Here is a 60,048-nt window from a genome sequence, read left to right on the forward strand (position 1 = left end):
ACTTTAATTCATCTCCCTTACTTCCTCTGCTTTGTTCTTTCTTTCTTTCTTTCTTTTCTTTCTTTCTTCTTTCCCTCCTCATCTTTCCTCCTTCTTCTTCCCCTCTCTTCCCCCCTCCTCCTCCCTTCTCCTCTTTCTTATCCTCTTCCTACTTTTTAATTCGTCTCCCTTACTTCCTCTGCTTTGTTCTTTCTTTCTTTCCCTCCTCATCCTTCCTCCTTTCTTCTTACCCTCTCTTTCCCCCTCCTCCCTTTTCCTCCTTCTTACCCTCTTTCCTATTCTTAATTCCTTTCCCTTACTTCCTCTGCTTTGCCCTTTCTTTCTTTCTTTCTTTCTTTCTTTCTTTCTTTCTTTCTTTCTTTCTTTCTTTCCCTCCTCATCTTTCCTCCTTTCTTCCTCCCCTCTCTTCTCCCCTCCTCCTCCCTTCTCCTCTTTCTTACCCTCTCTCTTACTTTTAATTCATCTCCCTTACTTCCTCTGCTTTGTTCTTTCTTTCTTTCTTTCCTTCCTTCTTTCTTTCTTTCTTTCCCTCCTCATCTTTCCTCCTTTCTTCCTCCCCTCTCTTCTCCCCCTCCTCCTCCCTTCTCCTCTTTCTTACCCTCTCTCCTACTCTTAATTCTCCTCCTTTACTTCCTCTGCTTTCCCCTTTCTTCCTTTCCCTCCTCATCCTTCCTCCTTTCTTCTTACCCTCTCTTCCCCCCTCCTCCTCCCTCCTCCTCTGTCTTACCCTCCCTCCTACTCTTAATTCCCCTCCTTTACTTCCTCTGCTTTTACCCTTTCTTCCTTTCCCTCCTCATCCTTCCTCCTTTCTCTTGTTGCCCTTGCTTATCTACTTTCTCTGATGGGTTCTCGGGGTGGCATTTCAGGAAACCCACCTTTATCTTTTCAGACATATCATTCTCTCTGTTACATTTTGTTTCTAATAATAATTCCACTTGTATCGTGTTTTTTTTAAATTGTTTACTTGCATTTTGTTTTGGCTCTTTTCCTTGGTGCATGGTTTATGCTACTTTTGGCAAGCAGGTTTTCCTAGGTTGTGTGAATGGGGCCAATTCAGGCTCCTGAGTCTGGCTCTTGATATCAGGTCAGGTTGTAGATTCAGAAGAATCTTTTTCAGCCCCAATTTTGCAACAGCTGCAGGACAATTGGGGGGGGGGAGTTTGTGCATCACCCTGCGGTGACTGTGTCTTTTTAAGTGTGGAAAATAATGTTATTAATATGTACTTTATTCATTAAACATGAAACTCAGCCAACTGAACATTCAAAAATGCATTACAAATATCATTGACTGGTGCTAATGGTTGATACGATTTGCTGCCAGCGTCCTAGGTGTCTATTATTGTTATTGTTGTTGTTATTGTTATTGTTATTATTGCATGGTTAATCTTTGGTGAGATTCACAGTCTTTGGGGCTGGTTAGTAGCTCAACAGCTCGAGTCCTAACCAAGGACCTAGGAACTGTTAAGGTAACGTCGGAGGATATAAGCTGTTCCAAGTAGGGTGGTTTTTGTAGAATCAGAATATTCAAGTCTGATAAATTTAAAATTTCCAAATAGCGAGGTAGCCCTTTAGGTATTGCTCCAAGGGCTCCAATTACAATCGGGACAACACACAATTTCTTTTTCCACAGTCGCTCAACTTCAATTTGCAAGTCCCGGTATTTTGTGATTTTTTTCTTGCTGTTTATCTTCAATTCATGCATCTCCGGGTATTACAATGTCAATGAACCATACCTTTTTCTTTTCAACTATTGTTATGTCAGGTGTGTTGTGGGCCAAGTGCCCGTCAGTCTGGATTCTGAAGTCCCACAAGATCTTGACTTTCTCATTCTCTAGAATCTTCTGAACCTGATGTTCCCAGTGGTTTTTGCTGTTCTCAATTCCAAACTTTTGGCACAATTTCCAGTGAATGATCTTAGCAACGCGGTCATGGCGTTGTAGGTAGTCAGTTTGTGAAATTTTGCTGCACCCATTGATCAAGTGGTCGACTGTCTCGTCCTTCTCATTACAGAGGCGACATTTGCTGTTGGTGGAACCATGTTGAATTTCTGCCTTCATGCAGTTTGTGGCTAAGGCTTGTTCTTGAGCTGCCAAAATAAAGCCTTCTGTTTCTTTTTTCAGTGCTCCTGATCTTAACCAGTTCTAAGTTAGCTTTTGGTCAGCTTTGCCTTCAATACTTATTGTTGTTGTTGTTGTTGTTGTTGTTATAGTTATTATTTTGCTCTTTAAGAGGATTTCTCCAGGTGTTAGAAAAGAAAGCTATCAAATTTCCCTAGCAATGTTGTGTGATTTCACAATATTGGAACTTCTCAAATTGGAAGTTTACAAATGTCTTCCCCAATTGGGTGTTGTGAAAAGCGGTTCATACTACAATTGCCACCACCCATAGGAACACTGGGATTGCAGCCCAACACTAGACAGCTTGGTCTAGTGGTTAAAGCATCAAGCTTGAAATCAGGAGACTGTGCGTTCTAGTTCTAGGTATGAAAGTTGCCTGGGTGACTTTGGGCCAATCACCAGGAGAGGGTGAGTTCTAGTCCCGCCTTAGACATGAAAGGCAGCTGGGTGACATTGAGCCAATCACCAGGAGAGGGTGAATTATAGTCCCGCCTTAGGCATGAAAGCTAGTTGCGTGAACTTGAGCCAATCACCGGGAGATGGTGAGTTGTAGTTCTGACTAAGCTTGAAAGCCTGTGGGGTGACTTTGGGGCCAGTCCCTCTCCCTCAACCCAGCCCACCTCACAGGGTTGTTGTGGGATTGTGAAGAAAAGAGGGGGCAGCCTAGCACGCTGGGCGGTAAGTTAGTCTTGTTGTGGGAAAAGAGGAGGACAAGAGAATACAGAATAACCGAGTTGGAAGGGGCCTTGCATCCCCTGTGTGTGTGTGTGTGTGTGTGTGTGTGTGTGTGTAGTGTTAATAGAGGCTAGAGTGGTGCAGGGAAAACCAGGCTGGGTTGGACCTCCCCCATCCCTTTCCAAAAAAAGTATCTTTTTTAATTCTCTTTTTTTAATTTAAAAGGTTTTTTTAAAAAAAATTTAGTCTCATACACACATTCACAAGTATCCGTCCTCTTAGTTATGATTCCTGTCCCATTTTTAACACTTTTAAACATTCGTTTTTCCATCTAAACAAATTAAAATCTACGAGGGATTGCCTTGCTTACCGTCCCAAGCCCTTATTTTGTTGAACGGTGGCCCCGCTTTCCTTTCCTTTCCTCCCTCCCTCCCTTCTTTACTTTCTTCTCCTTTTCCCTTTCCTTCTTCCCTTTCCTCTTCCCTACTCCTCTCTACCTCTTCCCCTTCATACCATCTCTCTTCCTCCTCCTCCTCCTCCTCCTCCTCCTCCTCCTCCTATCCTTCCCCATCTTCCTCTCCTCTCCTCTTCTTTCCCTCTCCTTTTTTCCCCCTCACTTATGAAATTATCTTCATAACCTTGGACAGATGAGTCACTGCTTCAGCACAGTAGTGGGGAGAGAAGCCACGCGGGATGCGGGGGAGGGGGGAGAGTGAACCTCTGGATTGGTTTGGCCTCCCCCCCCCCCGTTTCACATCTGCCAATTGTGTAAGCCTCCTGCAAGCATCATCATCGCATCCTGGTCTTTCTCCTCTCGCCGTGGTTTAACTTCCGTTTATTTATTTAAAGAGAATTTATATGGCCGTCCACCCATTCTCAGCGACTCCGGGCAGCTTAGAGGGATAAAAGGCCAATGCATTGCAAGGAAGATGATTAGGGGGGCTGGAGGCTAAAACATATGAAGAACAGTGGCTGGAATTGGGTATGGCATGTGGATGTGGTGGCTCAGGGGCTAAGATGCTGAGCTTGTCAATCAGAAAGGTCGGCAGTTCGGCGGTTCGAATCCCCAGCGCCGCGTAACGGAGTGAGCTCCCGTGACTCGTCCCAGCTTCTGCCAACCTAGCAGTTCGAAAGCACGTAAAAAATGCAGGTAGAAAAATAGGAACCACCTTTGGTGGGAAGGGAACAAGCATTCTGTGCACCTTCAGCGTTGAGTCATGCTGGCCTCTTGACCACGGAGACGTCTTCGGACAGCGCTGGCTCTTCGGCTTTGAAACGGAGATGAGCACCGCCCCCTGGAGTCGGGAACGACAAGCACATATGTGCAAGGGGAACCTTTACTTTTCCCCACTCCTTCTCAGTGATTCTGGGCAGCTTAGAAGAATAAAAGCCCAATGCAATGCAAAAAAAGATGATTATGGACTGGACGCTAAAATATGTGAAGAATGGTTGCTGGAATTGGGTATTGTTAAGCATATCTCCTTCTGGAGACTAGAGTTGAGTAGCAGAAGGTAGCAAGGAATGTGCCGCTGAATAGTCACGCTATCAATCACAGCCGCCCGAAGTTAAAACAAGGATAACTTTACTTGTTTTAACAAAAATAAAGTAGGATAAACGTTCTCCAAAAAAAGCGATAAGTAGTCTTGATATTGGGCTTTCTGTCTGGATGGTCTCTTGTGACGAGCCGATAGACAGAGATAGGAAGCAGTAAGCTTCCTCCCATATTTGGGCATACCAGGGGTTGTGACACTAAATACATACCTATTTCCCTGGCTCAGCTGATAAAGGAGGACAGCCTGTGGCTTAGTGGTTAAAACATCTGCCTAATATGTAAACAGCCCAGGTTCGAATCCCAGTACGGGTATGGCTAGCTGATGAGAGCTAAATAGCTTGAAATAGATCTATGCTAATCTCCCTTTATTTATTTATCAGCACAAATACATTTGTAGCAAAGGCAACAGTAAAAATATTGGGTTTCTGTCTGGATGGTCTCTTGTGATGAGCCGATGGACAGAGAATGGAAGTAGTGAACTTCCTCCCATATTTGGGCATACCAGGGGTTGTGACTTTAAATATATACCTTTCTCCCTGGCTCAGCTGATAATGGAGGACAGCCTGTGGCTTAGTGGTTAAAACATCTGCCTAATATGTAATCAGCCCAGGTTCAAATCCCAGTAAGGGTATGGCTAGCTGATGAGAGCTAAATAGCTTGAAATAGATCTATACTAGTCTCCCTTTATTTATTTATCAGCACAAATACACACACACACACACACACACACACACACATTCCTAACCCAAGATTAAGGTTACATCCCTAACAGGTATGTCTAGTTTAGTAAAAAGGAGCACCAGGGGGGACATGATAGCAGTCTTCCAATATCTCAGGGGCTACCACAAAGAAGAGGGAGTCAAGCTATCTAAGCTAATCTCTATCTATCTATCATCCATCCATCCATCCATCCATCCATCCATCCATCCATCCATCCATCCATCCATCCATCCATCCATCTATCTATCTATCTATCTATCTATCTATCTATCTATCTATCTATCTATCTATCTATCAGTCTTCCAATATCTCAGGGGTTGCCACAAAGAAGAGGGAGTCAAGCTATTCTCCAAATCACCTGAGGGCAGAACAAGAAGCAATGGGTGGAAACCAATCAAGGAAAGAACATCTCTCTCCCTCCCTCCCTCCCCCTCCCTCCCCGCCTCTCTCTCTTCTATCTATCTATCTATCTATCTATCTATCTATCTATCTATCTATCTATCTATCTATCTATCATCTATCTATCTATCTATCTATCTATCTATCTATCTATCTATCGTTATCTATCTATCTATCTATCTATCTATCTATCTATCTATCTATCGTTATCTATCTATCTATCCATCCATCTATCATCTATCTTTCTTATCTATCTAACTATCTGTCTGCCTATCATCCATCTATCTATCTATCAGTCTTCCAATATCTCAGGGGTTGCCCCAAAGAAGAGGGAGTCAAGCTGTTCTCTAAAGCACTTGAGGGCAGGACAAGAAATTCCATCACTGGACTTTTTAAAGAAGAGATTGGACAAACATTGGTCTGAAATAGTGTAGGGTTGGACTAGAAGACCTCCAAGGTCCCTTCCAATAAAGTAATATGTAGCTCAGGGTCGAAATGAGGGGTCTTTGGTGCTCTCTGAGCGTGCTTGTTTTCTTGCAGATATAGACAAAACTCCACATTGGTGACAGGAAGGGAAGCTGGCCAGTAAACACTTAGCTCCATTCAGTTGCACAGACTCCATCCCACAAGGGGTCATTATGGGGTCATTAAAAGAATGATATCAGATCAGATTAACAGAGCTGGAAAGGAGCTTGTGGGTCATCTAGTCCAACCCTCTGCCCAAGCAGGAGACCCTACACCATTTCTGACCAATGGCAGTCCAGTCTCCTCTTGAGAGCTTCCAGTGGTGAAGCTCCCACAACTTCCGAAGGAGACTTCTGTTCCTTTGGTTGATGGTTCTCACTGTCAGGAAATCCCTCCTTATTTCCACGTTGAATCTCTCCTTGATCTGTTTCCATCCATTATTCCTTGTCTGGCGTTCAGGAGCTTTGGAGAATAGCTTGACCCCCTCCTCTCTGTGGCAGCCCCCCCCCAAATATTGGAAGATGCTCTCCTGTCTCCCCTGGTCCTTCTCTTCCCTAGACTAGCCAGGCCCAGTTCCTGCAACCGTCCATCGTATGTTTGAGCCTCCAGTCCCCTAATCATCCTGGTTGCTCTTCTCTGCACTCTTTCTAGAGACTCCACATCTTTTTTATAGTGTGGGGACCAAAACTGGATGCAGGATTCTAGGTGTGGCCTTGCTAAGGCTTTATAGAGTGGTGTTAGCACCTCCCTTGATCTTGATTGTATCCCTCTGTTAATGCAACTGAGTGTTGCATTGGCTTTTTTGGCTGCTGCCACACACGGCTGGTGTGATGTACCCATGGTTCGCTCATGAGGCCAATGTTGAGAAAAGACACGGACACGAGCTTTCTCGGGATGAGGCGACCAAGATTGGGACCTGGAAGCCCCTTTTATTGAGATAGGACAAAGGCAGGAGGAGCAATCAGCATGTGATTTAAGACAGCCTGTCAAACTACAATTGCTAATCTACTGCTCAGGGAAGTTCTGTCTATATATGGTCAAATCCTGGGCGTCGTTGGGTAAGGCACATCTAGAGTGAACTATCAGGTTATGTTATAAACTATAAGGATGTTATGTTCTTTAGGAGTTTGTTTTTTCCTGTGTGGTTCAGCGTGGCTGCGCATGCCCTGTTATGCACTGGGCCATGGGTGACCGCCACACCTACACAAGGAGTTATATGACAACAGGCTGGCTCCTCTTTAGCTGGTTGTCCACTAAGACTCCAAGATCCTCTCCCAGTTCCTGCTATTAAGCCTGGTTTCACCCAGATCGATATGTGTATTTTTGATTTTTCTCGCCTAAATGTAAGGCTTGATCGTTCTCTACACTGAATTTCATTTTGAAGAAGATATCCGGTGTTCTTGAGCAGGGACTAAGGTTGGAAATGAATGAATGAATGAATGAACTGCAGCTGGAAAGCATTCTCCCCCTTCCTACCAGCTCCTTCCTTCCTTCCTTCCTCATCCCCACCCCATTCTGACAACCCTCCCCCCCCGCCCAAATTCTTAATTCAGAAATACCTGCCTTAGGCTCCGAAGCTCTTTTATCACTCTGGAAGAGCTGAGCTAAGCAGAACACTCCGCCTGGCATCTTCTACGGGAGGGGTGTGTGTGTGTTAAGAGTGGGGAGGAAAGCCATCGGGTTGCCCTTGAAGAAGCTAAAGCTACGTGAAATGCCAATTTTAAAAAATGGAGAATTTCCCCTCCCCCCTTCCCCCTTCATCCGCTCCCCCTCCCCCCGCATGAAGGTCAGTGAGCTGGCAAGCAGGAACCAGCCAGAATTGGACCATGTTCCACATCCCTCCATCCATCCCAGGAGCCAGAGCAGGCAGGAGGAGGAGGCAGAGCCAAAATTTGCAGAGTTTGCATGCGGAGGGATGGAAGCCCTCCTGAAAAAGGAAAAAAAGAAAAAAGGACAGGGTGTATGTTTTTAGAAGGATGGAGGAAAAATAACGAAGAATTGCTTATTCGGCAAATGCTGGGAGAGAGTGAAAGGAAAGGAAGGGGAAAGATGGAAAGGAAAGATGGAAAGGAAAGGAAAAATGGAAAGAAAGGAAGAAGGAAAGGAAAGATGGAAAGGAAAGGAAAGGAAAGGAAAGGAAAGAAGGAAAGGAAAAATGGAAAGGAAAGAAGGAAAGGAAAGGAAAGAAGGAAAGGAAAGATGGAAAGAAAAGGAAAGATGAAAGGAAAGGAAAGAAGAAAAGGAAAGATGAAAAGGAAAGGAAAGAAGGAAAGGAAAAATGGAAAGGAAAGGAAAGAAGGAAAGGAAAGAAGAAAAGGAAAGATGAAAAGGAAAGGAAAGGAAAGAAGGAAAGGAAAAATGGAAAGGAAAGGAAAGAAGGAAAGGAAAGAAGGAAAGGAAAAATGGAAAAGGAAAGAAGAAAAGGAAAGATGAAAAGGAAAGGAAAGGAAAGAAGGAAAGGAAAAATGGAAAGGAAAGGAAAGGAAAATGGAAAGGAAAGGAAAGAAGGAAAGGAAAAATGGAAAGGAAAGGAAAGGAAAAATGGAAAGGAAAGGAAAGAAGGAAAGGAAAGAAGGAAAGGAAAAATGGAAAAGGAAAGAAGAAAAGGAAAGATGAAAAGGAAAGGAAAGGAAAGAAGGAAAGGAAAAATGGAAAGGAAAGGAAAGGAAAATGGAAAGGAAAGGAAAGAAGGAAAGGAAAGAAGGAAAGAAAAGAAGGAAAGGAAAGATGGAAAGGAATGATGGAAAGGAATGATGGAAAGGAAAGGAAAAAGACAAAGGAAAAGACAAAGGAAAGGAAAGGATAGAGAAAGAGAGAGAGAAAGAGGGAAAGAGAGAGCAAGGTAAGAAAGGGAGAGTGAAAGAAAGAGAAAGAAAGAGAGAGAGAGAAAAAGAAAGAAAGAAAGAAAGAAAGAAAAATTTATGCCCCTCTCCAATCTCACGGTCTAAAGTTAAGCAACTCTTGAGTCTGGTTTACACTATAATCCCAATAAAAGCATAAATATAAAACCGATTAAAATGAACCCCCAAAACCAAAGGGCCTTTGATGCAGGAGTGAGATGGCCTTGATCCTTCCTGGTGCCCCTTTCATCCTCCAGGGAGAAGAGGATCCCAATTCCTGGGACGACCAAGCGACCTTTATTCCTCCCTTTCTCCAAACTCACCTGGCTTTCTTGCCCCCCTACCCAGATTTGGACCCAGCCGGCAGGCGCCGCCATGCCCTTCCGTCGCAAGTCATCACTATTTCCAGTAAGACGAGTCCATTTGGGAAACCCGATTCTCTTACTGATGGTGCAATTCTCTGAATTACTGCCGTGATTCGCTTAACCGCCGGGGCTAAAGAGAGGTCATAGAATGGCGCGAGACTCGTTTCACCACCGTTTCGCTTAGCAATAGAAATGCTGGTCCCGACTGAGGTCATACATTGAGGACTACCTGAACGCAGGCATGGCCTTCAGGAAAGCCGTTAAAACCTGGCTGTTCCGGCAGGCCTGGGGCTGTTGACCTTAAGGTCCAGCCCCAATTAGAACGTATGTGTGTTGTGAATTTTAAACTATTTTTTTTACTTATTTTGCTTTTCTTTTTTCTTCTTTCCTTGTAAGACCGCCTACTGCCAATTACCTCCTCTAGACCAGTGTTTTTCAACCTTTTTTGTGCAAAGGCACACTTTTTTCATGAACAAAATCACGAGGCACACCACCATTAGAAAATGTTAAAAAAATTTAACTGTGCCTATATTGACTATATATAAGGTGTTTTTCCCACGGCACACCTTATACTATGTCACGGCACACTAGTGTGCCGCGGCACAGTGGTTGAAAAACACTGCTCTAGACCAATAAGATCCCATAGATTAGGCCTCCTCCGAATTCCATCAGCCAGCCAATGTTGACTGGCAACTACCCGGAGGAGGGCCTTCTTGGTGGCTGCTCCGACCCTCTGGAACGAACTCCCCGTGGAGATTCGTACCCTCACCACCCTCCAGACCTTCCACATAGCCCTTAAAAGCTGGCTGTTCCAACAGGCCTGGGGCTAAAGACTTGTAACCCCACTCGAATGGTATGACTGTTGTGTTTTTAATGATGTATGGTTCTATGTTTGTAACTTGTCTGTCTTTTCCCCTCCCTTTAATTGTGAGCCGCCCTGAGTCCCCCCAGGGAAAAGGGCGGCATACAAATAAAGTATAAACTAAACTAAACTAAACTAAACTAAGCCGCCCGGAATCCTCCAGGATTGGGGCGACCTATAAATTTAATAAATGAAATGAAATCTCCCCTCTCTTGGACATTGGCCTGGCTGGGGATGATTCAGCGCAGAACACCCATCAAAATTCATACTCACGCCCCACCCCACCCCAGATCCACCTTTGGTTTTTTCCCCCCTTTTCATTCAGTGTTTTGCACGCTCGGTATGAGAACAAGCTTGCTCAGGTGAGCTTAATGGCTGCGCTGCCTGCTTCTGGGTCACCTTGCCACAATTCCAGGGAAAGTGTAAAGAAATCGCTGAGCAAGGCCCTTTTTTCTTCCCGGAGTGCTGGATAAATAAGGAGGAGGGAGAGCAAAAAATAAAAGAAAAAAGGAAGGGAGGGGGAAAGGAAGGGAGGTGAATGAGGGCTCTGCAGCAGAAAATAATTTGAGGAGGGGGTCTGGGCTGCTAATCCCCCTTGGGTTTCATACCTTCATAATCCAAGGTGAGGTTTTTTTTTAAACGAAGCTCTCTCTGCTGCAACCTCCTGTGTGAGAAAATTGCAGAGAGAGAGAGAATAAAAATAGGTTGGATTTTTTTTTTTCTAATTCTCCTGTTCCTTCAAGACTTTTTAAAACACAATCAATATTCCCAGAGGAGGAGGAGGAGGAGGAGGAGGAGGCAGAGAGAGAGGGCAGTTTCTCTTGCTGAGAATTGAAAATGGAGCCAAGACAGGTGCATTTATAGAGAGGGGGGAGAGGGGGAGAGAAAGAGAGAAAGAGAAGAAGACAGAGATGGAGAGAAAAAGAGAGAGAGATTGTGAAAAAGACAAAGAGAGAGCAAGAGAGAGGGAAAGATAAAGAGAAAAAGAGAGACGGAGAGGAGAAGGAGAGAGAGGGAGAAAGAGAGAGGGAGACAACAAGAGAGAGAAAGAGAGAGAGAGAGAGAGAGAAAGAGACACACAGAGAGAAAGACAGAGAGGGGGAGAAAGAGAGAGGGAGACAACGAGAGAGAGAGAAAGAGAGAGAAAGAGACACACAGAGAGAAAGACAGAGAGGGGGAGAAAGAGAGAGAACAAGAGAGACAGACGGAGAGAGAGACAGCGAGAGAGAAAGAGAGAGACAGAGAAAGGGAAAAAAGAGACAAAAAGAGAAAGAGAGAGAAAGATAAAGAGAGAAAGAGTCAGAGAGAGACAGAGAGAAGGAGAAAGAGGGAGAGGGAGAAAGAGACAGGGGGAGACAGAGCAAGAGAGAAAAAGAGTGAAAGAGAGAGAGGGAGGGACAGAGAGAGAGAAAAAGAGAGACAGAGAGGGAAGGAGAGAGACAGACAGAGAAAGAGAAAGAAAGACAAAAAGAGAAAAAGAGGGAAAGAAAAAGAAAAAGAGAGGCAGAGAAGGAGAAAGAGAGGGAGGGAGAGGGGAAGAGAGAGAAAAGAGAGAGAGAGAGACATGCAAATTCACACTATCCTTTCCTTTATGAACTCAGGTGCAGTTGTCCTCGACCTATGACCTCAACTGAGCCCAAAGTTTCCATTGCTAAGCAGGACAGCCGTTAAGCGAGGTCTGCCCCATTTTATGACTCTTCTTGCCACAGTTGTAAAGTGAGTCGTTGTAGATGTTAGCAACACAGTCCCCGAGTGAGCCTGGGGACGTGGTTGTTGCCGGAGGGTCACAGAAGGGGCTCAGGTGCCCGGTTGCTGAGCGGCCGAATGTTCCTCCTGTGACCATAGGGAGGCGGCCACGGTCGTAAGTGAGAAACAGGCTCCAAAGTTACTTTCCCAGGGCTGCAGTCATTTTGAACGGTCAATGGTTGTAAGTCAAGGACTGCCTGCCCTTTTTTCAAGGACATTCTTTCTCTGTGAAGAAATGACCCACCCCATCCCTCCTTCTTTCCCCCCGACATTCTGGGCTCTGCAATCAGGCTCAGTTGGGGTGAGGGAGGGTGGACTTCAACTCCCAGAATTCCCTAGCTGGCTCACTTTGGGATCTGTGGACTTTCCTTTCCTTTCCTCTCTCTTTTCCTCCTTCCCTTCTTCATCCATTGGTTTCCTTTCCTTTCTTTTTCTTTCCTTTCCTCTCTTTCCTTCTTTCTCTTCCTTTCCTCTTTCTTTTGCTCCTTTCCTTTCATTTCCTCCTTTCTTTCTTCTTTCTTTTCCTCTTTCTTTTCCTCCTTTCCTTTCCCTTTCCCCTTCTCCTTTCCTTTCCTCTTCTCTCCTGTCTCCTTTCTTTTCCGTTCCTCTTTCTTTTCCTCCTTTCCTTTCATTTCCTCCTTTCTTTCTTCTTTCTTTTCCTCTTTCTTTTCCTCCTTTCCTTTCCCTTTCCCCTTCTCCTTTCCTTTCCTCTTTCCTCCTTTCCCTTTCTCCTTCCCCTTTCCTCTCCTCTCCTTTCATCTTTCCTTTCCTCCTCTTTTCCTCCTTTCCTTTCCCCTTCCCCTTCCCCTTCTCCTTTCCTCTCCTCTCCTCTCCTCTTCCCTTCCCTTTCTCGTCCTGTGCTATAAGCACAGGGAACCGTTCTGCGCATTTATTCTGCTGACTTTCCAATGCAGATTGGATCCCTTTCTCCCCTCCGAAGGGCAGATCTGCAGCGACAGATGTCCTCGGAATATGTCAACTTCTGTTGAATTCGTCAGATTAAAAATAGCCTCCCTCTCCGGCGGCATTTCAGAAATGGAAATTGCACACCACCCAGAACAAATCGCTGGGAGCGTTTTTCAGTTTCCTGCATGCAGGGAGATGGCACAACCACCAGGCTTTGCTCCTAGGGGTGATGAACGCCCCCAAGAGGGCTGACACCGGGTCTTAAAGGTCCTCTAGACCAACCCCCGTCTTAGAGCAGGGGGTTTTTTTGCGGGGGGGGGGGAGGGCAGGTGAACTCTGGGGGAACATTAAAGCGGAGTGAAATCCTTCCCAGTTGGGATGTTAGAGAAAATGAGGAAGATTACGCTTTTATTGATTTATTCATGATATTTATATGACTACCCATCTTACAAAAGCTGGCTGAAAACCAAGAAACTTAAGGCAGCTCAAGAACTCCTGTGTCCTTTGGTCATTGGCCCAAAGTCACCTAATTGACTTTCATGCTTAAGGCGGGACTAGAACTCACCATCTCCTGGTCATTGGCCCAAAGTCACCTAATTGACTTTCATGCTTAAGGCGGGACTAGAACTCACCATCTCCTGGTCATTGGCCCAAAGTCACCTAATTGACTTTCATGCCTAAGGCGGGACTAGAACTCACCGTCTCCTGGTCATTGGCCCAAAGTCACCTAATTGACTTTCATGCTTAAGGCGGGACTAGAACTCACCGTCTCCTGGTCATTGGCCCAAAGTCACCTAATTGACTTTCATGCCTAAGGCGGGACTAGAACTCACCATCTCCTGGTCATTGGCCCAAAGTCACCTAATTGACTTTCATGCCTAAGGCGGGACTAGAACTCACCATCTCCTGGTCATTGGCCCAAAGTCACCTAATTGACTTTCATGCCTAAGGCGGGACTAGAACTCACCATCTCCTGGTCATTGGCCCAAAGTCACCTAATTGACTTTCATGCTTAAGGCGGGACTAGAACTCACTGTCTCCTGGTCATTGGCCCAAAGTCACCTAATTGACTTTCATGCTTAAGGCAGGACTAGAACTCACCATCTCCTGGTCATTGTCCCCAAATCGCCCAGCCGTCTTTCATGCGTAAAGCAGAACTAGAACTCACCGTCCCCTGGTTTCTGTCACAGCGCCTTAACCACTAGACCAAACTGGCTCTCTGTATATCTAACCACAACTCCCATCAGCCACACATCAGGATGCACCGGGGGGGGGGGCGGTATCCCTTGCAGACAGAGACCCTCCTTCCTTCAATTTGTCCTTGGGGGAGGGGGGTAATAATGGAAGCGACCCCCCCCCCACACATCCTCTCTGCCTTCCCTGTGGCCAGTCAGGAAAGGGGGCAAGACAGAGGCTTGAGAAAGTGATGGGGGGTGTTGTATCTTTCCCACTCCACTTCCTCCCGTTTCAATACAATACAATACAATACAATACAATAGCAGAGTTGGAAGGGACCTTGGAGGTCTTCTAGTCCAACCCCCTGTCTAGGCAGGAAACCCTACACCACTTCAGACAAATGGCTATCCAACATCTTCTTAAAGACTTCCAGTGTTGGGGCATTCACAACTTCTGGAGGCAACTTCTGTTCCACTGATTAATTGTCTTCACTGTCAGGAGATTCCTCCTCAGTTCTCGGTTGCTTCTCTCCTTGATTAGTTTCCACCCATTGCTTCTTGTTCTACCCTCAGGTGCTTTGGAGAATAATTTGACTCCCTCTTCTTTGTGGCAACCCCTGAGATATTGGAAGACTGCTATCATGTCTCCCCTGGTCCTTCTTTTCATTAAACTAGACATACCCAGTTCCTGCAACCGTTCTTCATATGTTTTAGCCTCCAGTCCCCTCATCATCTTTGTTGCTCTTCTCTGCACTCTTTCCAGAGTCTCCACATCTTTTCTACATTGTGACCACCAAAACTGGATGCGAATATTCCAAGTGTGGCCTTAACAAGGCCTTGTAAAGTGGTATTAACCCTTCACGTGATCTTGATTCTCTCCCTGTGTTGATGCAGCCTAGAACAGTGTTGGTTGTTTTGGCAGCTGCTGCACACGGCTGGCTCCTATTTAAATGGTTCTCCACTTGGACTCCAAGTTTCCCCCAAGGGAAGGATGGAGACTGGATCCACAGGCATTTTCCCTTGCAGAAATGGCCTCTTGTCAAAGGGAGGGAGAAAGGGAGGGAGGGAGGAAGGAAGAGGAAGGGAGGGAGGAAGGGAGGGAGGTGAAGGGAGGAGGAACAGGAGAGAGGAAGAAGGGAGGGTTGGGAGGAAGGGAGGGAAGGAGGGAAAGACAGGCAGGAAGAGAGGGAGGGAGCAAGGGAGGGAGGGAAGGAAGGAAGGGGAAGGAAGGGAGGAAGAAAGGGAGGTGAAGGGAGGAGGGGGACGGGAGGGAGGAAGAAGGGAGGGAGGGAGGTTGGAAGGAAGGGAGGGAGGGAAAGACAGGCAGGAAGGAGAGTGGAAGGAAGGCAGGAAGAGAGGGAGGGAGGGAGATAGGAAGGAAGGAGAGTGGAAGGAAGGCAGGAAGAGAGGGAGGGAGGGAGATAGGAAGGAAGGAAGGAGAGTGGAAGGAAGGCAGGAAGAGAGGGAGGGAGCAAGGGAGGGAGGGAAGGAGGGAGGGAGGAAGGAAGGGAGGAAGAAAGGGAGTGGAAGGGAGGAGGGGGATGGGAGGGAAGAAGAAGGGAGGGAGGTTGGAAGGAAGGGAAGGAGGGAAAGACAGGCAGGAAGGAGAGTGGAAGGAAGGCAGGAAGAGAGGGAGGGAGAGAGATTGGAAGGAAGGAGGGAGGGAAGGAAGGAAGGGGGAGGGTGTGTTTTAAGTTAACCTTGGAGTTGAGGCTCTGGGTGCTGATGATTGGTGGAGAGATACCGGTTGATAACCGAATGTTTTCCACCTGTCTCTCTCTCTCTCCTGCAGGATACATCCCGGCCTGCCTCCCCTCCTCAGGTTACAAGAATGAGAAGAAGAAAGCCCATCGCCGGGGGGCCTCTCCCGACCCCCTTTACACCCCCATCCAGGAGGACTACAGCGACCCCGAGAGCCCCCAATCCAGCCTCTCCTCTCACTACTTCCAGGGCGAAGCGGCCGTCACCGAGAGCTACTCCATGGATGCCTTCTTCATCATCGATGGACGATCCCGCCGGCGAGCCGAGGGCCCTCGTCACGGGGCGCACCGCCACGCCTGCACCGAATGCGGCAAGACCTACGCCACCTCCTCCAACCTCAGCCGGCACAAGCAGACGCACCGCAGCCTGGATAGCAAGCTGGCGCGCAAATGCCCGACGTGTAGCAAAGCCTACGTCTCCATGCCGGCCCTGGCCATGCACCTGCTGACCCACAACCTCAAACACAAGTGCGCCGTCTGCGGCAAGGCCTTCAGCCGACCGTGGCTGCTGCAGGGACACATGCGCTCGCACACCGGGGAGAAGCCCTTCGGCTGCTCGCACTGCGGGAAGGCTTTTGCCGACCGCTCCAACCTGCGGGCGCACATGCAAACCCACTCGGCGCTCAAGCACTACCGTTGCAAGCAATGCCACAAGACTTTCGCTCTCAAATCCTACCTCCACAAACACTACGAGTCGGCCTGCTTCAAAGGGCCCGAACACGCTTGCCCGGCGGAGAACTGACCCTCCCCACCCCCCACCAGCTGGGGCAGGGAGGGTCCTACGCCTGCAGCCTCCTCTGGCCGTCCTGCGATTGATTCCCACATCACACACACACACAAAGACATCTCGCTGTAGCCGGGAGGACCCGTGGGAAGAATCATAGGACGCCGCGTTGACGGGGGTCCTCGGTCTGCAGACGGAAGGCGACCACTGCAACCTCAGCGAAACTCTCTTCCTAAAACTCAGCGGCTGGGTTCACACAACAGGTATAACCCAACGACGTCAAGACGGTGGACCCACCTGCCCTACGTGCTAAGTTTGGTTCGTACTTAGCTTTGCTCAGGTCCCGTACGTGTGTAGGTGAAGCATCCGGAAGGTGAGCTGCCTGCAAACTCCTCGATGAATTCATGCATCGTAGACCCGTGCAAATCTAGACGATGGATGGATTCAAACACCTGGCTTAAGCATGCTGCGTGAATGCTACCCACAGCTGGATTTGCACAACACAACCGGACCAGGCTGCAGTGGGGGTTCTCATTCCTGCTGCATGCAGCCTGCAAACATGGACACATTGTACATTGCCGCAACCTTGAAATTAACTCATCCACAGGAAGCAAAGGGAATGCATGAATGAATGAAGGAAGGTTGAAAGAATGAAGATGTTAATATCTACCTGGATGAGATTTGGGACTAGGGGCACCTGGTCCGACCTGGAGTACCCCTGCTGCCTCAGCCGGGGGCTTGAAGCCATAAGGTGATTGGTTGGGGCCCGGCGTAACGCGTGAACGCAGGAATAGCATCGAATCAATCTTACGTGTCGTGTGAATCCAGCTAGGAGTCGTTTAGAGAACGAGATATCTAAAATGGACTACAAAGCCCATCTGCTTTCTGACTTCTTTTTGTTCCCACTTCCTTCAACTCAACGAAAGCAATAAAACACCCACTTTGCTCCCATAAAGGTCTTCCCAAGGGGTTTCCCCCCCCTGGTGCAATCCCCCCCCCCCGTCTTTGCACCCTGCAAGAAACTTTTGACTCCCTGGAACACTATACGGGAGACGCTCTTTGGAACACCGTGGGCATATTTATTCCTTAATTTATTTATTCATTCCCGTTATTTATTTCAGTGCTGCTCCTCCTACCTTTTTTTTTGGGGGGGGGGAAGAACACCACCGGCCAGCCAGGGAAACTTTTTCGAGGACAGAACGAAAGCCGGTGTTTTCCCGTCTGCACAAGGGGGACTCTTCGGAGAGGCGGATGTTCAACCGATGAAGCTATGCCGGGGGGAGGGGGGGGGCGCTTGGAAATCAGAACCCGCCTGGTGGTCGAGACGAGGAAGGGTCTACAGTGGCATTTCTCACCTTCTGTCCCTTTAAGGCAGGGGGACGTCAACTCCCAGAATCCCCCAGCCAGCTGTGCTGGCTGGGGAATTCTGGGAGTTGAAGTCCACACATCTCCAAAGGGGCAACGACCGAAGGAGACTGGATTACAGCAGGACCCCCGCTGTGAGAATTTGGGAACCTTTGTGGAACGAAGGTGTGGGAATGCAACGTGTGAATGTGTGGGTGCCAGTGTGTGTGTGTATTTAAAAAAAAACAAAAAAACAGTGGCTTTTCTGGTTAAAACTGGGAACTTGGGAAGCTCAAATATGACATGGTGGCCAGCCTGGGAGATATCCACATGACAGCTACAGTTATGTGCAACTTTGAGAGCTGCCATCTTGACTTTTTTGACCTATTTCCCCTGGAAAACCCTTGCCAAGGGCCTCCATTGAATGGCCTTTCTATGTTTCACATGTATAGCAACTTGAAGAGGTGTGGACTTCAACTCCCAGAATTCCCCAGCCAGCCATGCTGGCTGGGGAATTCTGGGAATTGAAGTCCACCTCTCTGCAAGTTGGTTAAGAGTGAGCAAGATTGATCAACGGGGTACCAGTTAGGAAAAAGGTGGACTACAATAGTGAAGGGAAGACTTGCCAGGCCTTGAGGACTACAAACATGGACCCTGGAGCAATAAAAAAAAAACACAGTATATTGGGTCTAGATAATTCTTGACCCAGAGATTCTCCTTTGGGTCAAGTCTGAGTGTTGAGATCCTCAAAGAGATGCCCAGATAGGTTCCTTGGCAGTCACGCAGCAGAGATTGCCCGCTGCTTCTCCTGGTGGCCTCCCATCCCGTTGACTCTGACAAGGGCCAGCTTATATTTTTCAAACGATCACAACAGCACCAATAAAGTCTCGTTGAAAACAAGCTGGACAAACTCAGGATCATGTGGGTTTTGTGGGATATAAACAGGGAAGGAACTCCATTTTGACTTTTCAAGCCTAGCCTACAGGCCGGGCGTTTCCTTGTGATTTCCTTGTGGTCTCCTTTCCATTTCCTTTTCCTCTTTCTCCCAACCCGGGTAGTCCTCGACTAACGACAACAATTGACCCCAAAATGTATGTTGCTAAAGTGAAACATTTGCTAAGGGAGCTTTTGCTTCACTTTACGACCTTTCTTGCCACCGTTGTTAAGTGAACCGCTGCCGTTGTTAAGTTAATGACACAGTTTTGAAGGGAATCTGGCTTCCCCGTTGACGTTGCTCGTAAGGAGGTCGCAAAAGCAGATCACGTGACCCTCAGGACACGGCGGCCGTCATAAATATGAGTCAGTTGCCAAGCACCTCAGTTTTGATCCCCTGACCATGCAGATGTAACTTTCAACGGTCACTAAATGAATTGTTGTAAGTCAAGAACTACCTATAATTATGGCCATAAGTCAAGGACTGCCTGTAATTATGGCTGTAAGTTGAGGACTATCTGTAATTGTGGCCGTAAATCAGGGACTGCCTTTAATTGTGGTCGTAAGTCGAAGACTGTCTGTAATTGTGGCCATAAGGCAAGGACTACCTGTATTTGTGGCCGTAAGTTGAGGACTACCTGTCATTGTGGCCATATGTTGAGGACTACCTGTATTTGTGGGCATAAATCGAGACCCGCCTGTAATTGTGGCCATAAGTTGAGGCCTGCCTATAATTGTGTCTGTAAGTCGAGGACTACCTGTAATTGTGGTTGTAAGTTGAGGCCTGCCTCTAATTGTAGCCATAAACTGAGGACTGCCTGTAATTGTGGCCGTAAGTCGAGGACTACCTCTAATTGTGGCCATAAGTCGAGGACTACCTCTAATTGTGGCCATAAGTCGAGGACTACCTCTAATTGTGGCCATAAGTCGAGGACTACCTCTAATTGTGGCCGTAAGTTGAGGACAGCCTTGAATTGGCCGTGTGAAGCTTCATCCCATCAGCTTGGAGGGTCACCATTTAAGCCCCTCTGATGCCTTAGAAAAATAATTGATTTCCCTCCCCCTAAAATTAAACATATCCTCCTATTTTACTGCTCCGCCACCGTCCACCATTTTCCTTCTGGAAAATTCTCCCGGTATATCTCAACACACCAGGAATGCCGCTGTTGTCCTAACCTGAGGACTATTATTCTCTATTGAAATAATTCTAATTTATCTTATTTATTATCCTATTTATTGTTTGCCGATGGGTAAGGGGCCGGGTGGGTGGCGGGGAAGAGAGTGTTTCCTTTGAAATGGGGTTTCCTGCCTGAGCAGGGGGTTGGGCTAGATGACCTCCAAGGTCTCCTTCTGACTCGTCTATTCTATCCTTTGCATGCACCGTAGCTAGGAAGGAACCGGTTACGACTGGCCCTTGAGGCGGATCTGCTTGCGTGGTGGGTTTTTGTGTGTGTGCGTGTGTGTGTGGCTTTTTTTGGTCTTCGCTTTTGCTCCAGAGACCAAGCAGAGATTTCAAACAGGGATCACAAAACTATACAAAAAGTTGTATAGTTCGCTTTCGAACGCCTGTGGGCGCACGGAGCCAGTGCACAGGAACCAGCCTTAACAAACACAAATCTAGGGACCCACAATTTTTTTTCTTTCTTTTTTCTATAAAAAAAGTCTTGGAGAACTTTTTAACCGAGATGGTGGGATTCGAACCCAGATCCTTTCTCCACATCCTAAAGCCGCCGCATGGATTTCCCCACCCCACCCCCATGGTTTAGGCCGTGAGGTAGACACGCCGAAAAAGGAAGAGAAGCTTCAACTAAGATGGCGACGGATCCCCACACAGTTGGCTTTGACTTACGATGATTCACTTAGTGACCGTTGGAAGTCGCAACGGCCCTGGAACTAAAACGGACCTGGGACCTGTTTTTTTCACACTGATGCCCGTTGCAACCTCCCCAAGGGTCATGCGGTCAAAATTTTGATGTATGGCAACTGATTCAGATTTATGACGGTTGCCATGTCCCCGGGTCACATGACCCCTCTTTTGCGACCTTCTGACAAGCAAAATCCACGGGGAAGCCAGCTTCACTTAACAACGGTGTTCCTAATTTAACAACTGCAGTGATTCACTTAACGAACACGGCAAAGAAAGTTGTAAAATTGTGTCAAAACTCACTGGACAAACTCCTCCCTTAGCAACATCAATTTAGCATTCCAATGTGGTCGTAAGTCGAGGTCTACTTGTATAAACCAGAAACATCCCCTTAATTTCTTTTCTAAGGATGACCTTGTACTAAGATAGTCACCCTAACCCAACAGTTTAATCCAGCATTTCATAATTTAAGAGGTGTAGACTTCGATACCCAGAATTTCCCAGCCAGTATGGTTAAGAGTATTGCTTTCTGCTTGATTGTTTGTCTGGTGTTAATCCCTGCTTATCTAATCATTGTCTGCTGGATAGGATGTGTTCCTTTTTGTTTCCAACTTTTTTTATCCTCCCTTTTTTGAATGGTGTTTAAGTGTGTTGTATTTCTAGGTGTCTATAAACAACACCCTATAATCAAGCTGTGGAATTCTGGGAATTGAAGTCCACACATCTTAAGTCACCAAGGTTGAAAATAGCCATTCCTGTCACTCAACAATTCTCCCCCCAAATTAGGTGGTTTGATCAACAGCTTAGGAATTACAATTAATTAATCACAATTAAATTTATAGTTTAATTGGGACGCAGTGGCGCAGGGGCTAAGACGCTGAGCTTGCCGATCAGAAAGGTCGGCAGTTCGGCGGTTCGAATCCCCAATGCTGTGTAATGGAGTGAGCTCCTGTGACTTGTCCCTGCTTCTGCCAACCTAGCAGTTCGAAAGGTCGTTAAAAGTGCAAGTAGAAAAATAGGTACCACCTTTGGTGGGAAGGGAACAGCGTTCCGTGCGCCTTCGGGGGCATTGAGTCATGCCGGCCACATGACCACGGAGACGGCTTCGGACAGCGCTGGCTCTTCGGCTTTGAAATGGAGATGAGCACCGCCCCCTAGAGTCGGGAACGACGAGCACACCTGTGCGAGGGGAACCTTTACTTTTACCTTAAATTTATAAATTTAATTTGAGAAACAAGGAAATAAATAAATGTCCCTGGGTGAGTGAAGGAAAGTCAAGTTTGGGGTGACCTCAGGTTCACGCCCTCCGTAAAAATTGGGGTTCAAGGCCACTGCAGTCAAAACTTGACTGGAAATCCAGAGACACCGGTAGTCCTCAGCTTATGACCATTCATTTAGTGACCATTTTCAGCACTGTAAAAAGGGACTTACGACCGTATGGCCATTGCACGCATTCCCGCTGGCCATGTGATCCAAATTCAGACGCTTTGCAACTGACATGTACTTGTGACAGTTGTGGTATCCTGGGGTCATGCGATCCTCTTTTGCGACCTTCTGACCCGCAAAGCCAGTGTGACTTAAACAACCATGTGGCTAACTTCATAACTGCAGCGATTCATGTAACAACTGCGCTGGGAAGGTCGTACAACCGGGCAAAACTCACTTAACAACTGTCTCACTTAGTGGCAGAAATTTGGGGCTCAATCGTGGCCGTAAGTCGAGGACTATCTGTATTTGCTCCATAACCACCAGGCTGCGAAAGTCTGTAGCGATTCTCAGTCATTCCCTTCCATTCCCCACCAGAGTTGAAGAAGATTCTTGGATGAGAATTTTTGTCTGAAACGGGTTTCCTGCCTAGGCAGTGGGTTGGACTAGAAGACCTCCAAGGTCCCTTCCAACTCTGCTATTGTATTATTCAGAAGTAAAACAAGAAAAATCACCTCGGGCCGCAAGATAATTTGGAGTAAGGCAGCTTGGCTGGCCCCAAGTCAACCCAACAGCTCATTGCATGACCAACAGTGGACACAAAACTGGGTTTTCTTCCTATAGTCTCTCACCTTCGCCATCTTGTCTTCCCAGGCGTGGCTATCAGCAATGCACTACTAAATCATAAAAGCCTAGTCAAGACTTTATTCCACAGCCAACTCGGAATTGCAAATTGATCCGCAGGGTCTTTTAACGGATCAGGTTATAAGTACGTTGTACGAACGTAGTCACTCTTCTCATTTTGTGTTACTGTTCTCCTCGCCCTCATCCCTCCTGCTCCTCAAAACACAGCGCCCGCTGCACACCAGGTTGTGTGAACTTCCCAGCCATTCAAGCGTTGAGCTGGTGGGTCACACAACATAGCCGCCTGGATCAAAATAGGGACAGGCCGTTTGTAGTTTTGTAGAAAGTATGCGAATGCGAGTAGATCAATAGGTACCACTTCGGTGGGAAAGTAACTGTGTTCCGTGTGTCTTTGGCGCGTAGCCATGCTGGCCACATGACCACGGAAATCGTCTTCGGACAACACTGGCTCCCTCGGCCAAGACACGGAGATGGGCCCCGTGCTGCGTAGAGTCGGACACAACTAGACAGGGAAATGTTTTAGTTTATAGTTTAATGTGTTGGGGTAACTGAGATATAGCCTCATCAGGGTACATGAACCAGGCCACTATGTTAAGCCATAATGTGGTAGACACACACCCAGGCGTCGTATGTTATAGGAATGCAGGAACCGTCTTTAGTGAAAGCCAGGGTTAGATTTCAACCTCTCCACAGAAAATGGAACGTCCATCTGCGGATACCTCTTCTGGCGTCAAACCCTTAACCAGGATACTGTATTAAACCATCGTCAGGTGTCACACAACACCTCGAACCATAAACGGATCGGATGGGCCGTGTTCCCGTTGGACTAAAACCACACCAAAAGGGAAAGGAAATGCTGTGGAGCCCCCAGCCAACCCTCGGGTGTTTGGGGGCAGATTGTTAGAAGCTTTGCATAACCCATGTGGACGAGTCTATTGTATGACCAATGTACTCATCCATCCTACTGAGATTTCAGGAGCTTGTAAACTGTTCCCAGAAAGAATGCTGGATGTTTTTAATTCCCTCTCAACGAGCCTCAGGTTTTAGCCCTTCAAGGTAGGCCAGGGACACACACACACACACACACACACACACACACACACACACACACACACACACAGCATTGATTTCGAGAATGCTAGTTTACCATTGCAGGGTATCTTCACCGAATCTTGACAACCCATCCAGAACTTTTCCTACTCCTTCGAGAGGATGGCGAGGTCCAGTGTGTTTTTGTTCCCCCGCTTCCCATTTTTCCAGGGCTCAGTAACTGCTTTACCTCTCCTGCCCCCTTTGTTGAGGGCAGTGTGACATTCGTGGACGCTGGGGTACGTGCAGAGACAGCACAAAAAAGAACGCCAGGTCAGCATTGGATGCCCGCACGTCACCGTGTCCCCATCCAGCACAGCTTTCAGGATCCGTTAACGCACAGGGAGCACACAGATGGACCCGCAAGGCACCATACCCAGTACCGCGGATACAATTTCCTTGGTGAACTCTTCCCAATGGGCAATGCCAGGCTGGGAGTATGTGTGTGTTTGTGTGTGTGTGTCTCTCTCTCTCGCTAAACCACAGAGCCTGGTTTCCTGCCCGTAGATTTTGCACTTGGGACGGTACCCCAGTTCCCTTTTGGTGTTTAGACTGTAAATAAAATATGATAGCAATAATGAGATCCCTCTGCATGATTTAGCTTCCCCACTCCTACCCCCCAGCCAGCCAGATGTTGGTCTGGGGCAGAATACAGGTCAATGCAAGTCTTCCTGATGTGAAACTACCTGCAGTATTGTAATGCAATTCAGGGATAATAAACGGCCTTCTTTTCTGCTATGTCGTTGTGTCGTTTGCCTTTTTAGCCGGGGTGGACTTGATTTAAATCAGGGTGATTTAAATCCCAATTTAAATCCCTAGTTCAGGGGTCAGCAGCCTTAAACTATTTTTAAACTTAAAAATAGCTGAAATTGTGGGTGCACCTCGGTACACCCACGTTACACCTACCCTCCGCGAGCTGCAGTGGCTGCCCATTGGTCTCCGGACACGCTTCAAGGTGCTAGTCGTTACTTTTAAAGCCCTACATGGTATCGGACCTGGGTACTTGAGAGACCGCCTCCTGCCAATTACCTCCCTACGACCAATTAGATCCCACAGATTAGGCCTCCTCTGGATTCCATCAGCTAGCCAATGTCGACTGTCGACTACCCGGAGGAGGGCCTTCTCTGTGGCTGCTCCGGCCCTCTGGAATGATCTCCCCGTGGAGATCCGGACCCTTACTACCCTTCCGGCCTTCCGCAAAGTAGTTAAGACCTGGCTGTTCCGGCAGGCCTGGGGCTGTTGAACTATCCAGCCCCATTCGAGGTTACGGCTGTTGTAGAATTTTAAATTGCTGTTTTTTATTTTATTTTTTTGTATCCCACCCCTTTTTATTGTTAGCCACTCTGAGTCTCTCGGGAATAGGGCGGCATACAAACTTAATCAAATCAAATCAAAGAGCCACAGAGGTCCTCAACGGAAGCCCCCACATTCAGGGGTGAAATCCTCCATGGCTGGGGAATTCTGGGAGTTGAAGTCCACAAGTCCTAAAGTTCCCAAGTTTGGACACCCCTGGTTTAAAGTTTAAACCCTACCTTGTTTCAGGTTTATTCACCATTTCTCATTTTAGAACACAGGAGATTGAATAAGAAAGTCGGAAAGTTGCAAGTTCTGCAGTCGTCGGAATGCTCACCCCGATTTTTCTCGACCGAGCTGCCTCCGCCCTACTTTAAGGACCCCCCCAAAATCTGAATAGGGGTTGAGTAAAAACTCAAGAGTGCGTTCACTTCGCCTACTGTTGACTCTGAAGATGTGGTCCTTCATAGACATCCTCCTTGGCTTGCTAACCCCTTGCCGTCTTTTGGTCCAAAAAGAGGGGTGACTTTTTTTTTGGAGGGGGGACTATTTCTGGGAGACGTTTCCCATAACGCACATGGTTGGCATGCTTGGTAGATTCTCTGCTCGGATCCTGGCACGTCACGCCGGGCACTGGAAGCTGCAGAAGTCAGCAGACTGGAAGAAGTGGTAGACATTCACCAAGGGGAACATCAGCAGTGCTCCTAGCAGAGACCCCAGCTGCTCCACCGTGCCGTACCAGACCAGGGCGCTGTGGCTGCAGCTGCGAAGCATCATCCCTAGCATCACCTTGACGTAGGTGAGGGTTCCGGTGAAGGACACCCAGGAGATCACCTGTCGAGAGAACGGGGGAGAAGAGGCGGGTGAGAAGTCGCCAGATGGAGATCTTGGAAGATCTCCAGAAGTTGCGGGTGGCTCCATCACTGGAGGTTTTTAAGAAGAGATTGGACAGTCATTTGTCTGAGGCGGTATATGTTCTCCTGCTTGAGGAGGGGGCAAGACTAGAAGACCTACAGGGTCCCTTCAGGCTCTGTTCTGTTCTTTCTGTTCTGTTCTGTTCTGTTCTTATTCCTATTCCTATTCCTAGTCTATTCTTTCTTTTCTATTTCCTATTCTATTCTGTTCTGTTCCATTCCATATTCTATTCTATCCTATCCTATCCTGCATTCTATTCTCTTCCACAATCTGTTTATTCTATTCTATTCTATTCTATTCTTATTCCTATTTCTACTCTATTCTTTATTTTCTATTTCCTATTCTATTCTGTTCCGTTCCATTCCATATTCTATTCTATCCTATCCTATCCTGCATTCTATTCTCTTCCACAATCTGTTTATTCTATTCTATTCTATTCTATTCTTATTCCTATTTCTACTCTATTCTTTATTTTCTATTTCCTATTCTATTCTGTTCCGTTCCATTCCATATTCTATTCTATCCTATCCTATCCTGCATTCTATTCTCTTCCACAATCTGTTTATTCTATTCTATTCTATTCTATTCTTATTCCTATTTCTACTCTATTCTTTATTTTCTATTTCCTATTCTATTCTGTTCCGTTCCATTCCATATTCTATTCTATCCTATCCTGCATTCTATTCTCTTCCACAATCTGTTTATTCTATTCTATTCTATTCTATTCTTATTCCTATTTCTACTCTATTCTTTCTTTTCTATTTCCTATTCTATTCCGTTCCATTCCATATTCTATTCTATCCTATCCTGCATTCTATTCTCTTCCACAATCTGTTTATTCTATTCTATTCTATTCTATTCTTATTCCTATTTCTACTCTATTCTTTATTTTCTATTTCCTATTCTATTCTGTTCCGTTCCATTCCATATTCTATTCTATCCTATCCTGCATTCTATTCTCTTCCACAATCTGTTTATTCTATTCTATTCTATTCTTATTCCTATTTCTACTCTATTCTTTATTTTCTATTTCCTATTCTATTCTGTTCCGTTCCATTCCATATTCTATTCTATCCTATCCTGCATTCTATTCTCTTCCACAATCTGTTTATTCTATTCTATTCTATTCTATTCTATTCTTATTCCTATTTCTACTCTATTCTTTATTTTCTATTTCCTATTCTATTCCGTTCCATTCCATATTCTATTCTATCCTATCCTGCATTCTATTCTATTCCACAATCTGTTTATTCTATTCTATTCTGTTCTATTCTTTCTATTCGATTTCCTATTCTGTTCTGTTCCATTTCATTCCATATTCTATTCTATTCTATTCTCTCCTCTACTATACTGTACCATACCATACTATACCATACTATCCTGCATTCTATTCTATTCCACAATCTGTTTATTCTATTCTATTTTATTCCATTCCATTCTATTCTATTTTTATTCCCATTCCCATTCATAATTCTATTCTATTCTATTCTATTCTTTTTATTTCTATTTCCTATTCTGTTCTATTCAGTTCCATTCCATTCCATATTCTATTCTATTCTATTCTATTCTATTCTCTACTATATCATACCATACCATACCATACCATACTATCCTGCATTCTATTCTCTTTCACAATCTGCTTATTCTATTCTATTCTATTCTGTTCTGTTCTGTTCTATTCTATTCTATTCTAATTCCTATTCCTATTCCTATTTCTAGTCTATTCTTTCTTTTCTATTTCCTATTCTATTCTGTTCTGTTCCGTTCCATTCCATATTCTATTCTATCCTCTCTTATCCTATCTTCTCTGCACCCTTTCTGACTTAGTTCTTTGAAGACATGGGAGCACAAAGTCCAGCATACTGTGTGAATCCAACCCACCCACCCACCCCCACCGTATTTCCCACACTTCCCGCAGGAAGTGATCGAGTGGCCGACTTACAATCAGGGCAATTCCCCAGTCGGAGTCCTTCAGGAGGGGGCAGGGACTCAGCACAGCCATGGCCATGTTGTAGGCCCCAAAAGCTGTCCCTGCAGCCGTCAGGATCCCCAGAAACAGAAGGGACCTGGGAAATGGGGGGAGAGAAAGAAGAGAGGTTGGGGGTTGCCTCTTATGGAGACAGACCCGGACTTTCCCGACAAAAAGCTGATATCCAAAGGAAGAATTAGTTAGAGAGCGGCAGGGGTGAAATTCAATCTTTTTTTTTACCACTGATTCTGTGGGCGTGGCTTGGTGGGCATGGTGTGGCTTGGTGGGCGTGGCTTGGTGGGCGTGGCAGGGGAAGGATACTGCAAGGAAACTGCAAAATCTGCATTCCCACCCCAACGGCAAAGGTGGCATTTGCCGGTTTTCCGAATGACTCAAAATTTCTGCCACCGGTTCTCCAAACTACTTAAAATTTATGCTACCGGTTCTCCAAACTACTTAAAATTTCTGCTACCAGTTCTCCAAATTCCTCAAAATTTCTGCTGCCGGTTCTCCGAATTCCTCAAAATTTCTGCTACCGGTTCTCCGAACTCCTCAAAATTTCTGCCACCGGTTCTCCAAACTACTTAAAATTTCTGCTACCGGTTCTCCAAATTCCTCAAAATTTCTGCTACTGGTTCTCCGAATTCCTCAAAATTTCTGCTACCGGTTCTCCGAACTCCTCAAAATTTCTGCTACCGGTTCTCCGAACTACTCAAAAATTCTGCTACTGGTTCTCCGAACTCCTCAAAATTTCTCCTACCGGTTCTCCAAACTCCTCAAAATTTCTGCTACCGGTTCTCCGAACTCCTCAAAATTTCTCCTACTGGTTCTCCGAACTCCTCAAAATTTCTGCTACTGGTTCTCCGAGCTCCCCAAAATTTCTGCTACCGGTTCTCCGAACTACTCAAAAATTCTGCTACTGGTTCTCCGAACTCCTCAAAATTTCTCCTACCGGTTCTCCAAACTCCTCAAAATTTCTGCTACCGGTTCTCCGAACTCCTCAAAATTTCTCCTACTGGTTCTCCGAACTCCTCAAAATTTCTGCTACTGGTTCTCCGAGCTCCCCAAAATTTCTGCTACCGGTTCTCCGAACTACTCAAAATTTCTGCTACCATCATGATCCTCCTCCTCCTCCTCCTCCTCCTCCTCCTCCTCCTCCTCCTCCTCTCCCTTCTAGCATTGATGATGTTCCCTAATTGGGTCATGAAACGCCTGCAAGAACCACCAAACTCAGAGAGCACCAAGGACCCCACAGTCAACTTCTTCCTCCTCCTCCTCCTCCTCCTCCTCCTCCTCCTCCTCCTCCTCCTCCTTTCTGCAAACCCCCCTCCCTGCTAGCACTGAGGATGTTCCCTAGTTGGCTCATGAAATGCCTGCCAGAAAACCACCAAGCTCAAGGGACACCAGGGACCCCTCCTCAGTCCCGCCCTGTGTTATGGAGAGTCTCTTCTGTTGCTACCATCGACTTGACCGGCAATACAGACCTATTGGGGAGGAAGGTGGCCACAGTGCAGGCGAGAGGGTTAGCCATGGAGCTCAAGGTGGCCGCCAGATGGTACGCCAGGTTGCCGTAGGGCAAGCAGGAGTAGCTTTGCACGGAGGGGAGGATGCCATTGGTCAGGGCGTTCAGCCAAGTGACGAGGAAGTAGATGAGGACTAATTTGGAGCAGGTGTAGGTGACCTTCCCGGCCCATGGGTCCCCTTCGTGGAGGTTCTCCATCGTTCCCTCCGTAGAGTAGGTTGAACCTCCCTTCAAGTGAGCCGGCTCCTCCTTGCCCGTAGGGATCTTCTGGAGGGAGTTCAGGGAGATATTGCTGGAGCACAAGACTTGCGTGGAGAGAGCCAACGACTTCGGCTGCCGGTTGAGGAAGAGGAAGGACACCAGGCAGAAGAGCATCATGGCCGAGAGGATGAGGAAGAAGACCAAGCTGGAGAAGTTGGCCGGGGAGTAGCGCGTTTCCATGGTCCCCGTCGCGTTGGCCTGCGAAGCGTTGCCCAGGCTGGCGTTGAAGGTCGGGCCCGGGACCTGGACGCAGGTGGCAATGCCGGCCCCCTGGGCCAGGGCGAAGAGGGCGGGAATGAACCCACTGAGCCCCTCCCCGATGAAGAGGGTAGGGACATACCGCGGGTGGAAGTGAGCCATGAAGGGGAGGAAGGTGACGGAGGAGGTGCAATCCACCAGCGAGAGGAAGAAGGTCAAGACGAAGAAGGCCACGCTGTGCGGTTCTCCGGCGATGGGCGTGGTGTAGTGCCAAAGGAAAGCCAGGAGGAAGCACGCCAGGATGCCCGTGGAGACCACCGCGCAAATCACCGGGACCTCCTTCAACAAGCCAGGTTTGAATTTGTGCATAAGGGTGACAAAGAGAGGTCCGATGTTGGCCAGTTGGATGATGATGGTGAGGTAGGAAGGGAGGTACCAGCCTTCGGGTAATTCAGTCACTAGGAGGGGAAGCTCCACCCACACCCCGTTGATCGCCATCCAGGAGCCGGTGCCAAAGACACAGGCCAGGAAATGGGTCAGCCATGCCATCTTCTCCCCGGAGCAGAAGACCTGAAGGAGGAGAAGAGAGGCGGTTTAGGAGGACGTGAGAAGACTTGGGATGAGGGCGAACCGGGAGTAATAAATGCTTTAAGAAGTAAAACGAAAGTCCCGGCAATCAGCTGTGCAACAATCAGTTGTGTCTAGTTGTGAGGTTGCTGCTTGTTGCAGGGGCCCGTTTGTGTGAAGTGCAGCTGGCATTGTGTGTGAGTCAGTTGTGCAGCTACGCCCACTCGGTCATATGACCACCAAGCCACACCCGCCCCGCTCACCTGACCACCAAGCCACGCCCACAGAACCGGTAGGACAAATGTATGAACTTCACCACTGGATGAGGATTTACACCAGAGATTCCAAATCTTGGCCATTGGAAGAGGTGTGGACTTCAACTCCCAGAATTCCCCAGCCAGCTATTTGAGAGCATTCAAAATATGCGGATTTCAACTCCCAGAATTCCCCAGCCAGCTATTTGAGAGCATTCAAAATATGTGGACATCAACTCCCAGAATTCCCCAGCCAGCTATTTGAGAGCATTCAAAATATGCAGACTTCAACTCCCAGAATTCCTCAGCCAGCTATTTGAGAGCATTCAAAATATGTGGACATCAACTCCCAGAATTTCTCAGCCAGCTATTTGAGAGCATTCAAAATGTGTGGACTTCAACTCCCAGAATTCCCCAGCCAGCTATTTGAGAGCATTCAAAATATGCAGACTTCAACTCCCAGAATTCCTCAGCCAGCTATTTGAGAGCATTCAAAATATGCGGACTTCAACTCCCAGAATTCCCCAGCCAGCTATTTGAGAGCATTCAAAATATGCAGACTTCAACTCCCAGAATTCCCCAGCCAGCTATTTGAGAGCATTCAAAATATGCGGACTTCAACTCCCAGAATTCCTCAGCCAGCTATTTGAGAGCATTCAAAATATGCGGACTTCAACTCCCAGAATTCCCCAGCCAACTATTTGAGAGCATTCAAAATATGCGGACTTCAACTCCCAGAATTCCCCAGCCAGCTATTTGAGAGCATTCAAAATATGCGGATTTCAACTCCCAGAATTCCCCAGCCAGCTATTTGAGAGCATACAAAATATGTGGACATCAACTCCCAGAATTCCCCAGCCAGCTATTTGAGAGCATTCAAAATATGCGGACTTCAACTCCCAGAATTTCTCAGCCATTTCTCAGCTATTTGAGAGCATTCAAAATGTGTGGACTTCAACTCCCAGAATTCCCCAGCTAGCTATTTGAGAGCATTCAAAATGTGTGGACTTCAACTCCCAGAATTCCCCAGCCAGCTATTCGAGAGCATTCAAAATGTGTGGACTTCAACTCCCAGAATTCCCCAGCCAGCTATTTGAGAGCATTCAAAATGTGCGGACTTCAACTCCCAGAATTCCCCAGCCAGCTATTTGAGAGCATTCCAACCCCACCACCCCCTCCATCCCCGAGTAGCAGACTCTACATCTGCCTCTACCTAATTTAAGAAGTGTGGTGATTCGCTTAACGACGGTGATGAGAAAAGGTGTCAAACGGGGCAAAACTCATTTAACGCATGTCTGACTTAGCAAGATCAATTTGGAGCTCAATTGTGGTCGTAAGTTGAGGACTGCCTGTGCTGGGTTCATTTAGCGACCGTTTGAAGTTACAACACAACTGAAAAAAGTGACTTATGACCATTTTTTCACACTTACAACCTTACAATGAAGTGATCAAAACTCAGATGCTTGACAAGCGACTCGTATTTATGACGGTTGCAGCACCCCAGGGTCATATGATCTCCTGTTGCACCCTTCTGACCTGCAAAGTCAATGGGGGAGCCAGCTTCGTTTAACGACTGCATGATTCACTTAACAACTGCGGCGACTCATTTAACGACTGTGGCAAGAAAAGTCATAACATGGGGCAAACCTCACATAACAACTGCCTTGCTTGGCAGGGGGAATGCTGGCCCCAATTGTGCTCATAAATCGGGGACTCCCTGTATGGTGTGAGACTCAGGCCGTCCTCGACTTACAACCTTCACTTAGCGACCATTCCAAGTTTACGACGTCGCCGAAAAAAAGTGACTTGCGACCGTTTTTCCAAGCCCCAACCTGCGCCCCACGATCCCATGATCGAAATTCAGACCCTTGGCAACTGACCCCTATTTACGACGGCCGCAACCTTCTGCCAAGCCAAGTCAACGGGGAAGCCAGATTCACTTAACGACCGTGCCATCTTAACAACTGCAGGGATTCGGTGGCTGTAAAATGGAGCCAAGAACCCACTTCAGAAACGTCTCGCTGAACAGCCGACATGCCGTTGGTGGTCGTAAGTCGAGGATTAGCCTGGACAGAGTGGAAAAATTCTGCGCTGTCTCTTTAAGAGGATTGCCCCAGCCGCTCCCCTCTACATTGGACTGAAACAAGGAAAGGATCCAGGAACTTCGTCCCTGCTCACCTGGTTACCTTTCCTACCTGCAAACTGATACAGGTGTGTGGGGGGAGGGGAGAATGGCTCAACAGCCCCTCCCAAGTTCCTGGACCCCATCGAGGTGGACAGACAGGAGGACAATCGTCCTATACGCACCAAAACTGGACAGCTTCTCTTTCTGCCGAAGTACAGGGACGAGTTCTACTTAGCGTCGAAAGCAGGCCTGGGCATTAAGCGTGACCTTTGCTTTGGCAAACACCTTCCCCGACCGTGCCCAGGTGAGCGACGGTCCCCTTGGGCGTCCCTAAAGCAGGCAGGTGGAGGAGGTCTGCCTGGCGACCCCTTCCGGAATCAACCTGCCAGCCGACTGACCCACCCTTGGCCAGAGTTTCTGCTGGACGCCAGCCAGCGGCGAGGGTTTCGTTTACCTGGGCACCCGTCCGTAGGTGGCACCGCCTGGAAAGCGGCCGCCGGAGATCAGCCTGTTGTGAGAAAGGAAAGGAAGGCGGTGTCTGTGTGTGTGTTTTTTTGTGTGTGTGTGGAAGGAAGGCACCAAACAGGCTGATCGGGATTTTTTAAAAAAAGCCAGTTGTGGTTGGTGGCTGAAAAACTGGATTTCGTCACTATGTTGGGATTGTTGTGGTTTCAAGGTCGGGCAGGGAACAGCTTGGCCAATATTTTGGGAGAGGCGGTGGTTAGATTGGATGCCCTCCCATGCCTCTTCCTTTCCTTTCCCTCCCTTTCCTCTCCTCTTCTCCCTTCTCTCCTTTCTTTTCCTTTCCTCTCGCCTCCTTCTTCCTTTCCTTTCCTTCTCTATTCTCTCCCCTTCCTTCCCTTTCTCCTTTCCTTCTTCTCTGTTTCCTTCACTTTCCTTTCTCCTTCCCTCTCTCCTTTCCTTTCCTTCTTCTCTGTTTCCTTCTCTTTCCTTGCTTCCCTTTCTCCTTCCCTCTCTCCTTCCCTTCCCTTTCCTTCTTCTCTATTTCCTTCCCTTCCCTTTCTCCTCCCCTTTCTCCTTCCCTCTCTCCTTTCCTTTCCTTCTCTGTTTTCTTCCCTTCCCTTTCTCCTTTCCTTCTTCTCTTCCTTCTCTTTCCTTGCTTCCTTTTCTCCTTCCCTCTCTCCTTCCCTTCCCTTTCCTTCTTCTTTGTTTCCTTTCCTTCCCTTTCTCCTCCCCTTTCTCCTTCCCTCTCTCCTTTCCTTTCCTTCTCTGTTTTCTTCCCTTCCCTTTCTCCTTTCCTTCTTCTCTTCCTTCTCTTTCCTTGCTTCCTTTTCTCCTTCCCTCTCTCCTTCCCTTCCCTTTCCTTCTTCTTTGTTTCCTTTCCTTCCCTTTCTCCTCCCCTTTCTCCTTCCCTCTCTCCTTTCCTTTCCTTCTCTGTTTTCTTCCCTTCCCTTTCTCCTTTCCTTCTTCTCTTCCTTCTCTTTCCTTGCTTCCCTTTCTCCTTCCCTCTCTCCTTTTCTTCTTCTCTGTTTCTTTCCCTTCCCTTTCTCCTTTCCTTTCTTACCCTTTTCTTCTTCTCTATTTCCCTTCTTTCCCTTTCTCCTTCCTTTTCTCCTTCCCTTCCCTTCTTCTCTATTTCCTTCCCTTCCTTCCCTTTCTCCTTCCCTTTCTCAGAGAGCACAGTCCTCCTCTTCCTCCTCCACCACCACCACCACTTCCTCCTCATCCTCCTCTCCATGAACCCCTCTCCCTTCTAGCACTGATGAGGTTCCCTAGTTGGGTGAAAAAATGTCTGCAGGAAAACAACCAAGCTCAACACCCAAGGACTCCACAATCCTCCTCCCCCCTCATCCCTCCTCCTCCTCCTCCATGCCTCCTCTTCCTTCTGCTCCGCCCCACAAACGTCACTCCCTTCTAGCCCTGATGATGTTACCTACTTTGGTAATGAAATGTCTGCAAGAAAGGAACCAAGCTCAGGGAGCCCCAAGGACCCCACAGTCCTCCTCCTCCTCCTCCTCCTCCTCTCTACCAACCCCTCTCCCTTCTAGCCCTGATGATGTTCCCTAGTCAGGTCACGGAACGTCTGCAAGAAAACCACCCAGCTCAGAGAGCGCCAAGGACTTTCCCCGTTCAACCCTGAGCTACAAATATTCTCCTTTCTTGGTGCTTTTTCCCACTAGAAAATAGAAGAGAAGGAAAGAAAGAGGAAGGAAAGGAAAGAGGAAGGAAGGAAAGGAAATAGAGGAAAGGAAAGGAGAGGAGAAGAAAGGAAAGGAGAAATAGAGATAGATAGAAATAGAGAAGAAGGAAAGGACAGAGGAAGAAAGGCAAGGAAATAGAGAAGGAAAGGAAGGAAAGGAAAGAGGAAGAAAGGAAAGGAGAAACAAAGGGAAATAGAGAAGAAGGGAAGGAGAAGAAAGGAAGCCCAACTGATTTGAGGTACAACGCAACGCAACCTTCCCAAACAACACACACACACACACACACACAAACACACACACACACACACACACACGATCGAATAATTGCACAATTACCCCCAAGTTGCCTGATTCTTCTTTGGTTCCAGGAAGACTTACCCAGCCTTAGCGTGAGAAAAAAAACCCGACAAATTAACAGATCAACAAACTCCTTGTACAACAACCCTCCGCTCCTACGTTGCCTCCGATTCCGTAATGAAAAAGTTTTTTGGACTCTGACCATTCCTTGTCTCCTGCAACGTTCACGGAGTCCAGAAAGTACTTTGAAACTTCTTGGCACAAGGAGGTCTTATTTTTCACGGCTTTGATCCATCAAGTATCCTTTGATCTTGTTCTGGGTAACAGGCCGTGCCATTGTTTTCGCTCCTTCCGGGGGAGACCGGCCTTGAGGTTGGCTTTTTGGAGGGGGGGGGGGTTCGGAGGGGCTGCCTGCACTTCCTGAGGTTGGAAATATCCCTCGGACGGGAGGCCGAGAGAGGGCCCTGCTTGGCCAGCCTAGCTAAGCCTTTGAAATGCAGGTGGAAGGGCTGGGTGGGGCTGGGTCCTTGTTGTGGGGCAACAGCCCAGCCGTCTCCAGAATCTTATCCCAAGTCCTTTCCTTTCCTCTTCCCAATTTCCTTCCCTTTCTTCCTCTTTCCTTCTTCTCTGTTTCCTTTTGTTTTTCTTTTCCTTTCTTCCTCTCTTTTCATCTTCTCTATTTCCTTTCCTTTCTTCCTCCTTCCTTTCCTTCTTCTCTATTTGCTTTTGTTTTTCTTTTCCTTTCTTCTTTCCTTTCCTCTTCTCTATTTCCTTTCCTCTTCCCAATTTCCTTTCCTTTCTTCCTCCTTCCTTTCCTTCTTCTCTATTTCCCTTTGTTTCTCCTTTCCTTTCTCCCTCTTTCATTTCCTTCCTTTCCTTCTCCTCTATTTCCTTTTCTCCTTTCCTTTCTTCTCCTCTCCTTCCTCCTTCCTGGGAAATTCGAACGAGGGCTTTATTCGGACTGGGCGAAGCGGGCGGCTGACTGTGTGTGCCGTGGCTGGAGCCTTTTCCGGATGCCTCCCCCCACCTCCATATTTAGCTCAGCTTTTACAGCGACGCTACTGCCTTCAACAGCGCTGCTCCCCTCACCAATGCTGTCCCCTTTACCAACGCTGAGACTGGTGTTATTATTGCTCTTTTCAGCAACATAGCCCCCTGCTCCAGCATTGTTTCTTTCACCAACGCTGCCTTTTCCTTCAACGCTGCCTTTTCTACCAACGCTACCCTTTTTACCAACATTGGTTTCCTGCCACTTTGGACTTTGACTGTCTGACTTCCCTCACCCATATATTTAGGGCCTGTGATCCTGTTTTTCTTAGCCCTGACTGTTACCATCATTATTATACTGGTTTTACCTCCAGAAGGAAACTTTGGACTGGGCTGCGGGTGGACAGCCGATGGCAGCAATCTGAACTCGCACTTTAAATTTTTAATCAACTGCGCAATTATTTTTGTTTCTTTCTTTTCTTTCATCTTTCTCCTCTCTCTTTGTATGGGATATGCATGAGATACGTATGAGATGAATGAATGTCCCACTTTTTATTATTATACTGTTGTAAATTTTTGTGTTTTTAATCTCTTACGTGGGGATTGTCTGGGGAGTGCATGGGTATGTATGATTCGGAGGACCTGCCGGGAGATGTGGGGGCCATGGGGGTGGTTGAGGGGACTAGAGACACGGGAGAGGGTCGGGGTATTGCGGTCGTAACAGGGAGGGGCAGATACGGCGGGGACTTTAGGGCAGGCCATTACCGGGGAAGGAGGGTTCGCTACATTACAGAGATCCCTCCTTCCGGCCCTATGAGCCCCACTCCGAGACCAGATGGCGCAAGTAATCAGGACCCTGGACTCAGGCTGCTGTCGCTAAATGCCAGGTCTGTGGTACATAAAGCTCCTCTCGTCCGGGACTTAATTTTAGACGAGAGGGCAGACCTGGCATGTATTACTGAAACCTGGCTGGGCCCAGAGGGAGGAGTCCCCCTGGTAGAAGGATTTCAGGTGCTGCACCAGCCGAGAGCCCAGGGAAGGGGTGGGGGTGTGGCCGTCGTTATCCGGGAGTCGTTAGTTCCTCGTAGGGTCCCTGCTCCGGAGCTTGTCGGGTGTGAGTCTCTGCTGATAAAGTTGGACCTCAAGGGTCAAGTGGGTTTGCTGTTAACGTACCTGCCTCCCAACAGCGTTGCAGCAGCCCTCCCCTCGCTCCTCGAGTCGGTAGCCGAGCTGGCAATTGAGTTCCCTAGGTTGATGGTCCTGGGGGACTTTAATTTGCCGTCGCTCGGTGAAAACTCTGATGGGGCGCAGGAGTTCATGGCTTCCATGACAGCCATGGGCTTGACCCAAGTAATTCGGGGCCCAACCCATTCGGCGGGTCACATGTTCGACCTCGTATTCCTCTCGGAGCAGTGGATTTGTGACCTTGGTCTGAGGGGTAACGACATCATACCCCTGTCGTGGTCAGACCACTGCCTACTGAGGCTCGACTTCCGGAGGCCAAACCCCCACTGTAGGGAGGAGGAACCGACCAGGTGGTTCCGCCCCAGGCGACTTATGGAACCGTTAAGGTTCCAGACGGAGCTTGGGGTCATTCCTGATACTTTCGCCCACAGTCCGGTAGAGACTCTGGTTGCTGCTTGGCACTCGGCAGCATCGGAGGCCCTCGACCGGATTGCGCCACTACGGCCCCTCCGAGGCGGCGGATCCCGGAGACCTCCTTGGTTCACCGAGGAACTCCGGGAGATGAAGCGCCGGAGGAGATGCCTAGAGCACCGATGGAGGTCCGATAAGTCCGAATCGAACCGAGCAATGGTAACCACCTGCACCAAGGAATACACCAGGGCACTTAGGGCAGCGAAAAGATCTCACATAACCACCTTGGTTGCGTCCGCTGAGTCCCGCCCAGCCGCCCTGTTTAGGATAACCCGCTCCCTATTAAATAAAAGGGAAGCGGGGGAACCCTTGCAGGGCAGAGCTGAGGATTATGCCCAATTCTTAGCGGACAAAATTGCTCGGTTTCGGTCGGACTTGGACTCCATCCCTGCAGTTCCAGCCGAGGCACAAGAGGACCAAGTAGAACGTCTCTGGGTTGAGTTTCAGGATGTTACCCCCGGGGATGTGGACAAGGCCATGAGGGCTGTAAGTGCCTCCACCTGCGTACTGGACCCGTGTCCCTCATGGCTGGTTACTAACAGCAGTGAGGTGACACGAGGCTGGATCCAGGCGGTTGTGACTGCCTCTCTTCGGGAGGGGAACTTCCCCGCCGCACTGAAAGCGGCGGTGGTGAGACCCCTCCTAAAGAAGCCATCTCTGGATCCAGCTGTTCTTAATAACTATCGCCCAGTCTCCAACCTTCCCTTCCTTGGGAAGGTTGTTGAGAAGGTGGTGGCCTTCCAGCTCCAACGGTCCTTGGAGGAAGCAAACTATCTCGACCCCTTCCAGTCAGGCTTCAGACCCGGTTACAGCACAGAAACCGCTTTGGTCGCATTGACCGATGATCTCTGGAGAGCCAGAGATGGAGGACATTCCTCCATCCTGGTCCTCCTTGACCTCTCAGCGGCTTTCGATACCATCGACCATGGTATCCTTCTGCGACGACTGCGGGAGGTGGGAGTGGGATGCACCGTGTTGCGGTGGTTCTCCTCCTACCTCTCGGACAGGTCGCAGTCGGTGTTAGTGGGGGGGCAGAGATCGTCCCCTAGGCCCCTAACATATGGGGTGCCTCAGGGCTCGGTCTTATCCCCCCTACTATTCAACATCTACATGAAACCGCTGGGAGAGATCATCCGTAGGCACGGGATCAGATACCATCAATATGCGGACGATACCCAGTTGTATCTGTCCGCCCCGTGCCAACTCAATGAAGCGGCAGACGTGATGAACCGAGGCCTTGAGGCCGTTATGGACTGGATGAGGGTTAACAAGCTTGTGCTCAACCCAGAAAAGACCGAGTGGCTGTTGTGTTTCCCTCCCAAAGATTCGACCAATATTCCATCACTCAGGCTGGGGGGTCAAATTTTATACCCTTCAGAGAGGGTCCGCAACTTGGGAGTCCTCCTGGATCCACAGCTATCGTTTGACCACCACCTTACGGCTGTGACCAGGGGGGCATTCGCCCAGGTTCGCCTGGTGCGCCAGTTGCGACCCTACCTGAATCGGGAGGCACTCACAACAGTCACTCGGGCCCTTGTGACCTCTAGGCTGGAATACTGCAATGTGCTCTACATGGGGCTGCCCTTGAGGAGCATCCGGCGACTTCAGCTAGTACAGAACGCGGCCGCGCGAGTGATTGTGGGTGCACCTCGGTTCACCCACATAACACCTATCCTCCGCGAGCTGCGCTGGCTACCTGTCGATCTCCGGATGCGCTTCAAGGTGCTATTAGTCACCCATAAAGCCCTACATGGTAGTGGATCCGGATACTTGAGAGACCGCCTCCTGCCAATCACCTCCCTGCGACCAATTAGATCTCACAGGTTGGGCCTCCTCCGCATTCCATCGGCCAGCCAGTGCCGGCTGGCAACTACAAGGAGGAGGGCCTTCTCAGTAGTTGCCCCGACCCTTTGGAACGAACTCCCCGTGGAGATTCGTACCCTCGCCACCGTCCAGGCCTTCCGCACAGCCCTTAAGAACTGGCTAGCCCGTCAGGCCTGGGGACAAGGATAGTCGCCCCTCCCGAATGATGAATGTATGTTGCTTATTACTTTTATTATATGTGTCCGCGTCATTGTTTTGTATTCCCCCTCCCTGATTTTATGTGAGCCGCCCTGAGTCCCCTCAGGGAAAAGGGCGGCCTACAAATATTAATAAAATCAAATCAAAAATCTAAATCTAAATCTTCCCTTTCCTCTATTACCTTTCCTTTCTTCCTCTTTCCTTTCCTTCCTCTTCCTTTCCTTCTCTTCTATTTTCTTGCCTTTTCTCCTCTTTCCTTTCCTTTTTTCCCTTTTCTCTATTTCCTTTCCTTCTTTCCCTTCCTTTCTTCTTCTCTATTTCCTTTCCTTCTTTCCTTTCTTCTTCTTTCCTTTCCTTTCCTGCTCTATTTCCTTTACTTTCTCTTCAAAATCTTCCCTCCCTCCCTCCCTCCCTCCCTCCCTTCCTTCCTTCCTTCCTTCCTCCATTCCAGCATGAGCCCCCAGCCCTTTCCACTTAACATTCCAGCATCTCTTGGTTCTTTTCGAATTGGCAAACTTTGTTTGCTGATAGCACAGAAAGGGTGAGAGTATTCTACTTTGACCCCAGTAATTAAAGGGCCAATAAACTGAATAGAATAAACAAGAATAATGCAAGAGCGCAAATAAATTGTTCCTTTACTTAGATTAGATTAGATTAACACAGTCGGAAGGGACCTTGCAGGTCATCTAGTCCAACCCCCTGCCCAAGCAGAAGACTCTACACCATTCCTGACAGAGGGCAGCCCAGTCTCTTCTTGAGAGCCTCCAGTGATGAAGCTCCCACAACTTCCGAAGACAACTTCTGTTCCATCGGTTGATGGTTCTCACTGTTATTAAATTTCTCTTTATTTCCAGGTTGAATCGCTCTTTGTTCAGTTTCCATCCATTATTCCTTGTCTGGCCTTTGGGTGCTTTGGAAAATATCCCAACCCCCTCCTCTCTCTGGAAGCCCCTCAAATATTGGAAGATGCTCTCCTGTCTCCCCTGGTCCTTCTCTTCCCTAGACTAGCCAGGCCCAGTTCCTGCAACCGTCCATCGTATGTTCAACATTGGCCTTATAATAATCTCACGTCCGTCTCTCTTTTTCCAACACAACTTCCCAGTCCCTAGAATTGCACGAGGAAGCTCAGAGGCATACAGGATGGAATTACAAGCACCTCGATAGAGGAATAGAGGCCCATTCTCATACTGGAGCTTTCTCAATGGCGGTGGCTTGGCCACCTGTCCGAAACAATTTGGATTCCTGCAGAGAACAAGGGGCTGGACTAGATGACCTCTAGAATCCCTTCTAATTCACACGTCATGGTTTTTTTGGATTGTTTGGGAGGTTGCCACAAAGAAACGGGAGTCAAACTATTCTCCAAAGCACCTGAAGGCAGGACAAGAAACAAGGGATGGAAACTCATCAAGGAGAGAAGCAACCTAGAACTCAGGAGGAATTTTCTAACAATGAGGACAATTAACCAGTGGAACAGCTTGCCACAAGAAGTTGTAAATGCTCTGTGGAGGTTTTTAAGAGGAGACAGAACAACCATTTGTCTGGAGTGATATAGGCTTTTCTGCCTTGAGCAAGGGGTTGGACTAGAAGACCTCCAAGGTCCCTTCCAACTCTATTGATTCTGATTCTTTTAATGCATATAGATAGTACACACACACACATACATATGTAGGAAGTTATCACCCAGCCCTCTCCCAGGAAAATGAGGAAAAGGCAGAATATTTCTCTGGATGTGAATAGGAAATATTGAAAAGGCAGAATATTTATCTGGATGTGAAAAGGAAGAAACATGTTTTAAAAGACAGAATAGCTGCCTGTAGATTCCTGCCCATCCCCACTTTGTCAATGGGCCATTAAGAAGGCCAAGCTAGTCCCTTTACATACTAAAGACTTCTCCACTTCAGCTGCAGGGGGATGGGATTAAAGCAGGATAATATTGGCCCCAACTGACCACATGGCATCTGAGAACTCAACCAAACCTGGATTCAAAACGCAGCCTAGAGAGTAGCCCCCTGCATGGGCCCCCATGGGAGTCTGACAACCAATCAGAATACATTTCTTACACAGGAACAGGAAACAGAGAGGTGGGACTGAGCAGGTTATAAAAAGCCTAGCAAGCCCCTCCCTCAGCCCTTCTCTTCTTCTCCACCAACACTTAAGCATGTGGTCACCTTTTCTGTTCAGGGCTCAAGCCACGTGGTCCTGTCCACCAATAAACCATCTTTCCAAGCAGCCTCCGTGTCTCCAGTGTCTTTTTCCCCACTTGGAGCCGAACCCAGAAGGACATTTCTTTCATCAGAGTGATATAGGCTTTTCTGCCTTGAGCAGGGGGTTGGACTAGAAGACCTCCAAGGTCCCTTCCAACTCTATTGATTCTGATTCTTTTAATGTATACATACACACACACACATACATACTTACATATGTTCTAGTCCAATATATATATATACAGGTAGCCCTCAATTTACAATGACAATTGAGCCTAAAATTTGTAAATGCCCTCAATTTACCATGACAATTGAGCCTAAAATTTCTGTTGCTAAGCAAAGAGGTTGCTAAGTCAGTTTCGCCCCATTTTACGACCATTTTTGCCACAGTTGCTAAGTGAAATCATTGTGAAGCATGCGGCCATTAAATGAACCTGGCTCTCCCCCCCCCCCCCCCCCATATCGACTCTGCATGTCGGGAGCCGATTGGGGAAGCTGGCAAATGTGATTCTGTCACCTGTAATCTGTCCTTGTATCTAAAATTTTATAAACGCGAACCAGTTGCCTGGATTTTGATCCCCTGCTACAAAATGTCATAAGTGTGGGGACCAGTTGTAAGTCCCTTTTCCCAGCGCCCTTGTCACTGTAAAAGGTCAGTAGGCGAAAATTAAGTTGTAAGTTTAGGACCACTAATAGTGATCATTTAAGAGCAAATAGAATTAAGGAGACATTTCCTGACAGTTAGAACAATTAATCAGAGGAACAGAAGTTGCCTCCAGAAGTTGTGAATGCTCCAACACTGGAAGTCTTTAAGAAGATGTTGGATAGCCATTTGTCTGGAATCGTATAGGGTTTCCTGCCTAGGCAGGGGGTTGGACTAGAAGACCTCCAAGGTCCCTTCTAACTCTGCTATTATATTGTATTGTATAAACTCTAGAAAGAGTGAAGAGAAGGGCAACAAAGAGGATTAGGGGACTGGAGGCTAAAACATATGAAGAACAATTGCAGGAACTGGGTATGTCTATCATATCTATATATTGTTGTTGTTAGTTGCAAAGTCATATCCAACCCATCGCGACTCCATGGACAATGTTCCTCCAGGCCTTCCTGTCCTCTCCCATCCTCTGGAGTCCATTGAAGCTCACGCGGGCTGCTTTGGTGACTCCATCCAGCCACCTCCTTCTCTGCCGTCCCCTTCTTCTTCTTTTGCCCTCCATTGTTCCCAGCATGAGGCTCTTCTCCAGGGAGTCCTTCTTCCTTCTCATCAGGTGGCCAAAGTCTTTGAGTTTCCTCTTCAGGATCCGGCCTTCTAAAGAGCAGTCAGGGTGGATCTCCTCTAGGACTGACCGGTTGGATGGCCTTGCAGTCCAAGGGACTCAATGCAGGAGTCTTCTCCTCCAGCACCAGAGTCCAAAGGCCTCCATTCTTTGGCGCTCGGCCTTCCTTATGGTCCAACCTTCACAGCCATCCATTGCAACTGGGAAACCTATGCACACTTTTGATTGGCAGGGTGATGTCTCTGTTTTTTAGTAGGCTGTCTAGATTTTGCCACAGTTTTCCTCCCCAGGAGCAAGCACCAAGATTATCAAATAGTAAATTTATAAATTGGGCCATGCTGCCATCTAGTGCCCATACCAGGTAATGCTGGCTGCAGACAAAATCTTAAAGAGAGATTTATTTGGATTGGGCAGTTGGTAGCCTTTATAGTCCCACTATACGACCAAGCAGTGAGTGGCCATTCTGTGCGGGACATTCTCCAGGGCAGCCAGCTGTGGGATGCAAAATACTGAATTTCCAAGGACGAAAATGACTTTTCGCAGCTCAGATTTCCGGCTTTCCCCTTGTTCCCCTAACACCAACTCTGGGAGTTGAAGTCCACCAGCCTTAAAGTGGTCAAGATTCCTGGCTGAGAAATTCTGGGAGTTGAAGTCCACCAGCCTTAAAGGGGCCAATGTTCCTGGCTGAGGAATTCTGGGAGTTGAAGTCCACCAGCCTTAAAGTGGCCAAGATTCCTGGTTGAGGAATTCTGGGAGTTGAAGTCCACAAGCCTTAAAGTGGCCAAGATTCCTGGCTGGGGAATTCTGGGAGTTGAAGTCCACCAGCCTTAAAGAGGCCAAGATTCCTGGCTGAGGAATTCTGGGAGTTGAAGTCCACCAGCCTTAAAGAGGCCAAGATTCCTGGCTGAGGAATTCTGGGAGTTGAAGTCCACAAGCCTTAAAGTGGCCAAGATTCCTGGCTGAGAAATTCTGGGAGTTGAAGTCCACCAGCCTTAAAGAGGCCAAGATTCCTGGCTGGGGAATTCTGGGAGTTGAAGTCCACAAGCCTTAAAGTGGCCAAGATTCCTGGCTGAGAAATTCTGGGAGTTGAAGTCCACCAGCCTTAAAGAGGCCAAGATTCCTGGCTGAGGAATTCTGGGAGTTGAAGTCCACAAGCCTTAAAGTGGCCAAGATTCCTGGCTGGGGAATTCTGGGAGTTGAAGTCCACAAGCCTTAAAGTGGCCAAGATTCTTGGCTGAGGAATTCTGGGAGTTGAAGTCCACAAGCCTTAAAGTGGCCAAGGTTCCTGGCTGAGGAATTCTGGGAGTTGAAGTCCACCAGCCTTAAAGGGGCCAACGTTCCTGGCTGAGGAATTCTGGGAGTTGAAGTCCACCAGCCTTAAAGTGGCCAAGATTCCTGGCTGAGGAATTCTGGGAGTTGAAGTCCACAAGCCTTAAAGTGGCCAAGATTCCTGGCTGGGGAATTCTGGGAGTTGAAGTCCACAAGCCTTAAAGTGGCCAAGATTCCTGGCTGGGGAATTCTGGGAGTTGAAGTACACAAGCCTTAAAGTGGTCAAGATTCCTGGCTGGGGAATTCTGGGAGTTGAAGTACACAAGCCTTAAAGGGGCCAAGATTCCTGGCTGGGGAATTCTGGGAGTTGAAGTCCACAAGCCTTAAAGGGGCCAACGTTCCTGGCTGAGGAATTCTGGGAGTTGAAGTCCACCAGCCTTAAAGTGGCCAAGGTTCCTGGCTGAGGAATTCTGGGAGTTGAAGTCCACAAGCCTTAAAGTGGCCAAGATTCCTGGCTGAGGAATTCTGGGAGTTGAAGTCCACCAGCCTTAAAGTGGCCAAGGTTCCTGGCTGAGGAATTCTGGGAGTTGAAGTCCACCAGCCTTAAAGTGGCCAAGATTCTTGGCTGAGGAATTCTGGGAGTTGAAGTCCACCAGCCTTAAAGTGGCCAAGGTTCCTGGCTGAGGAATTCTGGGAGTTGAAGTCCACCAGCCTTAAAGGGGCCAAGGTTCCTGGCTGAGGAATTCTGGGAGTTGAAGTCCACCAGCCTTAAAGTGGCCAAGATTCCTGGCTGAGGAATTCTGGGAGTTGAAGTCCACAAGCCTTAAAGAGGCCAAGATTCTTGGCTGAGGAATTCTGGGAGTTGAAGCCCACCAGCCTTAAAGAGGCCAAGATTCCTGGCTGAGGAATTCTGGGAGTTGAAGTCCACAAGCCTTAAAGAGGCCAAGATTCTTGGCTGGGGAATTCTGGGAGTTGAAGTCCACAAGCCTTAAAGTGGCCAAGATTCCTGGCTGGGGAATTCTGGGAGCTGAAGTCCACCAGCCTTAAAGTTGCCAAGGTTGGAGCCCCCTGCTCTAAAGCAGCCTTTTTCCAATCTTGGCCTTTTGAAGACAGGTGGGACTTCAGCTCCCAGAATTCTCCAGTCAACAAGCAAGCCAAGGTAGAGAAACATTCTTCTAAATTACATGTAACCCTCAACGTATGTCACCGCTTTCTTGCCACCGGTGTTAAGCGGGTCACTGCAGTTATGTGACTCATTCGGTCATTAAGCAGATCAAGCTTTCCACCTTGACTCTTCTTGTCAAAAGCCAGTTGGGAGGGATACAGATTCCTTCTCCTCCTCCCTCCTCCTCCTTCCCCCACTTCTTCCTCTTCTCAGGGGTGGGGTTCCTGCCAGTTCTAGCCTCTTCTATAGAGGAGGTTCCACAAATCTACAGTGCCATTTAGAACCAGTTCCAGCTCCCTCCCCCCCCCCCGCCCGTCCGCACATCATCAAGATGAAGAGTGAGAGGAGGAATTCTGGGAGTTGAAGTCCACAAGTCTTAAAGCTCTCAAGTTTGAACACCCCTGGGGTTTTTTCTTCTAAAGGGTTTGGGATGCAAGGGTCTTGTAACTTGACAGCTTTAAGACTTGCACACTTCAATGCCAGAGTTCCTGAGCCAACATGACTGGAGGAGGAATTCTGGGAGTTGAAGTCCACAAGTCTTAAAGCTCTCAAGTTTGAACACCCCTGGGGGTTTTTTCCTAAAGGGTTAGGGCTGCGAGGGTCTTGTAACTTGACAGCTTTAAGACTTGCGTGCTTCAAATGCCAGAGTGTCTGAGGCAAAATTTTGGTTGCTAAGCAAGAGCGTTGTTAAGTGAGTTTCACCACATTTTACAAGTTGGCCATGCCCACCCAGTCACATGGCTGGCAAGCCACTCCCACCCAGTCACATGGCCAGCAAGCCACTCCCATCCGGTCACATGGCTGGCAAGCCACTCCCACAAAGCAGGCCACACCTACAGAAGAGGTTCTAAAAAAATTTGAAACCCACCACTGGTCTTCCTCCTCCTCTCCCTCCTCTTCCATCTCCTCTCTCTTCCTCCTAATCCTCTTCCTCCTCTCACTCCTCCACCACTTCTTCTTCCTCCTCCCCCTTTCCCCTCCCCCTTCCACCTCTTCCTCTGCTTCCCACTTCCTCCACCTCCTCCTCTTCCTCCACTTCCTCCTCTCTCTCCTCCCCCTTTCTCCTCTTCCTCTTCCTCCCCTCCCTCCTCTCCTCCTCCTCCCCATTCCTCCTCTTCTTCCCCTTCCTCCTCCGTCTCTTCTCCCTCCTTCCCTTCTTCCTCCTCCCCCTTCCTCCTCTTCCTCATCTCCCTCCTTCCTCCCCCTTCCTCCCTTCTTCCTCCTCCTCCTCTTCTCAGAAAGTGCTAAGGACTCCACAGTCCTCCTCCCCCCACCCACCCACAAGCCCCCCACCCCCTTGTAGCACTGATGATGTTAACCAAGTTGGATCATGACAAGAACCAAACGGAAAGAGCACTAAGGACCCCTCCCCAGTTCAACCCTTAGCTGCTAATATTCCCTTCTATCAATAGTTTGAAGACGCAGAGACCCAGAGATTGGGGTCTCGGCAGGGACGGGGGGGGGAGTGTATCGGGGGGGGGGAGAATAGTGGGACAGATGCTCCAAGCCTCTGACTCCGTCTGGAGATAAATGTCAAGGTCCGAAAGAGCATAAAAGAAGCCCCCGCCCCACCCCCAGTGCTGAGTGGTGGGTCCCAGGCAGTTTCTCCCCCGTGGTTGGAGGGCAGGGGCTGGGTCAGGAAGCAGACAAAGGGGGGCATAAATCCAGCTGGAAAGGCCTCCCTCCCATCACTGGACCTCCCTCCCCCTCTTCGTCCCCAGGACACGTGCCGTCTGCTGCCCGGCTGCCCAGATTGACAAGGCGCCCCCAGCCCTTCTTTTGTCAGACCCTCCCAAAAGCCCCCAGGCAGCTGAGTTGTCGGCTGGCCGATGGGGAGCTGGGCTGGGAGGGAGGGGCACCTGCCGGTTCCCCTTGGCCTCCACCGGACCCCAAACAGATGTGAGCCCAGCGCCCCCCACCCCCCCACCACAAGGATGCCCCAGGGACATTTGGCAGCTGAGGATGGAAAGGAGGGTCAGGCATCCCACCTCCTCCACCTCTCCCTCTCCCTCCTCCTCCTCCTCCTTTCCCCCCTCCTCCTTCTCCTCTACTCCTCCTCCTTTTTCACCTCCTTCTCTCCCTCCTCCCTCTTTCTCCCTCCTCCTCCCTCTCCCCCTCTTCCATCTCCTCCTCTTCCTCCTCCTCCTGTCCCTCCTCCCTCTTTCTCCCTCCTCCTCCTCTCCATCTCTTTCTCTTCCTCTTTCCCCCTCTTTTCCCTCCCTTCTTTTCCTCTCCTCCTTCTCCTTTCCCTCCTCCCTCTTTCCCCTCCTTCTCCTCCTTTTCCTCCCTCTTTCCCCCTCCTCTTGCTCCTCCTCCTCCTCCCCAGCTCCTCCTCTTCCTCCTCCCTTCCCCTTCTCCTCTTCCTTCTCCTCCTTCTCCTCCTCTTCCATCTCTTCCACTCTTTCCCTTCTCCTCCTCTTCCTCCTTCCATCTCCTCCTCTTCCTCCTTCCTCTGCCATCTCCTATTCCTCTTCCCTCTTTCCCTGCTCCTTCTCCTCCTCTTCCATCTCCTCCTCTCCCTCCTCCCTCTTTCTCCCTCCTCTTCCTCCTCCTCGACCACCTCCTCCTCTTCCTCCTCCTTTCTCCCCCTCCTCCATATTTCTTCTTCTTCCTCCTCCTCCTCTTCAACCTCTTCTTCCTCCTTTCATCCTCCTCCTTCTCCACCTCTTCCTTTTCCAGCTCCCCCTCTTCCTCCTCCTCCCTCCTCTTTGCCCCTCCTCCATCTCCTCTTCCTCTATCACCCCTTTCTCCTGCTCCCTCTTTCTCCCTCCTTCTCCTCCTCGTCTTCCTCCTCCCTCTTCCTTTGCCCCTCCTCCTCCCTTCACTTGGAGGGACACATGGCCTCGCCATGCATAAGCTCCACATCCCAATGAGGGACGCATGGGTTGAATGTGCGAAGGAAGCATAAAGCAAAGAATCCATACATGGGCAGCCATTTGCCCAGAATGGTTATACGGCTTGAGCAGGGGGCTGGGCTAGAGGACCTCCAAGGTCCCTTCCAACCCTGTAACAGGGAGTCCGCCAGTTTCTTTTTACATTCCTACCAAGCGTGGGTCGTTCCCACTGACGCCTCCCCTCCGTGGTCCTGATTTCTGTGGCTGTGGGGGAGTCCATTGTGACCTCACTGCCCGCCGGCGTCGTGGGTGGGAGGATAGAATGCCAGACTCGGCACTCCCTTCCCACTCAAAACAAGAGCTCAGTGGACTTAAACCAGGAGTGAAATCCAGCAGGTTCTGACAGGTTCTGGAGAACCGGTAGCGGAAATTTTGAGTCATCCGGAGAACCAGTAGTGGGAAATTTGAATAGTTCAGAGAACAGGTAGCAGAAATTTTGAGTAGTTCGGAGAACCGGTAGCAGAAAACTTAAGCAATTCAGAGAACCAGTAGTGGAAATTTTGAGTAGTTTGGAGAACCGGTAGCAGAAAATTTAAGTAGTTCAGAGAACCGGTAGTAGAAATTTTGAGTAATTCGGATAACCGAAAGCGGAAAATTTGAGTAGTTCAGAGACTCGGCACTCCCTTCCCACTCAAAACAAGAGCTCAGTGGACTTAAACCAGGAGTGAAATCCAGCAGGTTCTGACAGGTTCTGGAGAACCGGTAGCAGAAATTTTGAGTAGTTCGGAAAACCAGTAGCAGAAAATTTAAGCAATTCAGAGAACCGGTAGTGGAAATTTTGAGTAGTTCGGAGAACCGGTAGCAGAAAATTTAAGCAATTCAGAGAACCGGTAGTGGAAATTTTGAGTAGTTCGGAGAACCGGTAGCAGAAAATTTAAGCAATTCAGAGAACCGGTAGTGGAAATTTTGAGTAATTTAGAGAACCGATAGCGGATAATTTGAGTAGTTCGGAGAACCGGTAGCAGAAAATTTAAGCAATTCAGAGAACCGGTAGTGGAAATTTTGAGTAGTTTGGAGAACCGGTAGCAGAAAATTTAAGTAGTTCAGAGAAACGGTAGTAGAAATTTTGAGTAGTTCGGATAACCGATAGCGGAAAATTTAAGCAATTCAGAGAACCAGTAGTGGAAATTTTGAGTAATTCGGAAAACCGATAGCGGATAATTTGAGTAGTTCGGAGAATCGGTAACAGAAAATTTAAGCAATTCAGAGAACCGGTAGTGGAAATTTTGAGTAGTTCGGAGAACCGATAGCGGAAAATTTAAGTAGTTCAGAGACCGGTAGTGGAAATTTTGAGTAGTTCGGAGACCGGTTGTCAGGCCTGCAGTAGTTCCTTTAAGAATCTTTGGCCTGCCACACTCTCATTAAGAGGGAGGGAATAGCAAGGGGTAGAATGTGTTGTTTTCAAAATAAAAAATTCCTTTCTAGAAGCTCAAGGTCATCTTTTGTCTCCGCACCTATGCACCTGACCGGAAGCAGCTGGGTGTGGATGCCAGCGTGGTGGAAGAAGAAGATTGGACCATGTGATGGATTGTGGGTGTGGGGACAAGATCATGAACTTTTAACTGGGTGGGATTCTGATGTAACTTCCAGAATTGGGATTTCATAGCATAATGCCAAGATGTCTGACTTATTAAATTGGAACTTTAAGGATCGTTTTGCCTTGGACTCTGATTTAATTCTACATGATACTTGGAATGCTGACACCGGTAGTGAGTAGTTCGGAGAACCAGTAGCAGAAAGTTTGAGTAGTTCGGAGAACCAGAAAATGCCACTGCTGTCTGGCCCCAGACTAGGGTGGGAATGGAGATTTTGCAGAGGGGAAAGGAGGAGGAGGAGGAGGAGGAGGGGGAGGAGGAGGAGTAGGAGGAGGAGGAGGAGGAAGAAGAGATGGAGAGGATGAGTACGAGGAGAAGGAGGAGAGGGGAAAGAAGGGAGGAGAAGGAGGGAGAAAGAGGGAGGAGGGAGAGGAGAAGGAGGAGAGAGGAAGGAAGGAGGAAGAGGAGGAAAAGGAGGGGGAATGAGGGAGGAGAGAGAGGAGAAGGAAGAGAGGGGAAAGGAGGAGGAAGAGGAGAAAAAGGAGGGGGAATGAGGGAGGAGGGAGAGGAGAAGGAAGAGAGGGGAAAGGAGGAAGAGGAGGAGAAGGAGGGGGAAAGAGGGAGGAGGGAGAGGAGGAGGTGGAAAAGGAGGAGGTGGAAGAGGAGGAGCAGAGGAGGAGGAGGAGGGAGAGGAAGAGGAAGAGGAAGAGGAGGAGAGGGGAAAGGAGGAAAAGGAGAAGGAGGGGAAAGAGGGAGGAGAGAGAGGAGGAGGAGAGAGGAAAGAAGAGGAAGAGAAGGAGGGGGGAAGAGGGAGGAAGGACAGGAAGAGGAGGAAGAGGAGGAGATGGAAGAGGAGGAAAGGGAGGAGGAGGGAGAGGAGGGAGAAAGATGGAGGAGGGAGAGGAGGAGGTGAAAAAGGAGGAGGAGTAGAGGAGAAGGAGGAGAGGGGGGAAAAGGAGGAGGAGGAGGTGGGATGCCTGAGCCTCCTTTCCATCCTCAGCTGCCAAATGTCTCTGGGGCATCCTTGGGGTGAGGGGTGGGGGGCACTGGTCTCACATCTGTTCGGGGTCCGGTGGAGGCCATGGGGAGCCAGCAGATGCCCCTCCCTCCCAGCCCAGCTCCGGATCGGCCAGCTGACAGCTCAGCTGCCGCAGATCCTGGGGGCCTTTGAGGGGAGGGTCTCACAAAAGAAGGGCTGGGGTGGCACGTGCGGGGGGGGAGGTGGAGGAGGGGAGGTCCAGTGACAGGAGGGAGGCCTTTCCAGTTGGATTTATGCCCTCCTTTGTCTCCCTCCTGACGGCCTCTCTTGCCCTCTGGAGCCCGAGCCATGGGGGGGGAGGAATTGCCTGGGACCCACCACTCAGTCCTGGGACCCTCCCATTGTCTTCCTCAGGACCCTGTCATTTATCTCCAGGCGGAATCAGAGGCTCAGAGCATCTGTCCCCCCCATTTCCCCCCCACACACACCTGTGCCCCTGCTTAGACCCAATTCTCCTCGGGGTCTTCACCCCATCAGATCGGCTTCTGCCTGCTTAGCACATTACTAACAGAAGAGATCATTCGTTGCTCAGGGTTAAACTGGGGAGGGGGCTCCTTGGGGCTCCTTGACCTTGGCTGTTTTCTCGCAGACGTTTCATGACCCAGCTAGGTAACATCACCAGGGTTAGAAGGGAGGAGGGTTGCACTTTGTTTATATACAAGGGGCCTGTCCTGTCAGTGTGGGTGGGATTTGTTTTTGGTGGCTTCTTCATTGGGCTGTTGGCAAGAAAGTTTTGATACAACTCTCGGCAGCAGTTTGATTGACAGAATTAGAATAGTTGAAAGGGACCTTGGAGGTCTTCTAGTCCAACCCTCTGCTCAAGCAGGAGACTCTGCCTAGACCAGTGAGGGTGAACCTTTTCAGCACCAAGGACCCAAACTGGAACATGCTTGCACGCATATGCACACATGCACTCCAGAGCCTCAGGAAATCGAAGACCAGCTGGCCATGCCAGCCACCTGGTCTTCCAACTTCCAGGGCTCCGGCACATGCAAAGATCAGCTGCTCAGCGCACAGGTGCATTCCAGCCACCAGAAGAGGAGCTGATGACGGCAGCCGGGGTGGGATGTGACTTAGGAGTGGGTTGCTGCCGGCATTAATTGCTGGTTCGATGCGTGCAAAAAAAAAAAAAAAGATTGTGCGTGCTCCCGCTTCACTCGCGCACACGCCAAATGTGTTCTCTGCGTGCATGCGCATTGACAAATAAAAAGGAGTGCATGTACTATCAGTAATCTTTAAAAAAATGAACTTAAGCTACCAAACAGCCAAAGAAGCTGAAAAAAATTCGCATTTACTATATATGGATGATTCGAAACTCTACGGAAAGTCAGAAATAGAAATCCAATCATTGACAAACACAGTCCGAGTATTCAGCACCGATATTTCAATGCAGTTTGGCATGGAAAAATGCGCCACTGTATCCATAAAAAGGGGCAAAATCACTGCATGCAATTGAAATGCCCAATGGCCAGCTAATTAAATGCAACGAAAATGAAGCCTACAAATACTTAGGCATTCTGCAGTTGGATAACATCAAGCATGAAGAAGTAAAAACTATTGTCAGGCGAGAGTACACCAACAGAGTTAGGAAAATTTTGAAATCTAAATTGAATGGTGGAAACACAATCAAGGCCATAAATACCTGGGCAATACCATTATAAAATACACAGCTGGTATAGTTAACCGGACACAAGCTGATTTGGACATTTTGGACTGAAAAACCAGGAAACTAATGACAATGCACTACAGTTTACATCCACGTGGTGATACTGATAGATTATACCTGCCCCCAAAATCAGGTGGCAGAGGATTATTACAAGTGAAGCAAACAGTTGAAGAAGAAAAACATGCACTGGCTGATTATTTAAAAGAAAGTCAAGAACATCTATTAATCGAAGTAAAGAACAAAAATCTACTGAAGGCCCAACAGACGAAACAAGAATACAGAAAGATGTGATAAAATCAAGAATGGAGAGTTGGCAGAACAAAGCACTGCATGGCCAATTTCTGGAAAAAATAAAAGATAAAGTGGACAGTGAACAAACTTGGTTATGGTTAACAACAGGTACATTAAAGAAAGAAACAGAGTCACTAATCCTGGCTGCGCAAGAACAAGCTATCCGCACAAATGCCATTAAAGCCAAAATCGAAATATCCTCTGATGATGCCAAATGCAGACTTTGCAAAGAAGCTGATGAAACTGTTGATCACATACTCAGCTGCTGTAAAAAAATCACGCAGACTGATTATAAATTGCGGCACAATTCAGTAGCACAAATGATCCATTGGAATTTGTGCAAAAATTATAATATTAAAACAGCAACAAACTGGTGGGAACATCAGCCTGAAAAAGTCACCGAAAATCAGATGGTCAAGATCTTATGGGATTTCCGTATACAAACCGACAAAATACTGGTGCATAATACACCAGACATCACACTGGTTGAGAAAAATAAAGTCACAATCATAGACATCGCAATACCAGGTGATAGCAGGGTCGCCGAGAAGAAACATGAAAAAATCGCAAAATACCAGGACTAAAAAATCGAAATTCAACGGCTATGGCACAAACCAGCACTGGTAATTCCAGTGGTAATTGGCACACTGGGTGCTCCTCCAAAAGCACTGGAATTACATTTAAAACAGTTAAAAATTGACAAAATCACCACCAGTCAAATGCAAAAAGCCGCACTGCTTGGATCTGCACGCATATTACGAAAATACGTTACGATGTCCTAGGCCCCTGGGTGGGGCCCGACTAGTAACCAATGCCAAATCCAGCGAAACAACTGGCCGCTGTGATACAATTGTATAATAATAATAGTGGTGTAACGGAATAATTTTAACTAGATTGCTCTTGATATTAGCTTGTTTGTAATTCCATTAATTATATTAGCATATTTATCATTATAAACCATCAGTAAGCTGTTTTTTTCCCTTACCGATGTCTTACCTGGTTGAGTGCTGTGTCCTTTATTCTGCGCAGAAGGCTCTTTCCTTCATCTTTCCTTCTCCAACACCGCCCCCCTCTTTATCTTTTGCCATGTCACCTTTGACCTCTTGACATGCTTTCTAGCCCAACCCATTTTTTAAAAAAATATACCTTTCCCCTCCCTTTCTATCACTTCTTCGATTTTGGAGGGTAAAATCCCCAACGAAAGACATCTATCTATCTATTCCCTTGACCTGAATGTCTAAATTATGGGTGCTCAACCTTGGCTATTGTTAGACCTGTGGACTTCAACTCCCAGAATTCCCCCTAAGCCCTGTGGGCTTCAACCTAGAATTCCCCCTAAAACCCATGGACTTCAAGTCCCAGAATTCCCCCTAAGCCCTGTGGGCTTCAATTCCCAGAATTTTCCCCAAGATCCATGGACTTCAACTCCCAGAATTCCCCCTAAGCCCTGTGGGCTTCAACCTAGAATTCCCCCTAAAACCCATGGACTTCAATTCCCAGAATTCCCCCTAAGCCCTGTGGACTTCAATTCCCAGAATTCCCCATACGACCCATGGACACCAACTCCCAGAATTCCTCATAAGACCCATGGACTTCAACTCCCAGAATTCCCCCTAAGACCTGTGGACTTCAACTCCCAGAATTCCCCCTAAGACCTGTGGACTTCAACTCCCAGAATTCCCCAGCCAGCCATGTTGCATGCTGGCAAAGTTGCATAGCGGCTGAGGAATTCTGGGATCTAAAGTCCACAAGTCTGAGAGTTGCTAAGCTTTAGACACCTCTAATTGAAGGTTGACCCTGGCCAGCACATGCTGTTTTCATTCATTCTAGCCACTGACCTTTCACCCGCGGAGTTAAAAATTTGCCCGTTGTCTTTGAATTGTGTGCTAAGTTCCCTTCCTGTTAACCTTGGATTCCTTTTGGCCTAATTGTGCAAATTCTACGCTGTAATTCACGGTATTGCACAAACCCCCGAAAGGGATCAAACAGGATTGTGTGAATCAGTGGTGGGTTTCAATTTTTTTTCGAACCTACTCTGTGGGTGTGGCCTCCTTTGTGGGAGTGGCTTGCTGACCACGTGACCTGGTGGGTGTGGCTTGCTGGCCATGTGTTTTCTTTCTTTCTTTCTCTCTCTCTCTCTTTCTCTCTCTCTTTCTTTCCTTCCTTTGTTTCTCTGTCCCTTTTTTCTTTTTTTCTTTCATCTCTCTCTCACTTTTTCTTTCTTTTTTTCTTCCTTTCTTCCTTTCTTTCTCTTTCTCTTTTTTTGTGTGAGTCTGTCTGTCTGTCTCTCTCTCTCTCTTTCTTTCTCTCTTTCTTTCCTTCCTTTGTTTCTCTGTCCCTTTTTTCTTTTTTTCTTTCATCTCTCTCTCACTTATTCTTTCTTTTTTTCTTTCTTTCTTCCTTTCTTTCTCTTTCTCTTTCTCTGTGTGAGTCTGTCTGTCTGTCTGTCTGTCTCTCTCTCTGTGTGTGTGTGTGTGTGTGTGTGTGTGTGTGTGTGGCTGTGTGTGGCTGTTTGCCTCTCCCTCCCTCCCTCTGTGTCTCTCTATGTGACTCTCTCTCTGTGTCTGTCTGTCTGTCTGTCTGTCTCTCTCTCTCTCTCACTCTCTCTCTGTATCTCTCTCCTCCAGTGGTGGGTTTCAAAATTTTTCGGAGCCTCTTCTGTAGGTGTGGCCTGCTTTTCAGGTCCACTGATGGAACCTCTTCTAACCGGTTCGGGAGATTTGACGAACCGGTTCTACCGAATAGGTGCGAACTGGTAGGAACCCACCTCTGCTGTGAATGCAGAAAAACCCTGGAGTCAACTGAATTGGCCGGCCAGATTCTTGAGACTCTGGAAAGAGTGCAGAGAAGAGCAACGAAGAGGATTAGGGGACTGGAGGCTAAAACATAAAAAGAACAGTGGCTGGAATTGGGTAGGTCTAGTCCAGGAATGGGTTGCTTCAGGCATTACTGTCGGTTCGGTGCGTGCATAAAATGCGCTCCGTGTGCATGCGCATTTGCAAATAAAAAGGTCTGCATATGCGCAAAACCTTTAAAAATGAAAAAGAAAATCCAATGAAAATTGTTCTGCGCATACGCAGAACCAAAAAACAAGATGGCGGCACTATAGGAGAACCGATTCAGGGGCTTGGCAGGCCTGGATCGCTGCTGGTTCCGGCAACCCAGGCCGCCAAGTTACTACCAGTTTGGCCAAACTGGTCCAAACTGGTAGGAACCCACCTCTTCTGGTCTAGTCTAGTGAAGAGAAGGACCAGGGGAGACATGATAGCAGTCTTCCAATATCTCAGGGGCTGCCACAAAGAAGAGGGAGTCAAACTATTCTCCAAGGCACCTGAGGTTAGAACAAGAAGCAATGGGTGGAAACTCATCAAGGAGAGAAGCAACTTAGCACTGAGGAGAAATTTCCTGACAGAACAATTAACTACATCAATTAATGAAATTTAGGCAAGAAAAACCAAATGCACAGGTATAGCATATGTTGTACCTTACTCAATAGTAATAACTGTGAGAGGGATCTTGGAGTCCTAGTGGACAAGCATTTAAATAGGAGCCAGCCGTGTGCAGCAGCTGCCAAAAAAGCCAACACAGTTCTAGGCTGCATCAACAGAGGGAGAGAATCAAGATCACGTGAAGGGTTAATACCACTTTATAAGGCCTTGGGAAGGCCACACTTGGAATACGGCATCCAGTTTTGGTCGCCACGATGTAGAAAAGATGTGGAGACTCTAGAAAGAGTGCAGAGAAGAGCAATAAAGAGGATTAGGGGACTGGAGGCTAAAACATACGGAGAACGGTTGCAGGAACTGGGAATGTTTAGTTTAATGAAAAGAAGGACCAGGGGAGACATGATGGCAGTCTTCCAATATCTCAGCATTTGCCACAAAGAAGATTTGGGAGTCAAACTATTCTCCAAGGTACCTGAGGGCAGAACAAGAAGCAATGGGTGGAAACTAATCAAGGAGAGAAGCAAGTTCGAACCGAGGAGAAACTTCCTGACAGTGAGAACAATCAATCAGTGGAACAGAAGTTGCCTCCAGAGGTTGTGAATGCCCCAACACTGGAAGTCTTTAAGAAGATGTTGGATAGCCATTTGTCTGAAACAGTATAGGGTTTCCTGCCTAGGCAGGGGGTTGGACTAGAAGACCTCCAAGGTCCCTTCCAACTCTGTTATTCTATTCTATTCAAGATAAATTTTGGGCTCAATTGTGGTCGTAACTTGAGGACTATTTCTGTTCTGTTTTTGTTCTTGATATTCTTATTCACCGAAACCTGCAAAAGGTTGGAAATCAAACGTAATTGCTGCTAGCTCCCCTTGCAAAGATGAAGAGAAGAAAATCTCCTACCAACCAGGATCATGAAGAATCCGAGGATTCCATATGCCTCTTTCTCCAGGATGTTCCTGCAGCAAGGAGAAAAGTCCAAGGTCCCATTTAGTAAACCTGAGGTTTGTTATCCCTGTTTCGACAATATTTATTTATTTAGAAGCCCCCATGATCCAAGGAGAGGGTTGTGAAAGTTGGGCCTTCAGAAAGCAAGACGGGAAGAAATTTGAAACCTCCGGTCCGGGTGACTGACCAAGATCAAATCCTGCAACATTATCCTGCGACACATAGAAGGTCACAAATGTTGATCACATAACTCTGAGATGCTGAAACCGTCATAAATCCATGCCAGTTGCTAAGCACCTGGATTTTGAGTACATGACATGAGAGAGAGAGACAGAGACAGAGAGATAGAGAAAGAGAAAGACAGAGAGAGACAGAAATAGAGACAAAGAGAAAGACAGACAGACAGAGGGAGAAAAAGAAAGATAGACAGAGAGAAAGATAAACAGAGAGACACAATCAGAGAGATAGAAAGATAAAGAGACAGAGAGAAAGAAAGACAGACACAGAGAGAGAGACACACAAAGGGAATGAGAGACACACAGAGAGAGACAGAGAGGAAGAGAGAGAGAGAAAGATAGAGAGAGGGGGAGACACACAGAGAGACACAGAGACAAAGAGAATGAGACAGAGAGACAGAAAGACAAAGAAAGAGAGAGAGAAAGAGAGTCAGAGAGAGAAAGATGGAGAGAGAGAGAGAGAGAGATACACACAGAGACAAAGAGAGAGAGAGAAACACACACACACACACAGAGAGACAGACAGACAGACAGAAAGAGATACAGAGATACATATAGAGAGAAGGAGAGTCAGAGACACAGAGAAAGAGAATGAGAGACACACAGAGACAGAAAAAGAGAGAGAGAAAGAAGGAGAGAGACAGAGGCAGAGACAGACAGACAGACAGACAGAAAGAGATACAGAGATACACACAGAGAGAAGGAGAGACAGACACAGAGAAAGAGAATGAGGGACACACAGAGAGAGACAGAAACAGAAAGACAGAGAGAAAGAGAGAGAGAGAAAGACACACACACACAGATACAGAGACAGACAGACAAAAAGAGATACAGAGATACACACAGAGAGAAGGAGAGAGAGACACAGAGAAAGAGAATGAGAGACACACAAAATCAGGGAGGGACACAGAGAGAGAGACACAGAGGGAGAGAAAATGAGAGACAGAAAGAGAGAGAGACAGAAACAGAGAGAGAGAAGGAGAGATGGAGAGAGACAGAGAGAGAGAGACAGAGAGACAGAGACAGGGAGGGACACAGAGAGAGAGAGACACAGAGAGAGAAAATGAGAGACAGAAAGAAAGAGAGAGACAGAAACAGAGAGAGAGAAGGAGAGATGGAGAGAGACAGAGACAGATACACACAGAGACAGAGAGAGAATGAGACAGAGAGACAGAGAGAGACAGAAACAGAGAGAGAGAGAGAGAGAGAGAGAGAGAGATACAAGCACACGCACAGACTTTCCCCCCCCCAAAGTTAAAAGCCTTGGAGGGGGGGTTGTGGAGGGTTGTGGCTGTGCTTGTGCAATGGAGGGGAATTCCCCATTTGCATGCACCTCTTGCTGAATCATCGGCCAGGAGACGCAACCTCCCCCACTCTCTCCAGGAAAGCAGCCTCCTCACTCTCTCCGGCTGATTTACGAGTTTGTGATTGTGATCTTAAGGCAAAAGTACACAATCCACACACCCCCAGCCCCTTCAAGTTATCTGCAAGAGCTGAGTGGGGGGGGGGGATTTGCAGGAAAAGCCACCTTCGTCAAAGGGGGATAGGAGGACATCGAGAGCTAGTCCTTGACTTACGGCCACAGTTGAGCCCAGAAGTTAGGTTGCTAAGTGAGACGCCTGGGAAGCGAGTTTCGCCCCATTTGACGACTTTTCTCGCCACATTCCTTCAGGGAATCTCTGCAGTCGTGAAATCAGCCCCACGGTTGTTAAGTGAATCCGGCTTCCCCCCGTTGAGTTTGCTCGTCGGAAGGTCGCGAAAGGGAATCACGCAACCCCACCCCACCGGGACACGGCGACCGTCATAACTACGAGTCACCTGTCAAGTATCCTAATGCAAATCACGTGATGCCCGCAAGGGCCTTAAGGGTGAAAAAACAGTCACAAGTCACTTTTTCCAGGGACCCTGTAGCTTTGAACGGTCGCTAAATGAACTGTTGTAAGTTGAGGACCACCCGTAAAAAAACTTTATAACCGTGATGGCGAACCTATGCCACGCGTGCCCACAGGTGGCATCCAGAGCCCACTCTGCGGGCACACCAGCCGTTGCACCAGCCCAGCTTTACCACGCATTGTGCGCACGCAGCTAGTCTTTGGATCTCTGCTGCGCATGCACAGGGGGAGGGGCACATGTGCGGGGGGGCATATGCACGGAGGGGGCAGGAAGCAATTTTGTTCGCTCTGGTCGGTTCAAACTCTGAAGCTCCGTTTGACTCTGTGCTCCATTTGGCCTTGCAAAACCAATTGGCAC

The 60,048-nt window shown here is 48.0% G+C and overlaps 2 protein-coding genes across 2 annotated transcripts; one reads left to right on the plus strand and one right to left on the minus strand.

The window, feature by feature from the left end:
* Nucleotides 1–2,616: 2,616 nt before the first annotated feature.
* On the plus strand, nucleotides 2,617–16,324 carry SCRT2 (scratch family transcriptional repressor 2). The gene is made up of 2 exons (XM_032218635.1): nucleotides 2,617–2,659; nucleotides 15,615–16,324. Exons 1-2 carry the CDS (start codon nucleotides 2,617–2,619, stop codon nucleotides 16,322–16,324), a joined length of 753 nt encoding a protein of 250 aa, XP_032074526.1.
* Nucleotides 16,325–25,426: 9,102 nt separating this feature from the next.
* Nucleotides 25,427–33,221, minus strand: SLC52A3 (solute carrier family 52 member 3). The gene is made up of 4 exons (XM_032217342.1): nucleotides 33,165–33,221; nucleotides 29,268–30,334; nucleotides 27,757–27,880; nucleotides 25,427–25,733 (listed from the first exon to the last, which is right to left on the minus strand). The coding sequence occupies exons 2-4, from the start codon at nucleotides 30,311–30,313 to the stop codon at nucleotides 25,521–25,523; spliced, it is 1,383 nt and encodes a 460-aa protein (XP_032073233.1). The 5' UTR covers nucleotides 30,314–30,334; nucleotides 33,165–33,221; the 3' UTR covers nucleotides 25,427–25,520.
* Between the last annotated feature and the right edge of the window lie 26,827 nt (nucleotides 33,222–60,048).

This window comes from Thamnophis elegans, chromosome 5 (assembly GCF_009769535.1).
Source record: "Thamnophis elegans isolate rThaEle1 chromosome 5, rThaEle1.pri, whole genome shotgun sequence".
Taxonomy (NCBI): Eukaryota; Metazoa; Chordata; class Lepidosauria; order Squamata; family Colubridae; genus Thamnophis; species Thamnophis elegans.

Bases quoted from the DNA above. Each gene is read 5' to 3' on its own strand.
- SCRT2 (XM_032218635.1), top strand. From the start codon at position 2,617: ATGAAAGCTAGTTGCGTGAACTTGAGCCAATCACCGGGAGATG. The intron at 2,660-15,614 runs GTGAGTTGTAGT...TCTCTCCTGCAG, and splicing joins GAGCCAATCACCGGGAGATG to GATACATCCCGGCCTGCCTC.
- SLC52A3 (XM_032217342.1), bottom strand. From the start codon at position 30,313: ATGGCATGGCTGACCCATTTCCTGGCCTGTGTCTTTGGCACCGGCTCC. The intron at 27,881-29,267 runs GTCTGTATTGCC...CCCATTTCCCAG, and splicing joins GCCACCTTCCTCCCCAATAG to GTCCCTTCTGTTTCTGGGGA. The intron at 25,734-27,756 runs GTAAGTCGGCCA...TTCTCTCGACAG, and splicing joins ACTGGGGAATTGCCCTGATT to GTGATCTCCTGGGTGTCCTT.